Raw genomic sequence first — 72,089 nt, 5'->3', positions numbered from 1 at the left:
GCAGGGGACGTTAAAGAACCCACTCACGAGATTACTGTGATGTGGTCTGGCCTGTTTACTGGGAACTGGGGGGAGGGGGCATCTTCAAATACGTTTCCTTCGATTGTTTGTAAACTGCTGATGTAGTCCGGCCAAAGTCCCCCGAAAAGTGTTGTGATGCGCATTTGATCATATCCACATGCTAATTTGCGCGATATAAATATTAAATTATTATTATTATTATTATTATTATTATCATTAGCAAGAAGAGCCATGGCCCCAATTTTGTCCCCTGAGGTACACCAGCTGGTACGGGGCCCCACTCAGAGAAACAATCAGCAGATAATTTTATGCGTTGGTAGCGATGCACTAAGAAGTCGACTACCCAACGTGCTACACCCCGAGGGATATCAAGACTGTAAATTTGATGAGTGAGCAGTTGATGGTCAATGTAGTCAAAAGCTTGGCGGTAGTCAAACAGGACCACTCTGACTGCAGATCCCGTGCCATCAGTTGCGCGCGTCCAGTGATGGAGCATGGACGTCATGGGTAGGGCCGTGGAGGATTTCGGTAAAGCTCCAAACTGGTCGGGATCGATAACTTTCAACACAGCCGGAGCGATGAACGCAGATACCACGAAGTCTTCGGCTAATTTGGAAATTATTGGTGTGAGGGAAATGGGTCGTAAGTGCTTGTTGATGACTTCGACAGGTTTCTGTTTAGGAATGGGTACCACATCCGCCAGCTTCCAAGATGGGGGAATTTGTTGCTCAGCAAAGCTAAAATTAAGGATGGAAGTCACTGGCTGAGCTATAAAGTCAGCATATTCCCTAAACACCCAACTAGGTATCCCATCGGGACCCGCAGCCTTGCGGGGGTTTAACTTTCTGATTGCGGTCAAAACATCGACCTCAGAAATGGTTACCACCGCCGAGTTCGCTTCGAACTATCTCATTACTCGAATTTGACACATTCTAAATTCTAAATATCCCTCACTGATTGACCTTGATTGAGTTGCTCCCCTCTGCGTAATTTGGTAAATTTGAAATTTTACTCATGTGGCGTTTTGTCGTTTCTCGTTTATGTTTGACTGATTAGCAGAAAATCGATTTAATAACTTCCTAACGAAAATTTCAGTTATACTCCACTGCAGATTTTTTCTATAAAGAAAAGAAACTCATTTAAAATAAAAAAGAAACAAACAAACAAAATAATCACGAAAATAAAAACCAGCAAACAAAACTTAAAGAACAAAACGGAAAGCAAAAAGGCGAGTCCACAAGATAATTCCCGCAAGATGTTTAAGCTCCACAGGAACCTGCAAAACACGCTATAAAATCATAAACTAACCTGAATTAAGAGCATCTTTCTCAATGAACCTGATTTTATAAACTTGTTCATGATCAATAACGTACCATGCCTCTCTTCTTTCTTGATCGTCTGGTGGGGGATACACATGAAGAAAATTACAACAGTGTAAATGTAAGGGAGAAAGGGGGTATGGGGGGATTATGGGGGATCGGAGGGAAGTGGAGAAATACACGGGTTTCTATCACCATATCTTCGATTCGGACTAAAAAACCTTCGAAAATTATTCCAATGTTCTTTGGGTACGACTCAAATCCATTTCCTCTTCGAGAAGTAGTAATTTCCTATAGATGAGTCAGGATACCTATAGAACAGTGAGGGTTTGGTCAAAAACGGAGGATAAAGGTACAAAATCAACTGTTTTTTTTTCCTTTCGTTCATCTACCTTGTACCTCTGTGGGAGTCTCTCTTTCCTCGAGAAAAACTGTTTGAAAGACATGCCAAAGTATTGCATGGAATATCCTTCCAGCGCATAACTGATTCGACACATAAATAGCACACGCACATCAACGATGGCAGTTTTTTCAGCACGGTAAACTACTGCCTTTTTCCTATTTCTCGGAATTGAGCAATGTCATTCTTCCCCTGAAATAAATTTAAACTCCAATTCTCTGCGAAGGAAAAGGAACAACTTTCGGAAACGCAAATTTAGCCAGTACTCCTAAATTTAATTGTTATGATATTAAATGAATTATATGAGTACTACAGTTCCTAAACGAGCCCCGGGACCCCCCTCTCCTTTTTTATTTCAAAATTTTACCCCTTTCTTTATTTCAAAACTTTCCCCTTTTTTATTTTCAAATTTTCGCTTCCATAAGATAAACAAACAAAAAGTAAAGTTTCACAAAAAATCTCAGAACAGGTTTCAGAGGAATGAAATCAGGGACCGGCCATTATTTATCGCCTGAGGGGGAGGAGGGGGTCAGAGATTCTTGACTGTCATAATTACATTTACCTGATCCCCGGTAATGCTCTGTAACATTCTTATGACCCCCCCCCCCCTCCCCCCCAATCAATGAAAAATAATTAACTGGCAGTCATTTTTCTATATTTCTCCCCCTTTATACTCAGTCAGCGACGACTAGTTCCCTCTCTGTTCTCCCTACAAACCAAATGATCGCCCATAATCCTCCACCCCCTCCCCCTTCAGTCTATAACTAATGACTCTGGTTCCTGAATAAGAGATCTAAAACAGCATGGTTTAACAACTTGCTAGGAGTTAAGAAAACTGGTATGGTCAATAAATGATATGAAAAATGCAGACAGCCGTATTTACTGTATTTCAGTCCTTTGAATTTTAAATGAAAGATTCTGACTCAGTGTTAAAAAGCTAAAACAGTTCCCTTGCCAAAGCAGGGCCGCCGTACAAGGAAAAATAGGAGGAAATTGAACATGGGGGTAAGAGTTCCATAGAACCCCATACGTTAATTATGCACAGAGTGTTGCAAAGAAACCTTTATATTTAGTCTTTATGAAATGGAATGCATAATTAATGCAGGGGTTATATGGAACTCTTTCCGAACATGGGTTCAAAGTGTGAGAAGACAGCAAAGTGCGACTGTAAAAAGTAAATTAGATCATAATCCTTGTTCAGGGATCGGTCATTAATTATCAAAAGGGAGGGGGGAGTATTTTGGTTGTGTCACATTAAAAAAATTTCTCTCCCCTCCTCTTCACCTTAAGGCCTTCTTTTATTCTAACGATACCCCCACTAATGGGCGGTCAATTTCCAGAATTTTTTTTAAATTCTATATTAAAGTTTTTGATGCTCTATTATAAAGCTAAAGCAGTTCCTTTGCCAATGCGCAGCTGCCCTACAAAGGCGCGATTATTAGAGTAAATAATGCTAGATAACTAATGAGTGGTCCCTTAGAAACCGAAGTTTTAAAGGTTTGCTGATTTCATTCGCTGAGGAATAACGTTTTCATGTGCTGGAGATCGATATTTCTCCCGACAAAGCTGATGCATGAAAAGGTTCAGTTATGGAATCTTTGTGGTGATTAGGTGTCGCTAGATTACGATTATTTTCAAATTGCCCTAATTAGTATTGAATTTCCTTTCGGAGAAAAACTTGTGCATGCAAAACGTAGTGAATTAGACTTATGGAATATTGCAGCTTTCAATTTCATTCAGTGTTCACATAAATTATACCCGTGACAAGTTTCCGCACACTGTCTGTTTCACCGATGAATTAGAAGAAATGAATCATAGGCGAGACAGGCCCATCGATGCATTATATCTTTTAATATTTAGCCGAGGCTCCAGTAAAGGACTCTAAATTGTTGGTAACATAATTATTGAGTGTAGGAGAATGAAACTAGATAACTTACTTGAGCTCTTGAAAGACATGACCTTCTGTTACTTCACGTCCTACTCAGTTGGTATGTGGTTGCTGTCTGGTCGCCGGCTGTCCGGCTTTAGAATTACCTGACACATGTTATGAAACTATTTGTCGTACCAAAAAGTCGTAATTTTAAGCCAAATAGGTAATCGAAGCTCGGAGCTCTTTGTTCGAAGTTCCTGACAGAACAAAGACAATTATTGCTTCATCGAGTGAAAACATATTTGCAATGCAAATCAATCATTCCGTCACCTCACTGTTTGTCATCTAAATGACATTTCGACAAGGGTAGGTGTGATCTTTGCTAATGATACTTTTTGCTGCAGTGAACTGTAGTTGTGTCTAGGAAGAGTTACTCATATGTTATGCGGAAAAAGACAAAATGACAGGATTCAAAAAGGGAAGGCAAAAATGAGAGTAAAGACAAAGATAACTCCTTGAAAAACTTTTGAGTAAGAGAGTAGAAATCTGAAGACCTTTTTCCAAAAGCAAGAAAACCAGAAATGCGATAAGTGCAATGTTCACCTGAAAAAAAAAGCGCCCAGAATCTAACTCAAACTTAGTGTAGACTGGCATAATATCTTGTTGAGCATGATGTGAATTTCACAAGACACGGTTTTAACATGATTAATAGCACCAGCACTCCACTTAATTTCAGACTTTCTAGTAAACAAAGGAACTTAAGCAAAGAAAAAATTAAAAAAATAATAATAATGTTCCACTTTTACTAGCGCAATCTGTAAGGGTCTATACCCTCAAACAAAGGGAAAGGAATACTGTTCGTTGCGAAGGAACTGTTAGCTAAAGAACGGCTGCGAAGGAGACGTGGTATTTTCAGGCCAGTGGAGGCAAACACCAGACATGCGCGCAGGAGGATGCTGCGAACCACACGCGACAATCGTCTTTCGAGCTCTAACCGACCTCCCATAGTGCCAGGCTCTGTTCACCTCAAACAAAAGCAGATTTGCTTTGTAGAGCATTACACAAATTCTCAAACCATTATCTTGGTTGATTGGGCATCGAATATAACAAAGAGCTTTTTTGATGCTTATGGAAACAAGGGCTTTTTAGGTTGGCAAGTAGTGGCGTAGCGAGGATTTCACACATTCGAATTCTGTGCTCCTTACGTAAACTGGCCCACACTGGTGCTTCATTTTGTATGAAATATAAATATAGAGGCAAGACCGATACAACGTAGATAAGTAAATTTTATGACGGAGCGCTATATTTCGGCTGGCCAAACCAGCCTTCTTCAGGTGCAGTGGGACTTAGCAGAGAATTGGGGTGATGCTTCATAGAAAGCTGTATGATGTAACAGCGGAAATATGTAAAACTAATTTGATTGACAATGAGATAACAATAAAAATAGAAATAGTTACCAAAAATAGAAATGAAGTAATGTAAATTGGATAAATAACTAGAAATTAATACTGTTCTTCGCGAGCGTTAAGGCCATCTGGATAAATAGTGTTGCCTCTTGAAATTAAAAAAGCTTCCCTGGCCTTGCGTATCTAGTCTCTCTTGGAAAACACTTTTTCGATGGCGATTAGCTCCATGTCGTGAGCAGAGTGGTTAGGAGAAGAAATGAAGTGTTCTGCCGCTGTAGTAGGTTTAGATTTAGAGTTAGGTTTATCAATGGTACGGAGGTGTTTATTAAAACGGTCTTTTAAACGTCGTTTAGTTTCTCCTATGTATTGTAAGTTACAGCGGTTACACTAAATTAAGGAGATAAGGTTTTTAGTGTCACAGGTCAAGTGAGATTTAATGGGACGTGTTTCGCCGGTAGAAAAAAAAGTATAGTTAGTAAGACCGTCAGAGATGTAGGGGCAAGTAGCGCAGTTTCTACCACAACGGAAAGAGCCGGGGGGGAGTTGAGGATGGGAAGTGGTAAAATTAAAGGGGAGTTTGGCTGTTACTAATGTGTCGCGAAGGTTGGGGGAGCGTCTGAAGGCGACAACTGGCAGCTGAGGAAAAGCTTTTTTGTAGCGGTTAGAAGTCTGCAGTACATGCCAGTGTTTTTTGATGATGTTGGAGATGCGAGGAAGCGACGGACTAAAAGTAGTGATAAATGGAGTACGGTTAGGTTTTTTTACGTCTTTAGTTTGTAAGGTGAGTGTGCGGGAGATGTCAGCGGCGCGTTGTATTTGTTTGGTGACGAATTTATTGCTTTAACCTCGTTTGAGAACTATGAGGTAAGTTGAGCGGCGCGAGTCTCAAAAGCTTTATCTGTACAACAGATACGTCGTAGGCGGAGTGCTAGACTGAACGCAATAGCTTTTTTGGTATGTAATGGATGGCAAGAAGAGTGCAATAGATACATATGTTTGTCTGTGGGTTTGGTGTAGAGGTCAGTGGAGATATTACCGTCGAAAATTTTTAGGTTACCTAAACCTTCGGTCCAGACCATAAAGATATCGTCGAAGTATCTAAACCAAGTGTGGGATTTACATGGGGCATTTTTCAAAGCGTTAGGTTCGAAAAGACCAAGAAAGAAAGGTTAGCGAAAGAAGGGCCATTTTGGTACCCATGGCTGTGCCGTGAACTTGGAGGTAATGAGCATCATTAAAAGTAAAAGTAAAATTGTTCATGGTAAGAACCATACGAATGAGGTCACAAAGTGTGACGGTAGGAATAGGGGTATTGGAGGAGATATACAGAAAATGGTCACAAGCATTAATACCTTCGTTATGTGGGATATTGGTGTAGAGGGATGAAACATCAAGTGTAACTAGTAAAGAATTAGGGGGCAAATTACCAATGCAAAACAGTTTGTTGAGGAAGTCATTGGTGTCTTTGATATAAGATGGTAGTTTGTGAACGAGTGGTTGGAGGTAGTGGTCAACAAACTGGGATATCCGTTCAGTGGGGTGGCTATTGGATGAGACAATAGGGCGTCCTGGATTACCGGGTTTGTGTATTTTGGGTAAGATGTAAAATCGTCCTGGTCTTACGTCAGTCTGCAAGAGGTATTGTTTTGTTGTTTCGTTGATGAGTTGATCGTTATGCATCCTGTTAACAAAAAAGGTAACACGTTTTTGTATATCAGCAGTGATGTCGTTTGTCAAGCGTTTATACAATATAGTGTCAGAATGTTGTCTGTTGCATTCATAGATGTACCAGGTTGTGTCCATAACAACAATACCAGAACCTTTGTCGGCGGGTTTTATAATTATGTCTTTACGTTCCTTAAGTGAGCGTATGGCTTATCGTTCTGTAGGAGTAAGATTGTCCCGGATTCTTTTAGGTTTGTGTATCAACAAGCTCGTGTTCACACCGCGAAAATGACTGATAAATGGAGTATGATTAGAGCCATGCGGATTCTGTGCATTCGCGCGGTTTTTGCCAAACGGAACCATAGGTTTTATCTATTGTTCTATTAGAACATAGCTAGCAGAACCACGCAATCAAATTCAATATTTGTAAGCGTGCTCAAAATCCCGATAGTGCACGCTGACAGCGTCAGCAAATCGCTTCGCCAGAAATTTTTTTTTCGCGCGAGCGGCCGATTATTAGCGCGGGAAAAATAATATATTTCGCGACAATAATGGATACAAACAGAAACTCGGCCTACTAGTCCGAAAACGAAGACAATGTTTCGACCTTTTCCCTTGGGCTAGAGTTCTGAAATGAGGCAGAAAAAGAGAAAAACAAAGGAAAAGGAGACGCGGCATCAGCGCCGTCACGATTCGCTTCAACTGATATTGTTGTCCATTTTTCCCGTCGGATTTGATGCACAATTCTACCGGCTATGTTCTAAAACAATTGGTTCATGCTTTCAGCTGTGCACTATCGAGTTATGGAGCACGTGGGAAGTTTGGAGAGCACGAAAGAAACTAGAGTTGCCCTCGGCTATCGCCTCGGGCAACTCTTACGCTTCTTTCGTGCTCTCCAAACTTCCCGCGTGCTCCATAACTCGATAGTGCACGCTAAAGCATGAACCAATTGTTAAACAACCAATCTTTTCAACCACCAAAACACAACACCATCGACTACAGAAGTGCCATTACTTAACTCCTTTAATAATTAGCCTACTTAGTTAAAGATTACAATACGTACAGCACGCCAAAAGTTACTATGGTTGTGATGATTTAAACTATGAACAATTTTCAAATTTTAAAGAATTACTTCGATGTCAAAACTAGAAATTAAACTTAATAGGTTCTAGAGGAATCATACTCCGAGAAAAGTCCAACGTTCATTGCAATAAAGTCACAGACGATATTTTAAAATCCTGACAGACAGTGACAGGGTCTAATTGTATATTACATAGACAAAGTTGAATAACATCTGCGCATGTCACATAGACGCCTATAAATCCATAGCAATTTAACAATTATTCCACCCGCGCTTGTTAGATATGAGATGATAGATGGCCAACGAGGCGCGTAGTGCCGAGTTAGCTATAATCATCCCATATCCAACAAGCGCGAGTGGAATAATTATTCTTTTATTAAAAACACCCCCACGATATTAGACAAATCTTGTCTTCTCCTCTTTTGAGCTCCCTTTTAATTTTAAGCCGACGCGTACGCTTATCATATTTGTAGATTATGGTATATTGGCTCATATATCATAATGGTTAAGTCCATAAAAAGTCTTGAATTGCATTATTCAACGATCCGGTTTTTAATAATAATTGATGTGGCGCAATTTTTAAAAAAAATTGCCTTGATACTTCAAAACCACTTTTTTTAAAGCAAAATATGATAAAACTATCGCTGGGGACCGCCCAGCTGACGCGTCGAGATCAACGTAGCCGAACTTACTCCAAATGCATTTTGACGATCGAACTTCAATGATAGACCGGTTAATATCAGCAAGGGAGAAACTATGGTGTGCAAACGATATTTTTTGCCCGTTTTGAGAGACATTTGAGGTAAAAGTTTGAAGCGTAATTTCTCTACTAGCGTCGTGATCTAGGAGGAAAACCACAGCGCGTTTCAATTTTTTAAATATTCTGCCATTTTTAGTCTAACGTTGCTATGGTTTCAAGAGTGAGCCTCAAAAGTTCTTGAGATTTGAATAGGTTTTTAGCTCTGCCTTTTACAGATCGGTTGCGGCACGTGTCAAACGCAACTGACTGCACTCTAATTGGCTCTTTAACTTGTAATGTTGATCGCTAGAAGTCTGGCTTACAGGAAAATTGTCTTTGGTTTCTTAAATTTTCTACATTACAATGCAACACAATTAGATGTTGCTTGACTTAATCTGTATAAGTATGCTGTAAACTGAAGTCTTGATATCTTTGTTTGAACTCTCAATTCCGATTTGATCTTCGCTGATCTACGAGTAACGAGCCTAACGCTTTAAAGAATTACGAATTTATGATTATTGAACTTTATGTGTTACCAATATTCAGTTCTGCTGTACGTAGCTGAGCAAGTGCATTCTGAACAAATCTCATTTCAATATCTTCAGGGCCAAAGTTCTTGACATAAATCGACAATGCACGACTGTAACACCCTTTTGCTTCTTGGCTAGCTAGCGCTGAGACCGAGATAATTGTGCAGAGCGCCAAGGCTTTTGTAAGTATCTGCCACCTTGACGTGTTCCGGAGCAAATATTTTAAGGCGAATATCCAGTGCTCGCTCGTGACAGTCTTTTGCTTGCTCTAGGTCACCCAGCTGCCGGTGGACAATGCCCAGGTTATTGTAAGACTCTGCGACATAAACATGCTCAGGTCCTAGCTTTTTCAGCCAAACATCCAGCGCTCAGTCGTGACAGTCTTTTGCCTGCTTTAGGTCACCCAGTTGCTCGTGGACACGGCCCAGGTTACTATAAGACGTTGCGACATAAACATGCTCAGGTCCGAGCTTTTTCAGCCGAACATCCTGGGCTCGCTCGTGAAAGTCTTTTGCCTGCTTTAGGTCACCCAGCTGCTCGTGGACTAGGCCCAGGTTATTGTAAGACGTTGCGACATCAACATGCTCAGGTCCGAGCTTTTTCAGCTTAACATCCAGGGCTCGCTCGTGAAAGTCTTTTGCCTGCTTTAGGTCACCCAGTCGCCCGTGGACAAGGCCCAGGTTATTGTAAGACGTTGCGACATCAACATGCTCAGGTCCGAGCTTTTTCAGCCAAACATCCAGCGCTCGCTCGTGACAGTCTTTTGCCTGCTTTAGGTCACCCAGCTGCTCGTGGACTAGGCCCAGGTTATTGTAAGACATTGCGACATCAACATGCTCAGGTCCGAGCTTTTTCAGCTTAACATCCAGCGCTCGCTCGTGATAGTCTTTTGCCTGCTTTAGGTCACCCAGCTGCCTGTGGACTAGGCCCAGGCTATTGTAAGACGTTGCGACATCAACATGATCAGGTCCGAGCTTTTTCAGCTTAACATCCAGCGCTCGCTCGTGACAGTCTTTTGCCTGCTTTAGGTCACCCAGCTGCTTGTGGACTAGGCCCAGGTTATTGTAAGACGTTGCGACATCAACATGCTCAGGTCCGAGCTTTTTCAGCCGAACATCCAGGGCTCGCTCATGAAAGTCTTTTGCCTGCTTTAGGTCACCCAGTTGCCCGTGGACAAGGCCCAGGTTATTGTAAGACGTTGCGACATCAACATGCTCAGGTCCGAGCTTTTTCAGCCAAACATCCAGCGCTCGCTCGTGACAGTCTTTTGTCTGCTTTAGGTCACCCAGCTGCTCGTGGACTAGGCCCAGGTTATTGTAAGACGTTGCGACATGAACATGCTCAGGTCCGAGCTTTTTCAGCCGAACATCCAGGGCTCGCTTGTGAAAGTCTTTTGCCTGCTTTAGGTCACCCAGTTGCTGGTGGACACGGCCCAGGTTATTGTAAGACGTTGCGACATCAACATGCTCAGGTCCGAGCTTTTTCAGCTTAACATCCAGCGCTCGCTAGTGACAGTCTTTTGCCTGCTTTAGGTCACCCAGCTGCTCGTGGACTAGGCCCAGGTTATTGTAAGACATTGCGACATCAACATGCTCAGGTCCGAGCTTTTTCAGCCAAACATCCAGCGCTCGCTCGTGATAGTCTTTTGCCTGCTTTAGGTCACCCAGCTGCTTGCGGACTAGGCCCAGGTTATTGTAAGACGTTGCGACATCAACATGCTCAGGTCCGAGCTTTTTCAGCCGAACATCCAGGGCTCGCTTGTGAAAGTCTTTTGCCTGCTTTAGGTCACCCAGTTGCTGGTGGACACGGCCCAGGTTATTGTAAGACGTTGCGACATCAACATGCTCAGGTCCGAGCTTTTTCAGCGTAACATCCAGCGCTCGCTCGTGATAGTCTTTTGCCTGCTTTAGGTCACCCAGCTGCCTGTGGACTAGGCCCAGGTTATGGTAAGACGCTGCGACAGAAACATGATCAGGTCCGAGCTTTTTCAGCCGAACATCCAGGGCTCGCTTGTGAAAGTCTTTTGCCTGCTTTAGGTCACCCAGTTGCCCGTGGACAAGGCCCAGGTTATTGTAAGACGTTGCGACATCAACATGCTCAGGTCCGAGCTTTTTCAGCCAAACATCCAGCGCTCGCTCGTGACAGTCTTTTGTCTGCTTTAGGTCACCCAGCTGCTCGTGGACTAGGCCCAGGTTATTGTAAGACGTTGCGACATGAACATGCTCAGGTCCGAGCTTTTTCAGCCGAACATCCAGGGCTCGCTTGTGAAAGTCTTTTGCCTGCTTTAGGTCACCCAGTTGCTGGTGGACACGGCCCAGGTTATTGTAAGACGTTGCGACATCAACATGCTCAGGTCCGAGCTTTTTCAGATTAACATCCAGCGCTCGCTAGTGACAGTCTTTTGCCTGCTTTAGGTCACCCAGCTGCTCGTGGACTAGGCCCAGGTTATTGTAAGACATTGCGACATCAACATGCTCAGGTCCGAGCTTTTTCAGCCAAACATCCAGCGCTCGCTCGTGATAGTCTTTTGCCTGCTTTAGGTCACCCAGCTGCTTGCGGACTAGGCCCAGGTTATTGTAAGACGTTGCGACATCAACATGCTCAGGTCCGAGCTTTTTCAGCCGAACATCCAGGGCTCGCTTGTGAAAGTCTTTTGCCTGCTTTAGGTCACCCAGTTGCTGGTGGACACGGCCCAGGTTATTGTAAGACGTTGCGACATCAACATGCTCAGGTCCGAGCTTTTTCAGCGTAACATCCAGCGCTCGCTCGTGATAGTCTTTTGCCTGCTTTAGGTCACCCAGCTGCCTGTGGACTAGGCCCAGGTTATGGTAAGACGCTGCGACAGAAACATGATCAGGTCCGAGCTTTTTCAGCCGAACATCCAGGGCTCGCTTGTGAAAGTCTTTTGCCTGCTTTAGGTCACCCAGTTGCCCGTGGACAAGGCCCAGGTTATTGTAAGACGTTGCGACATCAACATGCTCAGGTCCGAGCTTTTTCAGCCAAACATCCAGCGCTCGCTCGTGACAGTCTTTTGTCTGCTTTAGGTCACCCAGCTGCTCGTGGACTAGGCCCAGGTTATTGTAAGACGTTGCGACATGAACATGCTCAGGTCCGAGCTTTTTCAGCCGAACATCCAGGGCTCGCTTGTGAAAGTCTTTTGCCTGCTTTAGGTCACCCAGTTGCTGGTGGACACGGCCCAGGTTATTGTAAGACGTTGCGACATCAACATGCTCAGGTCCGAGCTTTTTCAGCTTAACATCCAGCGCTCGCTAGTGACAGTCTTTTGCCTGCTTTAGGTCACCCAGCTGCTCGTGGACTAGGCCCAGGTTATTGTAAGACATTGCGACATCAACATGCTCAGGTCCAAGCTTTTTCAGCCAAACATCCAGCGCTCGCTCGTGATAGTCTTTTGCCTGCTTTAGGTCACCCAGCTGCTTGCGGACTAGGCCCAGGTTATTGTAAGACGTTGCGACATCAACATGCTCAGGTCCGAGCTTTTTCAGCCGAACATCCAGGGCTCGCTTGTGAAAGTCTTTTGCCTGCTTTAGGTCACCCAGTTGCTGGTGGACACGGCCCAGGTTATTGTAAGACGTTGCGACATCAACATGCTCAGGTCCGAGCTTTTTCATCGTAACATCCAGCGCTCGCTCGTGATAGTCTTTTGCCTGCTTTAGGTCACCCAGCTGCCTGTGGACTAGGCCCAGGTTATGGTAAGACGCTGCGACAGAAACATGATCAGGTCCGAGCTTTTTCAGCCGAACATCCAGGGCTCGCTTGTGAAAGTCTTTTGCCTGCTTTAGGTCACCCAGTTGCTGGTGGACACGGCCCAGGTTATTGTAAGACGTTGCGACATCAACATGCTCAGGTCCGAGCTTTTTCAGCTTAACATCCAGCGCTCGCTCGTGACAGTCTTTTGCCTGCTTTAGGTCACCTAGCTGCTTGTGGACTAGGCCCAGGTTATTGTAACACGTTGCGACATCAACATGCTCAGGTCCGAGCTTTTTCAGCTTAACATCCAGGGCTCGCTCGTGAAAGTCTTTTGCCTGCTTTAGGTCACCCAGTCGCCCGTGGACAAGGCCCAGGTTATTGTAAGACGTTGCGACATCAACATGCTCAGGTCCGAGCTTTTTCAGCCAAACATCCAGCGCTCGCTCGTGACAGTCTTTTGCCTGCTTTAGGTCACCCAGTTGCTGGTGGACACGGCCCAGGTTATTGTAAGACGTTGCGACATCAACATGCTCAGGTCCGAGCTTTTTCAGCGTAACATCCAGCGCTCGCTCGTGATAGTCTTTTGCCTGCTTTAGGTCACCCAGCTGCCTGTGGACTAGGCCCAGGTCATGGTAAGACGCTGCGACAGAAACATGATCAGGTCCGAGCTTTTTCAGCCGAACATCCAGGGCTCGCTTGTGAAAGTCTTTTGCCTGCTTTAGGTCACCCAGTTGCTGGTGGACACGGCCCAGGTTATTGTAAGACGTTGCGACATCAACATGCTCAGGTCCGAGCTTTTTCAGCTTAACATCCAGCGCTCGCTCGTGACAGTCTTTTGCCTGCTTTAGGTCACCTAGCTGCTTGTGGACTAGGCCCAGGTTATTGTAACACGTTGCGACATCAACATGCTCAGGTCCGAGCTTTTTCAGCTTAACATCCAGGGCTCGCTCGTGAAAGTCTTTTGCCTGCTTTAGGTCACCCAGTCGCCCGTGGACAAGGCCCAGGTTATTGTAAGACGTTGCGACATCAACATGCTCAGGTCCGAGCTTTTTCAGCCAAACATCCAGCGCTCGCTCGTGACAGTCTTTTGCCTGCTTTAGGTCACCCAGCTGCTCGTGGACTAGGCCCAGGTTATTGTAAGACGCTGCGACATGAACATGCTCAGGTCCGAGCTTTTTCAGGTGAACATCCAGGGCTCGCTTGTGAAAGTCTTTTGCCTGCTTTAGGTCACCCAGTTGCTCGTGGACACGGCCCAGATTATTATAAATAAAGGTTTTTTGTAATTCATTACTTGGGTTTCTTAACTCGGCGATTGCTAGGACTGCTGTAAAGTAGCTTCTTGCAGCTGGATATTGAGAGTGGTCGCAGCACATATTTCCGAGAGTTGTAAAGACGTTAGAATAGTCCTGCAAAGTCGATCCACCAATATGAGCGACTTGCGATATTCCTTCTTTAGAAAAGAAGGGGTTTGCGTCTGTAATCACTTTTGCCAAATGAGGGACAATTCTCGTGCCAATGACTAGAGAATCTTGATCCTCAAATCTGGAGAGGGATAAAGCAGCTCCCAGTATGGATTTGATTTTCTCATCCTTTGTACATTTTTTTGTTACTGAATTAGCAACGTAATGGACGACTCCATGCACTCGAATGTACACACCGCTCTCCTCTTCGTCAAACAATAACAATGGGCATCGCTTTATCTTTACGCCAATTGCATCTTTATCTTCATATTCCTTTTCCATTTCCATAATGTACTCGACAGCAATATCTTTTAATATTGGTTGTGGCGCACAAAGAGAGAGAAAAGTGAACAAGTGCTTTATAACTCTGTCGGAACTAATTTCCTTTTCCAAGGCGAGTGTTATTGCTGTGGTCATTGTTTTTGGGTAACTTGGGTTTGTCTCGGCTAGAATGTTCTCAGTTGTGCGTCGCTGTCCTTTTTCAAGTTTTTTTAGATAGTCGGTCCAGCCGAAGTTTGGAGCTATTTTACCTTCCCGAACTTGTCTTACATAGACGGCGGCGCCGGCCAAAGCAAGTGGCAGGTAGTCCAGATACCGTGCAATTTCTTTTTCCATCTTATCATCAGTGACACCAGAAAGGAGCCTTAACAAAGAGTTGGCATCGTCAGGAAGCATCCCTTCACTTACTGATATTTGCTGAATGGAAGAACTTGTCAAAGGAATAGACGCGGTGTCTTGCGTTGTTATCAATAACTGGCCCCTCATCCATTGCTGGTTGGCTAAATCTGTCAAATAAGTATATACCTGGGACAGATTAGTGACATTGTCAACTACCAGTAACCACGAAGTGTAAAGCCCAATTTTTGCGCTTATCAGGGTCTTGAGACTTGCAATTTTCTTTTCTGTGTTCAGATCTTTGGAATGATAAGTGTCTGTAACTGAGTAATCCGGACATTTACAGTTTCGAGCGAAAGAGACATACGACTCCAAAAGTGTCTCTGAATTTTCTGCATTAAGCGTCATAACAAATGAAATCCCAGAGGGAGTTTCTTTGCTTTCGTCGAAAAATTGCTTAGCTACTAGTCGAGCCAGCTGAGATTTTCCACTTCCAGGGTTTCCTGATAAGTACAAGGTGCTTAAGCTGTGATTGTTGGAGCTTTTGAGTGCTTTGAGATGTTGTATGATTTTACCAACATCAGATTCGCGAGGGGAGATGTCATGTGCAGGTTCAGGGGGAAGAATGCAAAATGGGGGAACTTTGGTTTGCAGCTGTTCTTCAAGCGTCTGCCGCTGATTCTCTTTTTTTTCAAGTTCCTTGTCTTTTTCTTCAAGTCTTGTTTCTTTTTCAACAAGTTCCTTTTTTTGTTGTTGAATTTTTGTCTCCTTATTTTGAACCTCCTGTTGAAGGTCGTTAACTTTCTTCAAAACATTTCTTAACTCTTTCGTGGGGAAACTTGTCTGAGTTTGGATTGCACGGATTTGTAGAGTGGGGAGACCGAGTGCGTGAAATGCAGTATTCACCTTTAAAATATCATCTTGAAAATCTCTGCTGGATAGGAAGCCTCGTGGTCTATGCGCAAAGTCTTCATTACGAAATTTTCTGAGATCATCCACATTTGACTGAACAGCTGGATGGAGACTGCAGATGGAATCGGAATAAAGAATGGCATAAAACAGCATGGTACAATCCCATTCCGCTCTGTCACCATTGATCATAGTTTTCAAGAGAAGGGCGTTTCTTCTTCTGTTTCGTGGGGATTCATGGCTCTCAAAGTCCATTCCATTTTTTGGTGCATCTTTCCATTCTCCCAGGGTTGCCTTGTAGCGATTATCCCATTCTTGTTTGAAGATTGTTCGAAGGCCCTCAGCTAGTACATCGGTGACAATGCAACAGATCCTGTAGTAATTCAATTGCTCCTCAGTATATTCCATTGGAGCGGCCATATTCAATCAGACCCTTTCAAAAGCAATGTCGCCATTAGTCAAGTCAGTTAGTTATATCACTTTGTTTATCTTTTCTAAGGACTAAGAATTTTTAAACTTGTCTAAACATTTACTACGATTAAGTTGGGTAAGACACGGACAAGGTTTTGGGACGGGGATTTGACCATAAGGTTGTCAGGGGAAATTTTATTCGTTTGGTAACCAAATCTCAAAAGCTGTGGGTCGCCAACTGTCAAACTTGGAAGGGGGTCTCAATGGGGTTAACCGTCAACCGTGAAATGGCCAAAATATTAACCGTCAACCGTCAAAAACTCAATATTTCTATCGTCAACCGTCAAATAAGCAAGCCAATGTTAGCCGTCAAATGTCTCAGATATCCTTAATTAAGAACTAAACGATTGCCTAAACTGGGGTCAACATCTGTTGTTCATACATTTACGTAAGTCTTTTAACTCCGCGACCAAACTGACTTCCGGTGTGGAAACACTTCCGGTGTCGGAAAACGATAGTCATCTCTATCAAATAGGTGTTACAAATTAACAGTTCTAAACAACCACGTCATTATGAAAAGTGACAGCCCAATTTGACAGCCCAATTTGCGCGTTTAGTTGGTCTTATAAACGACATTCCAAAAAATTACCGTTAACCGATGTATGACCTAAAATTTAATCGTCAACTGTAAAAAGGGCTCCGTTTAAACCGTTAACCGTCAACGTGAGCCCCATCTTGGAAAAAAAGTCAAACGACACTTCGCCTATATCAAAAACAACAACAACAAAAATAATATTTCAACCTCAAAACTTGGTCGCCAAACTTTCGTCGCTTCTCACTGAACTGAAAATGGTAGTACGCATTTGTTAACTGGGAAGTTTGTGCTCTCCCTTTATACTCTTTCGTCTCTGACAGAGTACAAAAGGGGGGAGGGGAGGGAAGTGGGACTGTAGAAAACTCACTGCCAGAGCTTTCTGGGGGGATAAAGTAAATTGTACTGTGATAAAATACGGTCAATTTCACATTCCCACACAGATAAAAGATTTCCCCAACCCATCATGAAAAGAAGAACGGTTTGCAAACACACAATTTCTAAGCGAGTTTACCAAGCTTTTCTGGCTTTGCATCTCATACAACAATGACAAAGATCGAGGCCGCGGAACAACATACCCCTTAAGCGACCTGATACTGGCTCGGCCAATCCCAGCGTTCATTTAGACGCAGTATTAGCCAATTCGTTTATTGGCAACTCGTTACCACTAATTCATTTAATTGATTCAACAGTCTTTAACTGGCGTCAATCGAATACGATTCAAGTTTCCTAGAGTGCTGAAATTCAAATTTAAAAAATCTGAACAAAACTTTTAAAATATTTTAAGGTAAGAAAAAGCTTGTAAGAGCAATTTAAGTCCTCACATAGAACGAGGTAGTGGTTCATAGTTCTTTTCTTCCGTTTCCGCATTAGTGATCATACTGAGGTCGTTATCATCAATATGTAATCTGCGAAATCGTCTTGAAAAACGACAAATAATAAACGACACTATAGCTGGCGAGAAACCTTTCTCTCACAAAAAGATAACATCACATATTAAGGGTCATGTTTAGACACCAAACTTTTTACGAGAAATATTAAATATTGTTATATACCTAGACTTTCACTCAAGAAAACGAGCACTGTGTGTCCCTCCCGCTTCCTAAACTTTTAACCGTTACTATGTTGTAAATTGACATATCAGCTCGTGGCTATGGGCCACGTGCTCGTGTAGCACTCTTTGCACATAAAATAATTAACAATCCAACAGGCATCCCGGCAAGTTTTTTCTTGAACTCTACCTCTAGCTTCTAACTTCGATAGCCATTACACTAGATTTGTATCTAACCTTAACTTCCGTAGGCCTCTAACACATAACAATTAGGGAGCTTCTACTTTTACTTTCATTGCACCGAAAATATGAGAGGCTATTCCACTGCATCTAAAAAAATTATGTTATTATCGCTTCTCCAAATAATTCAAGCTATATCTTCGAAATTCGCAATCTGCTTCTTAGAATGCATTGACTCAGTTTACTTTAGTTTCTTTGTTCTTAGTCTCTGTTTTTTTGATTCATTAAAATTCGCGTATCTACCAATACTTGTTACTTTGGCACCTTTATTATCAGTACTTATACAACTGCAATGTAAAAAAAAATTAATTCTCCTTCTTTTAAACTTAATTTAATTTTTATTCATTTATTTACTTGTTTACTCATTTCTCTTTTCTCTTGGTTTATAATATTAACTTTGTATAAATACCTTGGTTAGTGTAAATATAGAATTAAAGTAAAGTAAGTCATGTGTAAATGTTAAGATACACCAGTTAATTACACGTGACAGTGGCCAACTCGAAAGCTATGTTACTTTGGTCACTGTGCACATTTTACTTTTGATTATTGATGTAATTTACTGTTTCTTATATATTCTGACTTTTGTAATCTGTAGTAACCTCTTGAAAAAGTGCGAATAAAGACTTTGTTGTTGTTGTTGTTGTTGTTGTTGTAGCAAGAGATAAAAACAAGTTGAGTTGGGAGCAACGTGAGCGGTGTTGTTACGAATGAAAATTATTTAAATATCGAATCAACCGAGTACAGTTGTCGTCCGGCAACGACACTGTGATTGGTTGATTCTTGGTCAACGTGCCCCTGATCAAATACATATATCTTATTAACCAAGCGCGAGGGCTGAACTGGAAGAATAAAGGCCCGAGGTTTTGACAGTACGGACTGAGCGTAGCGAGGTCCGTACAAAAAAGACCGAGGGCCGATATTCTTCCAGTAAGGTCCCGTGCAAACTTGGTTAATAAGAGATTTATCATACGACTGAAGATCAAAGGGAGACAAGTGCGGTATCATTCGGGACCATTCGGGACAGTGCCTGGTCCAATACTGAGAGACTATTGACCGGCAATAGAGCCTTTTGATTGGTTGATTTTAGTTATCGGCCCTCTGACTGCCCGAGTCGTGTAATAAAAATGTATCCCGACCGGGATACAATTTGTATTTGTATGTTTTTGCCATATGGGAAAGTCTAAATATATAACATAACAATTATGTATGGTCCCTCGGGAAACTAGTTAGTTTTTTCACCTAGCTGACTGTTTCCCTGTTTCCCTAGTTTTGTATACCTAAGTAACTGTTTCTCTCGGGACAATACAGTAAGTGTGTAATGTAGGCCTTTTTGTGCAGGCGCTGATATTAAGTAGTGTCCCAAAGCAGTTCTCTCAACAGTTCCTGGAAAACTGCTTCCTAAATCCTTAAAAGAATTGCTTTTGCTTCAGCATCAAAGCATTTCCATCAGAGTCGAAATCAGTTGTTCGAGATTCATGAAAAATTTAGTGAAAAAAATCTTAGGGCGAATTTTAAGTATAGTATATGAACTATTGGAGCCGAGGTATTAGATTCGCTGATAAAAAGGTCGGAGCTCTTAACCGTGTAGAGATCGCTTAATCCTTTCATTCCCAAGATCTCATTTGTAATTCTCCTTACTATCTGCCATACAATTCTTACGATGTCAGTTGAGGGAATTTGGCATTGAATCAACTAATAGTCCCCTAAATGCCTATTACGTGTCTGCTTGATAGTGTATTGATTTTGTATGGAGAAATTCTGTCTTCATCACTCATGGGAGTTAAATGTTTAAAAAGCCCTTTACTCTAATTAGCAAGCACAGAAAGAGAAATATTTAACCTTTAATATTAACGTAAAGTGAAACCGCAGAATCCAATCTGGTGAACGCTTAATTAAGGAACTCTTAGAGAAAAAGTTACCCCGGGTTTAAATCTCACAATGTTATGAAGTGTAAACGATATTTCGTGCGAGTAACGGAATTACAGAAACTGCACACCCACCCTTCCCAGCAACAGTCAACTCGTAACAAGTAAGGGTGACTGTAAGGTTCATGGGGGGGGGGGGAGGGGTAAACTCGAAGTTGCTCACATTGATCAAAACAGATGCGAGATTTAAGGCCCGTTTAAACGGTTTTAACATTTCACTAACATTCGTTCCACAAATGTTGAACGGATGTTGAGCAAATGTTGAACGCAAAAACAAATTTGTGCGGAGGCCTTTCAGAGGCCCTTAAAAGTTCTTCAAATGGTTTTATAAAGGAAAAGTTGAGTCGATGTTGAATGAAAGTTTGAACTGATTTAAACTTGATTCAACGCGCTTTTAACAAGGTTTTAACACTTTTTACGTTTTCAACAATGTTGGACGACCTGTTCAAACGCACCGAACATTTGGTTCAACAAAGTGTTAAGTGCATGTCGAAGCAGATGTTGAAACCATGCATTTAACGGGCCTTTACAGATGAATTAGACCAAATTGAAACTATCGGTCACATACTTATACTTTAAGAAACACCTAATTGTGAATTTATAGTCACAAAATTTAGTTTTTGAGGGGGGTCCGACAGAGTATAAAGGGAGGGCTATATAAAATTGACTTCCAGTTACTCGCTGATGAGGGGAGTGGGGATCATAAGAATATTGTAAAGCTTTATGGGGGGATAAGGTAAATTATAACATAACCAAAGTAAAGCGCGCGCTCTGATTGGTCAATTTAGCGTTCCCCATTTGCCCATGGGTGTACGCTGCTGACGTGAGCAAATGCAAAGACTATTTTTCCGCGCGCGCGTGTTTTTTCTGGTCGCGTAAGATTTGTTAAATAAACGGGAACTCTTTAGCTACAATGTATCAATGTTATGTTATGAAACAAATGGTAAACACCACAGCGTACACTATTGAGTTATGGATGCACTTGGGAGGTTTGCTAAGCACTCAAGAAGCTAGAGTCGCTCTCGGCTATCGCCTCGAGCGACTCTTACGCTTCTTTCGTGCTTAGCAACCTCCCGCGTGCATCCATAACTGAATAGTGTACGCTGTGGTGTTTACCATTTGTTAATTGTAATGTGATACAATACGGTCATTTTCACATTCCCACACAGATCAACGATTTCCTCGGCCCATCGCGGAAAGAAGAAAGGTTTGAAAACACACAACTTTAGAAAAATTAAGGAAGCTTTTCTGGCTCTGCATTTTATAAAACAAAGATCGAGGCCGCGCGAGACAACATGCCGCTTGAACGACCTGGTACTGGCTCGGCCGATCCCAGCATTCATTTGGACGCAGTATTAGCCAAGTCGAGTAATTACTGGCAACGCATTACCATTAATTAATTTAATGGAATCGACATTCTTCAAATGACGTCAGTTGAATACGATTTACATTTCCTAGAATGTTCAAATTCAAATTAAAAAAAAAAAATTCCGAACAAAACTTTTAAAATATTTTAAGGTAAGAAAAAGCTTTTAAGAGCAATTTAAGTCGTCACATATAAAACTGTGGTTCATCGATCTTTTCTTCCTTTCCGCGCATCAGTGATCATACCGAGGCCGTTATAATCAATATCTGAAAAATTGTCTTGAAAAACAACAAATAACAGCCGGCACTAGTCTGCAGAAATCGTTTCTGAATTTTATTTATCATATCCAGTAACTATCGAGTACTAATTTGAAATTTCTTCCATAAAGTAGCCCTTGTGAGATGTTGATTGTAATTTGTTTACTTGACCCAGCAGAGCATGTAACTTGCATCCGTAATGATGAATAAAGTAACTGTATGTATATATACATCTAACCACTATTCCAGTTACCAATATACAGTAGAATCCTCGTAATTCGTAGTCTCCCTCGCAGCCGTTTTTAGTCTCGTCACGCAACGCTTCTCCCCACAAACGGCTGCTCACATTCGAACAACATTCCTTTCCGCTACTTCAACCAATCACTATTTGGGTTACATATGTTGAGAACTGTACGCGCCAAAGTAGTCTAACCAATCATATTGTTTGTTTCATCTTCGAGTTCAAAGCTTTGAAAATGGCGTCCTTTGAAGAAGCGTTTAATGTTGTTAGTAATACATTTCGAATTCCTAGTTTAAATGCGCAGCAAAAAACTGGAATTAGGAAAATAGTTGAGGAAAGAAAGGATGTATTTGTCAATCTTCCTATTGGTTTCGGGAAATCTCTCCTGTATGAAGCACTACCACTCGTGTTTGATCTTACCTCACAAGAGCCTGGTCATATCGTCGTCGTTTTCTCACCATTGGGGAAAGCCTTATGAACGACCAAGTGTCCCATTTGAGGGAGCTAGGGCTAAAAGCTGGTAACATAAGTTCACTTGAGGGTGGTAAACGCACTCATGTCGAAAGCGGCGAATATTCCTTAGTTTACGGATCCCCTGAAGCGTGGTTAAAGAACGAACGCTGGAGATTTATGCTGACGAACTCTGTGTATTCCATGCCGAAAAACTCTGTGCCATTGCCGTCGATGAAGCGCATGTTGTAAGGCAGTGGTAAGTGTTTCAATAAAAACGAGTCTGCAGCAAAATGTTATTTTACAATGTTTTAAATTAAGCAGTATAAAGGAAAGGACAATAAGAATGTAAATATTGTAAATAGAAAATGTAAATAGTTTAGTCAGTATTAGTATTACACTGTGGTCTTATTTTGGTTATCGTTATTTTATTCTGTCTGTGTTATATTACACATGATCACCTGTAAAAATGTTGTGTCTAAATACAAGACATCGCAGTATACACTTCTGAGTGCTTCAGATTACCAATAAAATTGATATTGGGTGCCATGGTGTAGCCTATTTGAATGTCACTACTACATAGATAAAAGCTAAACTTTTTAAAATTTTATACCCCTAGACCCTAAAAGGAAGTAAATGTCCCATCAACCTATTAAAACTATGAATAAAGGCTGATAGTTTCGAAAGAAACTGTTTGGGGCTGCGTCGGTGGGAGTAACGAAATAATTTGGATATATCAACAAAGTTGAAATGGTAAATTGGCCACCGTAATGATTACAAAAGCTGACGTTTCGAGCGTTAGCCCTTCGTCGGAGCGAATAGAGGAATTGTGGGTTGTGTGTGCTTTTAAAGGCAGAAAATGGAGCTACGTTATTGGTGGGTGCATGGCAACGAGAAAAACATGAATAAATTAGTGGAATGAAAAGCGTTATCTTTCAAACTGGCAGTCTAAATCCCACAGGGATCAATGAACGCTTTTCATTCCACTAATTTATTCATGTTTTTCTCATTGCCATGCACCCACCAATAACGTAGCTCCATTTTCTGCCTTTAAAAGCACACACAACCCACAATTCCTCTATTCGCTCCGACGAAGGGCTAACGCTCGAAACGTCAGCTTTTGTAATCATTACGGTGGCCAATTTACCATTTCAACTTTGTTGATATATCCATATTAAAACTATGCTTGAAACTAACATCATTTAGGCAACTTAGTCTGACAGGACCTGTCCCGACACAAATAAAACCTAAAAGTTCTAAGATGGTAGACCCCTAGACCCTAAAATGGAGATAAATGTCCCATCAACCTATTAAAAACCTATGCTTGAAGCTAACGTCATTTGAAGAACTCAGTCCAATAGGACCTTGAAAGTCCTGGCAATGTTAAAGGAGCTAGAGACTACAGCTTTCTGCATGTTCCTTAGCACTGAATGACATTAGTATTATTATTATTATTAAATTATTAAAATTAATAAAGTTTTCATTATATTATTATTATTATTAGAAATTTCATTATAGATTAATGCTGTCTATTTTCCTTTTGATGTGTTGGGGAACATCACAAGATAATTAAATGGAAGCCTTCTGTGAGTCTTGCTTCAACCTTCTGAACATGAAAAATGCAGTAGAAATTAAGGAAAGTCAAAATAAATCAAATGTTGCTGATGTTGTGCAGTATATGGATAAGGACATGGAACTGGAATTGTATTTTAGCTGGCTTACTGACGAACTGAAACAGAGTCAGGAAAAAACAGAAAGAACTCTTATTTATTGCCAGACTATAAGATAATGTGGTTTACTTTATGCTACCATTAATGTTTTACTTTAATGTTTATTGGAAATGAGTCAAAACATGTGCTTGTTGAAATGTTGCATTCCTGCACTCCTGAAACCAATAAGGATAACATTTTGGAGTCCTTTCACAGAGTGGTGGAAATCACTGTGGGGGAGGGGGTTGGGGAGAACAGTACAGCTTCTTTGGCCCTCCTAAATTGTGGTAAGAAAATGAGTGATCTAATAAATTCATCATATTTTTAAATCAGATTACTGGTCAATTTCATTGTCTGATTAGTGACATAAATTGTGTGCTACTCATACTCTATCATAGCAATTGAAAGTTTTGTCATGTGAAGTCACAAAAGATGGAACATCTGTTTGAGATTAGTTACATTTCACTTGTGAAGAAAATACTGTATACATGTACATGTAATAGAGAAAAGTAATTTATGATAATGGTCTGAAGTTTGATTAAGAATGCTATGAAAGATTCCATGGGTTATATTGACCAATTGATTCTTTGAAAATTGAATCTCTTCATTGGTGCTGCTGCCATTATCAAATTGTATTCTTCTTGCATATTGAGCAAAAATGTTAGACTGCTATTAGTCATTATTCAGTGAGATTGCAAATCTTTCAGACTTTTGAATAGATCAGATTCGTATGAAGACATTTATATCAACTTCATTTATATCAGTAGTTGCAGCACCTGGGTACTTCTTGGGTTAAAATCTGGGCTAACAGACTTTTTCAGGGTCCTGTTTTGACATTTTTTGGCTGTAACAGTTTGTCATCATTGGCACATACTCGTCACTAGGCTCTCATATATGGTATATTTGTGTTGTTCCAGACTATTCATAGACTACTTAACACTGCAGTAGCATACTGAATAGACAGTGTGAATTCTCAAAAGCTATGGACTACAGAATTCAATTTCGCATGAGGCAACAAAAAAAATGTTTTGTTTACTGTTTATCTAGCTCTGATACCCCTGAGCATGTTTTTCATGTGTTTGTTTATCCAGTGATAATTTTGAGGCATCTAAATCAATACACCATTAGAACCAATAGGAAATCTTGCCGGAGTATAACGTCCCTCTTGGCTGATCGTGGTAGAAATATTAGAATTGGCTGTAGCATTAGAGGTACAAGTCGTATTGATCGGATCGAATTGTAAACATTTCGAGGATTTCCCACGGCACGAAGCTTGGATTTCTCCACCGTCGCTCTCAACGCTCAATAAGCGCTTCTTTCTGGGAAGTTCTCGAACCTTGAAGATTCCCTTCAATTCATCTTTGAACTCTTCAAGATGAACAGAGGCCTTTTTGAACTTGATCAATCGTCGGTAGCAAGCTTTACAAACTGACAACTCGCTGGTCGCTGAATAGCAGCTCACATTCACATCCAGACAGGAACAAATATTCGCCGGAAAATCAAAAGAACTTTTTCCAAAAACATAAATTTTTTCTTTTGTCTCAACTGAGGTGGAACAAATAAAAGAACGATCACTTTGCAAAACCTTCAGGGTTTCCTCCAGCAAGAAACTACGATGAAATGCAGAATTTGAAAACGCGGGAATAACGATAGCGATTACAGTCTCTTGTGCTCTGATTGGTCGCATAAGAAACAATGTCAGCGATCTCATTGGTGCAAAGACAACAAAGGGAAAGGAATGTTGTTCGAATGTGAGCAGCCGTTTGTGGAGAGAAGCGTTGCGTGACGAGACTAAAAACGGCTGCGAGGGAGACTACGTAATTCGGGGAGACGTAAAAGGATTTGGGTCAGCGAAGGTTCGAGGTATCGGGACTGGAGTTGAATTGCAATTGTTCTATCATAATTAATAAGGAATGATGAATACACTTCTTGCACGATCGAGAGTCGTTTCGCACATTTAGTTTGTTCCGTATAAGAACGTTTACTTCAGAAGGTTTAGCTAAACGTGTCACGTTTTCATAAATGTTACCACGTTCTTATCAATCACGAGTAAAGGTTGGGACGTGTCAATCAGCTCTGTTCAGACACCTACCTAAAGTTCACATTGCTCCATTTTCTGCCTTTAAAAGCACACAACACACAACCCACAATTCCTCTATTCGCTCCGACGAAGGGCTAACGCTCGAAACGTCAGCTTTAGTAATCGTTACGGTGGCCAATTTACCATTTCAACTTTGTTGATATATCCAAACTATTTTATTACCTAAAGTTAGAGTTATTAGGGTAAATTTGAGCCAAGGAAAAGTATGATCAGTTTGAGTCAACCGAGTTCAAATCGACTATTGAATTTAATGATACAAAGTATGCCAAAATTGTCCGAGCGTTCCTTTCAAATCCTTGAGAAAAAATAAGAATCGACGAAACTTACCGGATCACAGGTTTTGGGAACTGACGAACTGATCTCCCAAAATCTCAATTAACAGAAGAAAAGTAGTTGAATTCCGCAATCTTCGGTAGAATCGCGAAGGTAAACCAAATATTTCAAAATCAGCGAGGCGTGTTCATCTCGTGATGTTCATTACAATGCCTCTATTATTAAAACTTTAATTAATTATCAGGAGATGGTTAATACAATAGACTCACGCTATAAAAGCCATGCAAATTTACCGGAACACAAGAGAAATTTATATCAGAAAAGAGTTCAAATCCCAGAGCGCCGTCCTGGTTCACTAAGTGGGAGTTAGGGGTAGGACATTTCCTCTGCCCGCTTAGTTCTACGGGTATTTAGCTATGTGAGGGTGGGTTAATCTTGTACCCAGATGCTATGGTGTAAATGTAATGTAAAAGGTCTGTTTACGATATAGTATCTCAATCCTCGTACCCAGACCATTCATGGCTAAGAGGTTACAGTCACACAGTGGGATCTGGGTACCAAGTTAAGATAGGGATAACATGTGGTCACCGCTGCAGCAAAGCAAAGACAGATTTGAAAATGCCCAATAATTCAACAGACAGTTTACTTTCTCATGAAAGTGACTTATTGCGTAATCAGGAAATTTTAGAAATCTACTCGTTTAATGAAATGAATTTTATAAAGTTACATTTGTTTAATGCCATTCTTCGAGAAAACTCAGAAGAGGAGTTTGTTATGTCCAACAGATTATAAACCTAAATAACCTCTTGTTAAATATGCCTTAAACTGAATCACCATCTTTGGAAGAAAGACCGAAAGTTGGAAAGCTGTTCATTTGTTGCTTTATGAACTTCAAATCTTCCAATTACTTTTCTAACTATTTAACCACTGAAATTATTTTATGATGAGAACGCCCAGCAAACACTCACACGCGGGAGAATTATGCTAATTTTTGCCCTCGCACCCTTTTGTTCCACCACTGTGGCAAATTTTGCATCAAAATATCTTAAAGAATATAAAAAAAAAAGAAAAGAAAAGAAAACTCTTGGAAATAAATCCCCGAATCGATAAACGACACAGTATGGTAACATTATTGTCCGAAGAAAAATATTTTTGCCTTTTTTTTTGTTTTCTATTTTGAAGAGGGGGTGAATGCTTTTTAAGGAATGGTCATTATTTGTCGCCTACAAGAATGGGGGGGGGGGGGGGGAAGGGGGGTTGAAGGATGTTGTTTGTATAACAGTAAAACTTACCTAAGGCCTTGCTAGGGTTCTATGAGATTCTTATGGTTCAAATTTTCTGATTTTCTGAACCTCCCTCCCATCCGCTAAATCCTTTATATCTCAAAACCAGGATTACGGCTAACCAGGCTGGCTCGTTTGACTTGGAATCAAAAAGTTGATTACAAACGCGCCAAGATCTCGGTAAAATCGAGCCAGCCCGGCTTATGTAACGAGGCCCTCTGTTAGTGTGTTACTAATTAAAATGTGTCGATTTGTCGTAGTCTGCTAAAACCTGAACAAAAGCACCAATGATTTTCGTTAATTTTCTTACCTATTCAAGACGTCCTTTACATTACGAAGGCATAGTAAACGACCACTCAGTAGGATAAACATGTTTTTGCGCGCGAAATATCTTTGGGAATCAAAATCAGACAAATTTTTCATTTTTGTAAATGGGCTGAGTTTACCTCATGTTAGGTGAATAAAATATATCAGATCTTCAAAAAGGCTCATAAAATTGGATTAAACCAACACAGTTACATCAAACTCATTTGCAATTGAACTCACTTGCAATTGACACATGCTCTGTGAGAAGAGAGTGTTTTATATCCTTGTGTACATATGAAACAAAGCTACTACGACAATGTCAGAACTGCAAGTAGATTAATCAACTATTTATACCAACCTTTGATGTACATTGTATTGAGAACTTGAATGTTAATATTTAGTCGAAAGTTGAAGTAGCTTTTTTGCGAGCTTATTCTATGCGCTAGTGTTCTCTGCATTTGATGTTCTGAAAATGTGTTTTAAAATTGTCTTCGCTTTGAAATAGGTATTCAGTACCTATGGAATATATAGAACACTTCTTGTCCGCTGGCGGATCCGAGTTTAATAATATCTCTTCCGAGTGAGAAGAGGGAACAATTAAGAGACATTGTGTGATATGCTGGTGAAGGTGTCTTTAGTAAAAGTAAAAGTCTCTGCCTAATTTATCCTAACACACAATTTTTTAATGAAACATCGATTTTTTTTTTGCATTCTACGATATATTTAGCGTTAATCTTCAATCAAAACCATATGTCCCTGAAACAACTTTCCCATTGCGGATTAGGGATATAAAATTATTAGATCTTTTCAAAGGTTCTTTTATTAAAATCATAGCCGCAGTTTTATCATTGCTACTAGGTTTTGTTCCTTTAATAATAGTAATCTCTGTACCACGATCAATTAAGAAAAACTCCTGTAAAACTCATTTATGCCTCTTGCTCGCTTGCCAATAACCAAGTGTTGTACACTGTGCATTGCTAGGGATGAGCACGGTTTGCTGGGAGAATTAAACGGACAACCTTTATTTGCTGTAGTTTGGCCACTCAGTTGAGTGGCCGTTTATTATTAATACCAAATCGAATTACAGTGAAACCGGAAATAAAAACCTAATCCCAGCAAAGGTGAGGGCAAACACCCATCGAAAGAGGACTCAACGCACTTCTGAGAATGCTCGAAAACATTGGGCGGGTTAATAGGGTGGGGAATGTTTGCCCTGCACCGAAGGTTAACTAAAAGAGGCCCGAAATCAAATATTCGGATGTTTAAGTATCTGCTATTATAAGTCTCGGATGTAACCTATCCGGGATAATGATAAGTCGCGGCGCAGGCTGCATAAATTAATTTATTCCCTTTGGTAATAAATGTCATTTAAAATAAATAGGAAAGAAACAAACGAAAAAATCACGAGTATAAAAACCAGCAAACAAAACTTAAAGAACAAATCGAAAAGCAAAAAGGCCAATCCACAAGTTAATTCCCGCAAGATGTTAAAGCTGCACAGTAACCTGGACACGCTATAAAATCATAAACTAACCTGAATTAAAGCATCTCTCTCTATGAACTTGATTTCATAAACTTGTTCATGATCAATAACGTACCATGCCTCTCTACCAGTTAGCTTTGTTTTCCCTCGAGTCCTGATGTTTCCCGAAGAGAAGTCGAGGAAAAAATGAGGACTCTTGGGGAAACAAAATTAACTGTTTCCCTCGGGACCATACATTAAGTGTACAATCAGTAGGCCTGTTTATACAGGCGCTGATATTAAGTAGTGTTCCAAAGCAGTTCTCTCGACAGTTCCAGGAAAACTGCTTCCTAAATCCTTAAAAGAATTGCTTTTGCCTCAGCACAAAAGCCTTTCCATCAGAGTTGAAATCAGTCGTTCCAGATTCCTGAAAACTTTAGTGGAAAAGAGGCTTGGGGCGAATTTTCAATGAGTATATGAACTATTGGAGCCGAGGTATAAGGTTCGTTGATGAAAAGTTCGGCGCTCTTAACCATGTAGAGATCACTTAATCCTTTCATTCCCAAGATCTCATTAGCAATTCTCTTTACTCTCTGCTGCACAATTCTTACGATGTCAGTTGGGGGAATTTGATATTGGATCAACTAATAGTCCTCTAAATGACTATAACGTGTCTGCTTGATAGTGTATTGGTATGGTAGGGAGAAATTCTGTCTTGATCACTCATGGGAGTTAAATAATTAAGAAGTCCTTTACTCTAACTGACAAGGACAGAAACAGAAAAATTTTACCTTAAATATCCACGAAAAGTGAGACTGCAAAATACAATCAGGTGATCAGCATATACCACAGGTGAAATAAAAAACCAGCGAGGTTGTACGCTTGATTAGAAATTCCTAGAAAGAAATGACCCAGGGTTTTAGATTTCGGGTCAAGATTTCTTACTTTTACAATGTTATGAGGAATAAACAACAGTGCACACGAGTGACGGACTGTAGGAAATTGCCAGCGAGCAACCGCTGACAAGGGGTCGGGCATTGAGCATGAAGCATTGAGTCCTTAATCTGGTTTTAAACTTTTAATTGTCTTATTGACACTTCTCTAAAGCACTGAACACTGCGTAGTTTAACAGTGCAAGATAGCCCTATATTTTTACCAATGAAATTACTGGAACTACCAATTGACTCAATGACGTCACAATATCGATATCGAAGAAAAACGTCCAATATCTTACACGGTAACGTATCGATTCGGAAAATCCGTATCGGCCTATCCTAAATGCCGTGTATTGAGGCGAAACAACTAAGACGCAAAGCAAGCCAGTGAAGTGATATGGTAGCTCGAACGATAAAAAACATTTTAAAAACTATTTGCAACTTACAAATAACGCAACACAAGTTGAGAGGTCAAAAAAATATTTTCTAGGTGGAAGTAATTTCCGAAGACCAACCGACCTGTAAAAATAACTAGTATGCTATCATAAAGAACATTCTTGCTTAGGTTTAATGATATTGTCATGAAAGCGCTAAAGAATTTATTTAGGGATATGTAAATAATTATTTTATTCTCTTAGGATCAATGTAGTGCGTGATATTTGTATCTGTTACATAACTTGTATTCTTCACTTGTGTAAGGTGTTGTGTAATTAACCTTTATTGTATATATCAAATTTTTTTCTTCATTCTTTTCTGGCACCTTGCGTCCACATGTATTTAAGGATTCGGGTGGTTACGGTGTGGTGTGTGTGTTTTCTTTTTTTTTTTAAGGGAGAAGGTCACCGGCGGCAAAGGTTGGAAAAGTTACAGAGCCTCGTTCGGATCGGGGCACGTTTCAATCACTGAGAGTCATTCAGAAAAAATTCGTCCTTTCACACGACAAAGAATTCATTTCCCGGGGGCTTACGTGTGCCGAGAAGCTGACCGAAAAACTTGAAAACCCGCAGAAGAAGGAAAAGGAGAAGGTTATCTTCTGTCAAAGGGAAAGCCAGGTGAAGACAAGGGGAATGAAGGAAAAATCTGGGCGAGGACCGAGTTACGTTAAATTGGAGACTACTACGTTTAGCTGCGTTAAACGTGAGTTGAGTTTGGTTTGTTAAACGCCAGTCTGGGTTGTTAAATGCGAAGATTGGTTTGTGAGTCGTGAGTTTGGTTTATGTCTCGTTTGGTGGTGGAACGTGGTTGTTAAGAACAGGTCAAGCACAGGACGCGAAGGTGAACAGAACTGAACCAAAAAAAAAAACCTATCTTTTTTTATCTTAATAGTAATTACTCTTGTAAATAGTTTTAGTGTACTGTAGTTTAAATTATTATATTTTCTGTAAATTTAATTAGGATAAATAATTCAGTTCATTGTGTTGTCGTTTTTGTTGGTTGCTCTATTGTTTTAATTAGGATAATAGATATTTGTAGGCCTACGTTTAGTTGTGTTATGGCGTGTCTTCTCGGGTTCGTTTGTGCTTGGTGTTTTGTCTGTGTTGGAGGGCGCCCACCTTTGTGGCGCCGATTTGTCACAGATATTTAGCGCCGAGATAAACTCATATTTTTGATACTCGCCAGATCTAGCCGTGCACATGCGCAATAAGACGAATACTCCCGAAGTCTCGAACACAATAAAGTTTTTCACGCTACCTAGAGGGTCCCCTATACTTTTTACGTGAAGGGTGATTGGATAATTTTTGTCTCGTGAATCGTGATTTTATTTTTTATCTACTCGTTAATCGAACGAATTTTTTTACTAACGTGGCCCGCGAATTAAGAGCTTAATAAACGTGATTCGTGAACCATTTTGTTTCGCGTGATGAATTTCCGGCTTTTTAATTGTTGTGGAATTGTACGTATTGTTCTCGAACAGCTGTTGTAAGGTGTTGGCAGGAGATGGACTTCATGTGGATTGATAAAGTCAGAAAACAGACCACTGAGGGACCGGTCATAATTTATTGGGGGGGGCGGGGAGGGCCACTATATTTGGGGAGAGGGTGACAATTTTTTGAGCTCCACTTTGGGGAGGGCCATTTTTAAATAGATTCCATTGAGGGGAGGTCTACGATTAAGTTGAGTGAGACACGGACAAAGTTTGGGGACGGGCATTTGACAGTAAATTTGTGTGGGACAAATTTCTTCGTTTGGTAACCAAATCTCAAGAGCTGTGCGTCGCCAACTGTCAAACTTGGAAGAGAGTCTCAATGGGGTTAACTGTCAACCGTCAAATGGCCAAAATATTAACCGTCAACCGTCAAAAATTCAATATTTTTATCGTCAACCGTCAAATAAGCAAGCCAATGTTAGCCGTTAAATGTCTTAGACATCCTTTATTAAGAACTAAATGATTGCCTTAATTGAGCTAAATTTATGTTGTTTATAGATAAAAGTTTTGGTATATCACAAAAATACATTTATGTAAGTCTTTTAACTCCTGGTCAGCGACCGAACTGACTTCCCGTGTCGTAAAACGTTGGTCATTTATAAAAAATAGGTGTTACAAATTAACAGTTCTTTTCAAACACTTCATTATGAAAAATTACGGCCAATTATGCGCGTTTAGTTCGTTTTATAAACGACATTCCAAAAAATTAACCGTCAACCGTTAAAATGGTTTATTTTTAACCGTCAGCCGTTAACGTGAAGCCCCCCTCCCCCGCCCCATTCAGACTCTCGGAAGGTCGGAAAAAGAAGTCAAACGACATTTCAAAAACAACAAAAAAAAGTCAAACGACATTTCAAAAACAACAAAAACAAAGACAAGATTTTAACCTCAAAACTTGCTTACCAAACTTTCGTCGCTTCTCACTCAACTGAAAATGGTAGTATGCAGTTGTTAATTGGTAAGTTTTTGCTCACCCTTTATACTCTATCACCTCCGACGGAGTATAAAAGGGGGGAGGGGAGGGAAGGGGGACTGTAGAAAATTCACCGCCAGGGCTTTATTGGGGGATAAAGTAAATTGTAATGTGATACGATACGGTCATTTTCACAATCCCAAACAGATCAAAGGTTTCCTCCGACCCATCGTGAAAAGAAGAACGCTTTGGAAACATACAATTTTAAAGAGAATTTAAGAAGCCCTTCTGGCTCTGCATCTCGTACAACAACAACAAAGGTCGAGGCCGCGCGGAACAACATGCCTCTTGGCGACCTGATGCTGGCTCGGCGAATCCCAGCGTTCATTTAGACGCAGTATTAGCTTAGTAATTCCTGGAAACTCATTACGACTGATTCATTTAATGCATCAGCATTCCTCAATTGACGTCAATCCAATACGATTCACATTTCCTAGAATGTTCAAATTCAAATTTGAAAAAAATCCAAACATAAGTTTAAAATATTCTAAGGTAAGAAAAAGCTTTTAAGAGAAATTGAAGTCGTCACATAAAACACAATGGTTCATCGTTCGTTTCTTCCGTTTCCGCATCAGTGATTATAGCGACATCGTTATCATTAATATCTAATTTGCGAAATTGTCTTGAAAAACAGTAAATAATAACCGATACTGGCGAGAAACCTTTCTCTTACAAAAAGATAACGTCACATATTAAGGTCATGTTTAGACGCCAAGTATATACCTAGACTTTCACTCAACAAAACGAGCACTGTGATTGGTTGATTCTTGGTCAAAGTGCCTCTGATCAAACACAAATGTTTCCCGACCGAGATACAAATGCACAGTTGTTGCACGCGCGCCGAATACAACAGCATGTTTTTTTCCATATGATTTTACAAGGGAAAGTCTAAATATGTAACGAAGCAGTTAATGTATCGTCTCTTGGAAAACTAGTTAGTTTTGTTTTCCCTCTAGTCTTGATGTTTCCCGAGATGAAGTCGAGGGAAACATCAGGACTCTCGGGGAAACAAAGCTACCTGTTTCCCTCGGGACAATACATTAAGTGTATAATGTAGACCTGTTTATACTGGCGCCGATTTTAAGTAGTGTCCTAAAGCAGTTCTCTCAACGATACCTGGAAAACTGCTTTCTAAATCCTTAAAAGAATTGCTTTTGCTTCAGCACAAAAGCCTTTCCATTAGAGTCCAAATCAGTCGTTCGAGAGTCTTGAAAATTTTAGAGAAAAAGAGGCCTGGGGCGAATTTTCAGTACAGCATAAGAACTATTGAAGAAGCTGTTCTTAACCGTGTAGACATCAGTTAATCCTTTCATTCCGAAGATCTCATTAGCAGGGAGAATTTGTCATTGAATCAGCTAATAGTCCCCTAAATGACCGTAAGGTGTCTGCCTGATAGCGTATTGATATTGTAGGGAAGAATTCTGTCTTTGTCACTCATGGAAGTTAAATGGATAAAAAGCCTTTCACTCTAATTGACAAGCACAGAAACAAAAAATTTACCTTAAATATCCACTAGAAGTGAAACCGCGAAATCCAACCAGGTGATCAGCATATAACACAGCTGAAATAAAAAGCCAGCGAGGTTGAACGCTTGAAAAGAAATTCCTAGAAAGAAATGACCCAGGGTTTTCAATTTCGAGTCACGATTTCTTACTTTAAAAATGTTATGAGTTGTAAACATTGCACACGAGTAACAGATTGTAGCGAATTGCCAGCGGTCGGGAATTGCAAGGGGTCGGGCATTAAGCATTGAGTATCGAGTCGTTCATCCAGCTTTAAACTTTTAACTGTCTCATTGACACTTGTATAAAGCACTGAACGCTGCATAACTTTAACAGTGCAAGATAGCTCTATATTTTTACCAATCCAACCACCTGAATGACCATTTGACTCAATGATGTCACAGTACTAATATCGGAGAAAAACGTCAATTTCTTACTCGGTATCGTATCGATTCGGAAAATCCGTATCGGCCCATCCTTAGCGTCGTGCATTGAAGGAAAACGACGAAGACACAAAGCAAGCTCATGGAGTGATATTGTGGCACGACTGACAAATTAAGCAACATTTTAAAAATTATCTACAAGTAACAATTAACGCAACAGTTGAGAGGCCAAGAAAATATTTTCTAGGTGGAAGTGATTTCGAAGACCAGCCTTCCTATAAAAATAGCTAGTATGCAGAAATAGGGAACATTCTTGCTTGGGTTGGTATTTAAGGACGTGATAATTTAAGAATATTTAAGATTACTTATGGAGGAAAGACACAGAGAACGCAGCAAATAAATCAGCAAAATTAATTAACTTAGGGATCATGAAACCATAAAATTCGTAGATGTGTTGGCCATATCATATGTGTGGGCCATATCATTCCAAATCGGCTAAATCAGCGTTTAATTTTCCCTTGGGGTACTCCGGTGACAATTTACCTGTCGTGTGCAAACATGCGCTACCTACTCTTCCAAAATAGCTAAATTGTGATGCCAAAAATTTTTTTTCCGATTAGTCACGAACTTTTTCGCGTTGCTTCGGCCAAAGTCCCTCAACGCTACAAAGAACAAAAGGACTATTGTTTACTACTTAATGTGTGAAATTGAGCCGGAACAATAGACCATTTCTTTATACGTGGTTCTTCCGCGTTGCGCTTTCGTTTTCAAAGAGAGGCGCAGTCGGCTGTTAAGGCTTGCGACTATCAACACACAAATTCCTTCAGACAATTCTTAAAACTTTAACTCAAACGTTGAAGTTTTCTCAGGCGTCATTCGTGTCCCTGAACTTAAGGAAAGAGTGTTTCATTACCACAAGTCTCACATGAAGACTTCATTCTTTTAAAGCATAGAAAACCTGCCGGGCTACTCAGTTTTTAAACCGTCACTTAACAAACCACGATTCTTTTTAGGGAGCAGAGCACTTTTATCTCGTGATTAAGTAGCGTAACGTCAATTGTAACAAATAACAGATTGCACCGGTAGTAAGTACTAGTCGAGTCCTTTCGTGCGTGCAAACATCAGCTTAGGACCAATCAAAACACCCTCTACTCTAGCTGTGAAACATAGAAACAATTGACTAACCTCTCCACCAAAAGAAAAACTACAAAATCCAACCAGATGATCAGCACATACGATGGATGAAATAAAAAACCATCGAGGTTGAAGACTAGACAAGAAATTCCTAGAAAGAAATGACACCGGGTTTATATTTCGGGTCAAGATTTCCTATTTCTACAGTGTTATGAAGTGATAATGAGTTTTTCCGCTTTTTTTGAAAAATTAGCGGAAAAATATGCTCTCGTCGGTATGAACTATCGATACTAACGTCGAAAAACGGAATCTTCCTTTGTAACCGACAGTCAGTTGAGAACAGTGAGCATAATAAGTCCAACGCAAAACAGTATGAACTTAACTTTTGTCCAAATTTTTTTTTTCCAAAATGTCAGTATGGTCAGCTGGTAAAGAACAATATGCTTAAGAGTTTTAAGAAAGCAAAAAATCTGTTGGCTCTATCATTTGCAGTTAGGATCGAACAGACGAGCAGGAAGACAACCACATTATTATTAGTAAGTTGTCAAAATTGTTCGAACGTTCCCTTCGATGAATTTCTTAACACTTTATGAGAATTCATGAAACATACCGAGGCCAAGAAGTTTCAAAAACTTATGAGGCAAGCTCCTAATTTTTACTGAACAGAAGAAAAGTGGTTCAGTTCTGAAATCATTGACGGAAACGCGAAGGAGAACCAAATATTTCGAAAGCAGCGAGACGTGTTCATCTCGTGATGTCCTCTACGATGCTTCTATTTCCACAACGTCAAGTAATTAGGAGGAGATGGTTCATACAATAGATCGCTTTAACTCACATGATTACCAGCTATACAAATTTATTGAAACACAAAAGACAAATTTGCAGCAATGTACAAGCGTAGGTGGATAGGGATGAAATAGGGACACAGCGCGTGTGATGCTGAGTACAAAAAAGGAGCTGGAGCGAGACAAAAAAAGTTAAAAATCCCACTAATTCTTGTTTCAAACAAATCCAGATTAGCTTCTCATGAAATGGGTTTGCCAGTTGACGAGATTAAGCTGTAACATTTCAGGTTTCTTTGTCATCACTAGAATGTTCGAGTTTGAATCGAAAAGGAAAAAAAGGATTTGAACTAAACGTCATTTGCACAAGTTCACGGATAATCTTTATTTGTACTCGCATTCATACTTACTTTAAGCAAAAAAGTTATAAAATTGAAAGAAATTATTAGAAATAAAATTGGAGTACTAGCAGCCTGGAATAACGATGGCGGCTAGCGGAGCCAGGCAGCTATTTAACATCAGCATTAAATAAAAATTAAAATACAGGTCAGCAAGAAGATTGAAGCACAAATGCACACACACACAAGAAGAAAGAAAAGAGAAACGGAGTTTATAAGATAAGAAGGAAGTCTAAAATAGTTAGAGTTATTTATGAATACTAAACACTAATATGTAAGAAGAGCACAATGTCTATGGCAAATAGTAACAGCTATATAATTATAAACCACAAAATAAAGAAGCACTTAAAAAGGTTACAGAAATTAACAGGAGACTAGATTACAATAAATCGGAAAACAATACACTGCTAATAAGTACATAAGTTGCTAATAAGTACATATTAAGTAGCTAATAGTCTTTAACTAGATCGCATTTTACTGACTCCTTGAAGTTTGAGATTGATAAGGTTTTCAAATTTTTTCTTATCGAGTTCCATACTTTGGGGTTCTTAAACCTTAAATTAAATATTCCATAATTTGTTCTTACTTTAGGTATAGCCGGTAGGACAAATTCGAGGCACTTCTAGTTTTGTAGTAATATTTTTTATTTACTTGAGTGAAAAATGTATCAAAGACAGATGGTAGGCGTCTATTGTAAAATTTATACATAAAGGCTGCATTATTAACGAAGACAAGGTCAGGCAGTTTAACAATATTTAAGCGCTTAAATATTTGACTAGAATTAATGCTCATGGAAATTAGAAAAAGTTATCACTCTCATTGCTCTCTTTTGTAAGATAAACAAAGGCTGGGTAGTCGAAGAATATTAGTGTTACCCCACGAGATTAAACTATGGATTAAAAAGGGATGTATTAATTAAAGCATAATATAGTTTAATCAAAATGTCTAAATTCACATAATAACGAAGTTTAGAAAGAATCCCAATATTTCGCTTGATCTTAAAGCAATATAGCTTAGTTGACTTTTCCATGATAAATGAGAATCAATTACAATACCTAGATATTTTATTGAAGACTCTTGGTTTAGGTTCATTCCATTTAAAGACGGAGGTTGACATGAAAGGGTAACTTTGTTTGTGGAGGGTGAAAGACGATAAAATTTGACTTGTCAATATTAAGTGAAAGTTTCTTAGCACTTAACTAAGTATGAATATTTACTAGTTCATTATTTACTTTGGATTCAAGGATCTTAAGATTTCTATGTTTATAAAATAGATAGGCATCATCTGCAAATACATGAAAATCTAGAATTTCAGAGCAGTTACTAAAATCATTGATAGCGATAAGAAATAATGAGGGGCCCAGAACTGAACCTTGAGGAACACCACAAGAGACATATTGCAGTTCAGACTTAGCTTGACCCAAGGAAACATATTGATATCTGTTGGCAAGATGAGAGATGAACCAGTCTTTGGTTACTCCACGAATGCCATATAGTAGTCTAGTTTTTCAATCAAGATATTATGATTTACAGTATCAAAAGCTTTGCTGAACTCCAAGAATATACCACAAGAAAATTTCTGGTAGTCAATTGCATGAAAAGTCAAGGATACTTATATAATTGCATGATCAGTTGAGTGATTTGCACTGAAGCCAAACTGCTCGCAATAAATTAATTTATTCTTGTCCAAGAAATCTAATATTCTCTTGTGCATTTGCTTTTCCAGCAGTTTATTGAATATTGAGAGAGTAGAAATGGGATGATAATTATTTAAACTTGCTTGCTCACCCTTTTTGAAAACAGGGGTAACTTTAGCTATTTTAAATAGATCTGGGACAATTCCAGTGGAAAAGGAGACATTAAATATAATTTCTAGAGGTGTAGATATAACTTGTTTGGTAATTTTTAAAATGACAACTGGTATGCTGTAAGGTCCTGTAAACTTATTGACATTTAGCCTAGTAATTTCATTTTCAATTTTAACTGTTGGTGTGGGAAACAGAAAGAAACTGTCATTGGGTGGAACTGCAAGATACTGAAGAGGCGATTTGTTTACAGTAGGAATCTTCTTTGTCAGATTACGTCCAATATTAGCAAAAAAACTGTTAAAAGCATCTGTCAATTAGACTTTGAAGCATTAATTTCAACATCTTCAACAAGTAATTTAGTGGGAGTAGAGCCAGATCTGGATTTAAGATTAATAAGTTGTCTTATCCCCTTCCAGACTTTCTTAGAATCAGTCATATTAGTATAGAAATAGTAATTATAATAATATTTTTTAGATACTTTTCATAGGTGATTAATTTTATTTCTCAGTATAGAGTTTGAATTTAGTGTGATAATAAGCAGACTTATAAATAGTTGAAATGTATTTTTTAAAAAGTTTGTTTTTTATATTGATTGAGACCCTTTAAAAGCATCTAAAGCAGGGGTTATCCATGGCTTAGATTTCCTTCTCAATTCACGTTTAGAGAGTTGTATAAGAGGGATATGAACATCAACTATATCAGAGATGCTGGTGTAGAAAGAATTAAATATATTATTAGGATCGGGATTAGCACTGGCATGCAGCACACCTTCTCAATCAACTGAATGGATGTCTTGAATTATACCAGATTTATCAAAATTAGAATAATCTCTTTTGTAGGTCTTAACCTTGTTAGGCAAAGAGGTTAATTTTTGGATAATGAGGAAACTAGGTAAATGATCAGTAAGATCATAAATAATATTCCCACTTAGGGCGAGGTGTTTCCAAGAATTAAAGAAAATGTTGTCAATTAAAGTTTGGAGTGGTCAATGATTCGAGTAGGTTGTGAAATATGTGGTTGATATTTGAAGGACGCCAAAGTATTTAAGAAATTATCTGTATCAGAGGGAGAATCTAGTTTAAGCAGGTCATGATTAAAGTCTCCTAAGATGATGCAGAATTTATTTTCCATATCAATCTTTTCAATAGTAGAGTTAAGAAAATCCATAAAGTTTTGCATGTTACCATGTGGATGCCGGTAAATCACACCACATTAGCATGTTACATGGAGATCCATTTTGCATTTCTACCCAAAGTGTCTCAAAATCATTAGTTGAAAATGTAAGATCAGGTCTGGTTGTGAATAATTGATCCTTCTTAAAATTAGCCAACTCTTCCAGCATTTGAAAGACTGGGTAACTGAAAGCAAAATGAATATCCTGGTATTTCAATGTTGGATAAAAAACTTTAGTCAACTTTAAGCTTGTAATCTCTGTGAGACCCACAATTGAAAAAGGCAAATATAAATCAGAAAGCATATGTTGTAAATTGTCAAGTCATAGAGTAATTTACTAAGATGACAATTGAATTTTCTAAAAACGCTTAAAGAGAAGAAAAGTTTGTAAGAGCAATTTAACTCGTCAGATATAACACAGTGGTTCAATGTTCCTTTCTTCGATTTCTGCATCACTGACCCCATCAAGGCCATAATCAGCGATGGATAATCTGTGAAGAATGTTTTGAGAACCAACAGATATAATAGTCGGCCTCAAACTACATGAATCATTTTTGAATCCGATTCATCATATTTGATAATTATGTATTAGGCGGTAATGTGATATTTCTTTTTATAAATTTGCACTGGTGAGATCTTGTTTACAATTTCTTTGCTCGAATCAGCATAGCATGTAACTTGCATCAGTAATGATGAATCAATTAAATAACCGCGTGATTTCATACACATATGTCTACCTACTGTTCCAGTTACCAATCTGCAGTAGAGCTGTGGTAATTCGAGCTCCCAAAAGAAACGAAAAAACAGTTCAAGCTAGAGGAGGTCCGAGTTATCTTTACTCGTGTTGAAATTTCAATCATTCTTTTCATAATTTATGAAGAATCATGAATTCGAAAATACGATTCGATCGTGCTCAATTTTCGTACATTAAGTTTGTTGAACAGGAACGTTCAAACTAGATAGTTAATCAAGGTGTGTCCCGTTCACATACACGTTACCACTTTCATAAAATCGCGAATACAGAATGGGACGTGTCAATCAGCTATGATCTGACACTTTGACGTTTATCGAACGACGTTATCAGGGTAAATTTGAGCCAAGGAAAAGTAAAATTTGTTGCGTTAACTGACTTCAAATGCAAGGGAAGTCGGATCCAGTTCGAGTTAACGATAGTGGGGTTCTACCGTGTTGAGGAAGCAATACATAGTTTTTCGACTGAATCGAAAAATGGAATCTTCTATATATTTGCAACGCAGTCAGTTGCAACGAGAAAACAGTTAGCATATTTGATTGAAAGCGAAACAACTCGAATTCTACTTTTCTCCAGTCTAATTTTAAGAAAAAATCAGCTTTTGCCCTTTAAATTGACAGAGAACGAAATATGGGATTTTTTGAAAGGATGAATCTGTCAGTTTTAATATTCGAAGTTTGAACAGACAAACATAAAGGACTACTTTTAAACAATGGAAAGTATTTTTCCAAAATCGTGCTAGCGTTCTTTCGTTTTTTTTTGAGACCTTATAATAAATTAATGGAACTTACCGCTTTAGAAGTTTAGGACCCTGACGAATCGAGCTTCCAAATTCTCAGTAAACAGAAAAAAAGTTGTCAAGTTCCGCAATCTTCGGCAGAAACGCGAAGATTAACCTAACGTTATCCAAATCAGCGAGGCGTGTTCATCTCGTGATGTCCATTACAATGCCTCTATTTTTAAAACATTAAGCAATTATCAGATAATAGATCGCTTTCACTCACGTGATTGCCAACTATTCCAAATTATTGGAACAAAAGAGAAATTTACATCAGAAAGAGTTCAAATCCCAAAGTGGGGACTCGGTCCATCAAGTGGGATTTAGTGGTAGGACATTTCAGTTCTGCAGGTATCGTACGTGAGTATGTTTGGGTAGTGTTGATCTTGTACCCAGGTCCCTCCTTGTAACTGTAGCATGAAAGGTGTTGGGAACGATACTATCTTAATGCTCGTAACAGACCTTTCATGGCTGAGCGGTTGCAGTCACACGGTAGGATCTAAATAATATATGGACACTGCTGGAGCAAGACAAAGACAGATCTAATAATGTTAAAAAATCGAGCCAGGGTGGTGGCGCCTGTAGTTGTGTATTAGTTGTAGTCTGCTAAACCAGAACAAAAGCACCTGTCCAATAATTTCAATTTTCTTTCTTGCCTACTTAAGATGTCCTTTACATTACAAAGGCTTTGTAAATGATCACTTAAGCATGTTGTAGGGCACGAAATATCTGGGTGAATCAAAATTACAGAAGAATTTTTCCTTTTTCTAAATGGGCTAAGTTTACCTAAAGCTAGGTGAATAAAATGTATCATATCTTCAAAAAGGCTTATAAAGCTGGATTAAACAGACGCAGAAGAACACATGAGCAACGAAACTGGTTGGAAAAATTGATCGATAATAAAAATAGCGGACTTTGCACGCTGAACTGTACAGATAATAGAAAATAGTGGATTGGTCACAGTCTACTAAACCAGAACAAAAGCCCAATTGATTCAACTTCTATACCTTTAAAGATGCGCATTGTTCTTACACCGCTAACACAACTATAAATCGATAATAAACGCACTTATCAATAAAAATGGCGGGCTGTGCACAGAATAAATGATTGTTGATTAGTTGTTATCTGCAAAACTTGAACATAAGCACGACCATATTCAAATACTTTACTTTTCATGCAAACGTTTTTGTCAAAAAATTTCTAAAAGTCCGACAAAAGAGGCCTGCTCAGTCTTCACCTCGACTTTGGCAAGAAAATACCCCGCGTTTGATCTTGTAGTGGTACAGTTATTCTATACAAAAGATGAACGGCTTCGTCTTTGCCTTGGTTCTTCTTGTTAGCGTTTCTTCGGCCGCCAGAGTGCCATTTCTGCATGCAACTGAAACATAACTAATCGGGTTCACTCCAGCTAGCAGCGGACTGGCAAATGAAGAAGTACAAGTAGTGTAGGAGACGTTGGCCGACCTAAATTTTAGTGTTCTCAGAGGCTTCGCCCGGTTTGTTGACGGCAAGCACGCGCTTTGTTCCTCCTGATCTCCATCTGCAGGTCGAAGCAAGCGTTTAGCCCTTGGCCTCGATTGAAATGCGTCTTGCATTTCATTTTGATTATTGATGTAATTTACTGTTTCTTATATATTCTTTAGTAACCTCTTGAAGTAGTGCGAATAAAGAGTTTCAGTTCAGCTTTTAGCTTCTACTTTCTCAGTTGCTCGCTGAAACTTTAACAATCGCTCACACAATCTAGCGTTCGTGTCGTTGGCGTAGCAGTTGACGTCTATGTTAAGCGTAGATTCTATAATTTCAACGAAATTGTGAGAAGTTTTTCCAAAAATATATACTCTTTCTTTACCAGGGCACAACGATGAACATTTGAAACATTTTGAGCTCTCATTGACAAATTTCTTCAGTGTTTCTCCCGACATAATAGCTAGATCATCTGCCACATCCACATTTTCGCGTGAAACCTTCCGTCATTCAGATTTTCTGGTATGTGATTGGTCTGTTCAATAGACCGCGAACAAACCGCAAGGACAATGAGAAAGGAATGTAGTTCGGATGTCAGCAACCGTTCTTTTGGGGGAGCGTTGCGTGACATCCAAAGAAACGGCTGCGAGGGAGACTTTCTGGATTCCGAAGCATCTAAATTTCATTACCAGCTCAAAACTTAGTATGCTGATCGGCGTGGCTCTCGTGTTTCGATCCGGCGAGGAATGTGAGTGCGAGTGAGGTCCGCGCAAAGGCAAAACATCACTTTCATTTCCATTCCTCATTCCCCATTTCCTATTCTCGTTCCTGATTTTACCGGCGAGAATTTTTATCCGAGCTTGTCCGATCTTGCCCGATTGATTTCCGACATTCGTGTCGTAGTTGTCTGTTTATCAAAATCGCCCCTTGCAGTTCTCCAAGAACGCTGCAAGAATCTTGAACTGTTATTAGAAGCTTTGCACGCTGAAATCAGAGTAGAAAAATGCTTTGTTTGCAGAAAGTCGAAGGGAAATCCTATGATCCATCTCTGCAACCGAAAAAAATTTTGCTAAAACCGACTGTCACTCGTCTCGGACGCAGTCGTGAAAATTCGGATGTTGTTATGGACAGTGCCATGTGTCCTTTAATGATTAGTCGTGTTCACGCTGAAATTCATTTCAACGATGGAAGGTTCAGGATTAATTGTCAAGGACTGAACGGGCTGCTAGTAAACAAAACAAAGCGTAGTTCTGCTGTCCTTTGCGATGGTGATGTAGTTGTCTTTGGAGGTGTAGGAGCTAAAACGAAAGAAGGACAGAGTTTGTCAGCGTACGATTGGGAACTTGTTTATGTTTTTAGTGAGGTCTGCCAAAATGATTCTGAAGAAGTGGGCTCCTTTGGAGAAGGAACTAGCGATGGGAGTGTGCGAAGGCGAAGCAAACGGAAAAAGCCTGTATCACCAAGTGAACTACAGAGGTAGGGGTACTTTGAAAAGTGTTAGCAGGGCTACTGGACCCAAGGGAAGGAGTGCGGACTAGAAAGAGAGCTGAAAAATTTTAAAGGGGGGCTGTCTGCTTTTAGATCCTAGAAATATGCTAGAATAATGAAGTCTTATAAGAAGTCTTATGGAAATAAGGGGAGAAGAATTCATATACTGTAGTAGAAGGGTAACCGTTTATAAGTTGCCCAGAGAGAGGCAATTTTATTGTGTTCGAGGACATGACACATTGTGCTCTCACAGTTCCTCTCCCCACCCAAGAGTGTGAATGGCTAACAGACAAAGCTGTAAGGGGAACTTGATGAACTGCTGAGGGGGGAGGGGAAAGGGACTGAATTGCAATGGAGCATCTTCTTAGAGAAAGTAGCTATACTGTGTTTTCTCTTTTATGTTGAGCATGACAGATGAAATAAAGTTCCAAACCTGAGGAGTATTCTTCCACCTGTTCAATTTTCAAGAATTTCAAGTAATTTTTCAGGAAATTTATTACTAAATCCAGGGAATTCTACATCAAATTGCACTTAAAAAAAACTGACGCCATATTGGGTGTAACGGACGGATTTCTTCTAACATAGTCTTACACTCCATTGGTGCTCTGAACGTGATAGGGTTGGATAAGAATATTACTAGGAACCAAGCCAGTCTTTCTATCTATCAACTTTAATTACGTGCTTGATTCAGCTAAAAACTGAAAAGATAATTATAAAAAAAGGGATATTACTACAGTTAATAATATGAAACAGGTTAAGTGTTGTTCAGGACAGTAATGTGTTGTTCAGTTAAGTCTGGATACTATTTTTGTCATCTTTTGGCAATCAATGTTAACAGTAAGGGAAACAGCTGTTTTTGCTTTTTTTTGGAAGCACATGATACCTTTATGGTAGAGATATGTGGTTTGAGGAGCATTCTTCTCCTTTAAAAGAGATAAATTGTACATTTATTAATTAAAATTATTTATTCTTTAAGGTATATTAGCATCTAATTATACTGCACAGTGTTTTTGGCCACTTTCATAACCATTAATAGAATATTTTTTAGGGTTTGGAAGGTGATCAAAAGGTTGATCCACAGGAAGAAGTTAAAATGAACAAAGGTACATTTAACTCCAAGAGGTGAATCAAACAGAATTTCATGATGTATGATGCAACTCTCCTCAGAAGGCATTCTATGTAATGAAGGAATATGTGGAAAAAAAGCCATTAGGGTCATTTCTGGTAAAAAAAAGGTAGATTAAGTATGTACTGGAGCTAAGTGACTCATCCAGTGGGAGATTATCCTGGTTTTCTTAGCATGAAGCAACTAGGAGTATCACTACTCCCCCCCCCCCAGATGGGATGTTAGTCCATTGCAAGGTTATTCCCCAGCATTTCATCACACTTCCCTGTTAATTCTTTAGTACTCAGTCATTCTCCCCTCAGTTCTGATAGAAAGCTTTATTCTCCATTAAAATTGATACCTACTTTAGGTGTTTCTCACATGGAACACAGGGAGAAATGGTTATGGCATTATATTTATTTTAAATTAGTAGTTGTTTAGCTAGGGAACATGTTAAATTCTCCCCTCAGTTCTGATAGAATGCTATCTTCTCCATCCAAATTGCCAAGTTTGCCTCTAGAAGAACACACAAGGAGAATTGTTTATGGCATTAACAGGGCTTGTGTTAAATTTTACTTTTAACTGGTAGATGACAGCAGATCAAAGAAGTGCCTGAAAGATTTAAATGAGGAGTTACTTTGCTGTATCTGTCATGAACTCATGGTATTGGCACACACTTTGCCTTGCTCACACACGTTCTGTTTTGGTTGTATCAGGGACTGGCTTTGGTAAGACATGTTACAGAATATTTTTGGTTTCATTTCAAAATTCATCTTAACTGTTGATCCCCAAGAGTGACTAACATCTATTTTCTCCATACCATATCATCCCTGTATCACACATAAATGTCAGGAGAATTAAGAAAATGGTCACCAACAAAAGATAAGCTCTTCATTGTTGAATAAACTCTCCTTATTATCCAACTACACCTAGACGAGTACAAATAACACCATAGATGAGTACAAATATCACGCGGTATTTGAACTCATCTATTGTAGTACCAGTTAAACGGGTTTTCTCGCATCGCGCAAATGAAGAATTGGATTGTCGTTATGAGAAAAAAAAGTGGCGGACAATTTGAATCATATTTCCGACAACGAAGAGTCAGAATGGCTGGCAAATATAGGTCCAAGTTCATAAGATGAATGGAATGAAAAAAAACAGCTTGACGACCAGAAAATTTCTTCATTTAATGAAGAAAATAGAAACAGCGACACAACAAAGCGCCAATTCCATTCCGCTTTGCATACTTCTGTCACACACTCCCCGAAAATATATATCCACAAAATTCGCCCGCACTAAAATAACAGTCTGGCATGTTGGATAATAAATAACTTTTTAGACGTTTTGTTGTGTAGTATCGCTGAGTATTTTTTACTCGTTATTTGTATTTTGACTTGCCCTACGGGCTCGTCAAAATGCGGCACAACTTGTAAAAATACTCAGCAATACTACACAACAAAACGTCTAATAAGATATATTTATCAGCACCTTAGGGAATGTATAAAGAACAGTAACTATGGAGAATATGCACTGATGTTAGGGTTAAGGTAAATCCATTTACAGTAGTCACGTCAAATTATTTTACAATACATTATTTTATCCTCGCTGCATGGTAAGAGTATAATTTTTTTATTGAGAAATATAAAAATAATCATTTGCTAAACAGAGGCATTTATAAAAAAATAATTGTGTACTTGTGTTCTGTGAGGAAAAGAACCAAGGCACAGTTTTTGTGTTCTCTTCAGTTGCAAAGGCATGATGTGTGAACTCACTTGGTGCCCAGTTCAGTGCTTAAATTGAGGTGCTAACCAATCACATTTTAGAATTTTGTTTAGGGACCATAAAGTGTTGAAGTTATATTTCCTGTTTCTTCTTAGTCATTCAAAAGACTGTCCAAACTGTAGAGCAAAGGCTCAACTCAAGTATCCTGTACCAGTGAAGGTGAGGTAACAGTTAGAGAGGTGTAGACTAGACCCCTAAGTTAATTTTTGATGGAACACCAACTTCTCTCTCTTTTTATTTTTTTGTCAGGTAATACATGACAATTTGGAAGGGGAACCTTGCAGTCTATCATAAGTCAATCAGGCCTTTTTTCTCTCAACAGTTTTGCTTGCCCAACTAGTGCAAGTCTAAGTGAATTGTACTTGTATCCTATAAGACATTCTCATTAAGTGAAAGTCTAAGTGAATTGTACTTGTATCCTATAAGACATTCTCATTAAGTGAAAGTCTAAGTGAATTGTACTTGTATCCTATTAGACATTCTCACGGTCAGCCTTAATGTTTTGACAAAGTGTGACATCCTGGAATAGGGGTGCAGTTTTTAAAATACTGTTTCTGATCTATATGCGCATCTGTCAAGACTTAACTCTGTTTCTGCATGGTCTTAGGGAATCTATGTGAGTTCAACATGCTGAGCTGCACTTAATTCTTATTCACATGTAAACAGATTTTTTTTCCATTTCTGTGACCTTTCCAGTACTTTGCTGACCAGAATCAAGAGTTTAGTTGTTATGACAGTGGGTAATTGTTGAGCTTTCTGTTTGACCCTCCAGGTGCTAGACAATACAATAAACAAAGTAGCAGAAGAAGTTCTTTCTCCAGAAGAACTGGGAGAGAGGCATCTAAAAATTCAGCTAAGTAGTACGTTATTTGAAACAAAAATTTTCAACTTTTGCTGTCCAGGTTAAGTTTTGTATTTGATCTTTGACAAATTCTGGTGAAATGAAACATGTCTTTCTTGTAGCATTTTTCTTCTCTTTCAAACAAAAGTAAAGCAAATACACTTACAATTATTCACCTTAGTGGAACAGAACAATGGTGGGCCCCTGGTGAAAATCTTTGGAGGATATTTAAGGATCAGTAAAGATCTTCATGAGGACCTTTAGGGTTCTCTTGTGTTTCTTCATGAATATCCCTGATAATTCTTTGAGGATCTTCACAATGCTTGTTTAAAGATTGTAGCGGCCGACACAAGCGAAGCAAAATTTCGACGACAACTATGAGTTTCGCAAATGAAGACACACTATGAAGCGAGGATATATTTTACGGACAAGCCTTGAATCGTTTTATTTAACGTAGTCGTGGTATCCAAGTACTTATCGTAAACTGAAATATGAATTTATAAGGAGGAAGCTAAGCTAAATGCGAATAGACAAACCAACATTCCAAACATTCCGATATAAAGGCAAGATGCAAAGCTAGCTAAAAACTCAAACAAACTCACAAAAAAAAACTATAAGCTCAAGGAAAGGAACATTAGCACTTACATAACAGTCCCGCTTGTAAGAATCGAACCAAAACGAACTTCAATATAAGTTAGGTATTCGGAAGCGAAACGGGAAAACCAAACAGACACTTACTCTAACACAGAAAACTGTAGTCTTACGGCAAACGACAACAACCAAACGATAAACAAAAAAAACTTCAACTACTCTTCTCTAAAATCGCACACGTCAACATTAAAAAAGAGTCCGCGTGATTTGCTTACGAGATTACTTCGTAACCTCAAAGCACGCGCACGCGAGTCGCGCGCGCACAAGTTTGTTAACGTCTTCTTAACAGCAGGCAAAACCGTGGCAGCTGTTACATGGCTCCCCTGAAATGTCCACATTTCACTAATATACAAAGCTAATGAAGGTCATTAAGCACGACTAAATGTCCACAGAGTAATGAGGATGAAATAAGGTTAATGACTACTTGTATTCGTGGCTCCTCGTTGGGGATGAACCTCAGGTCTCACTTGCTTCTTGTAACAGTACAAGTTTCTGTACGGGGCGTTCCAGGTATCTGCACGGTTTAACACGTCTACCCCTTTTATCCAGTGTGCGATCTGCGACAGCAAGTTTGACAGTGCGTACATGGCCATCGGCGCTCTGGTGAGCTTCGGTCACTCGAGCAAGCTGCCATAGATTGCGAGGAAGATTCTCATCATCCTTTATGAAGACGATGTCACCAACACGCGTGTTTCGTCTGGGCTTGTTCCATTTCTGCCTTTGTTACAGGTTAAACAAGTACTCTTTCTTCCATCTAATCCAAAATTCATTCGCCAAGTGCTGTACTCGCCGCCAGCGTTTTCTGCAATACTTATCAGGGGCTTCGAACACACCAGGTGGTGGTAGAAGTACTTTCGTTTTCATCGTTAGTAGATGGTTGGGCGTCAACGGATTCAGGGAGGTTGGATCGTTAAGGGAGTCAATCGTAAGCGGGTGGCTGTTTACTATTGCCTCCGCTTCGCACATGAAGGTTTCAAGCGCTTCATGGTTGAGTTGGGAACCGTTGGTTTGTAATAGAGACGACAGGACGTTGCGCACTGAGCGAATCTGTCGCTCCCATACACCACCCATGTGACTGGCTGACGGAACGTTCATCTTGAAGACAAACCAATCGCAGTCGTGGCGCCGTAGCACGCCTCGAATCTTATCATTGTCCAATTCTTCCAAAGCTACCTTTAATTCTCTTCTGGCACCCACGAAATTCGTACCCTGGTCGCTGCGTAACTGCCGAATAGGACCTCTCCTGGAGACAAACCTTCGGAAGGCGTTGATAAAGGAATCGGTCTCCAAAGTAGCGGACACCTCGACGTGTACTGCTCTAGAAGCCATACAGGTGAATAGGACTCCGTAGCGTTTAAGATCCTTGCGACCCTCTCTGATCACGAAGGGGCCAAAATAATCAACTGCGCAGTTGGTGAATGGGGGCGCTGGCTCCAATCGATCATGCGGTAGTTCAGCCATACGTTGCTCCTGTAATTTACCACGTAGTTTACGGCACGTAACACATCTACGTATTGCAGACGATACGGTTGAAATAGCTCCTATGACCCAGTAACCGCTTGCTCTAATCTCATTAATCGTGATCCCTCTGCCTTGATGTTTTACTTTATGATGAAAGTGCCTGATAATGATTTCAGTGACGTGACTGGTTTTCGGCAGAATTGCTGGGTGAATGCATTGCCCCGGGATATCAGATAGGTTGAGTCGTCCACCAACTCTAATAATTCCGTTTGAATCCTTGTATGGATCCAGTTTACCAAGAGGACCTGATGGTAAGATGTCGGGGTTGAATTCTTGTTGTACAGCCTTCAGGATAACGACTTCTGCTTCATACAGTTCCTGAATTGACACAGGCTGGAAACTCCTTCCGCTTGGCAACTTCTTGATGATCTTAGAATCATTTCCTTTCTGAATTCTACTTCGTAATAGACGTGTATACCGGCGGCATATGGCGATCGCCTTCTTAGCGCGGTGCCAATCCGAAAAGTATGTTAAGCGGTCTACCATGGTCGGCCAGGATGGTGTGACAGCAGTAGCGAGAGAGACAACTTTCTTGACTTCTGGATCACCACTTAGAAGCTCAGCGTCGCCGACTGATTGGGTTAACGTAACACCCCAATCAGTCTCTGGCTTCCAAAGAAAATCTGGTCCTTGAATCCACTTCGACTGGGCGAGCTCTCGTACTCTTAGCCCTCTGGACGCTTCGTCTGCAGGGTTGGTCTTCGTATCCACATACCTCCATTGCGATATCGACGTTTTATCTTGGATTTCTTGGACTCTGTTGGCTACAAATACGTGGAAACGTCTGACGCTGTTAGCGATGTAGCCGAGGACCACTCTGCTGTCTGTCCAGAATACTTCATCCGTTATCTCGATGTCCAGCTCCCCCTTTAACTGCTCGCTGACTCGTGCCGATAGGACAGCTGCTGTGAGCTCTAGCCTCGGGACGGTTACTGCTTTCAAAGGCGTGACTCGAGCCTTTCCTTGTACGAAAGCGCAGCAAATTTTGCCATTCTCATTTACCAGTCTCAAATAACTGCACTGCCCGTAGCCCTTGAAACTCGCGTCCGAGAAGTGATGGATCTCTGCCTTAATGACTCTTCCGAAATCTATAGGCTTGTAACAGCGTGGGATAGCGAAATTTTGCAATTCTTCTAATTCGGCCTTCCATATAAACCATTTCGATCGTACATCATTGGGAACTGGATCGTCCCATCCAACATTATTTCTGCAAAGCTCCTGTAGAATGGTCTTCCCTTCTAGTAGGACTGGAGCAACGACACCGAGTGGGTCGTAAATCGAACTGATTGTGGATAGGATTCCGCGTCTTGTGCAAGGTCTGTCTCTAAGGGAGATGGTGAAATTGAAAGTATCCGACTCTATACACCACTGTACTCCTAAGGCGCGTTCCATGGGTAGGTGTTCGCGACTGAAATCCAGGTCTTTGATGCCCTCTGCTCTATCGGATACTGGGATCTGCTGGATAACTTCCTTTCTGTTGGACGTGAACTTATGTAGGTTAAAGCCACCTCGTTTACACATTTCTTTGATATCCTTCACCAATTCGACTGCCTCTTCCACTGATGCCACAGACTTCAATCCATCGTCCACGTAAAAGTCGCGTCGGAGAAAATCTGCTGCCGCGTAACCGACAGCTGCTTCATTGTCATCAGCTGTAGCCTTGAGGGAAAAGTTGGAGCAACCTGGTGATGATGTAGCTCCGAAGAGATGGACAGTCATTCGGTACTCTTGAGGCTCTCTAGATGTATCGCCGTTTTCCCACCAGAGGAAACGCAGAAGGTCTCTGTCTTCTGGTGGTACTCTAACTTGATAAAACATCGCTTCTATGTCGCACATGAGTGCGATCGACTCTCGACGAAATCTGTAGAGAACGCCAGTCAAACTGTTCGTGAGGTCAGGTCCTTGCAAGAGTTGACTGCTGAGGGATTGTCCTTGATACTGTGCTGAGCAGTCGAAAACGACCCTGATTTTATTGGGCTTCTTAGGGTGGTACACACCATGGTGAGGAATGTACCAGATGGACTTGCGGCCTGTGTCTGTCACCTCCTGTTCTGGCACCCTTTCAGCATAACCATTGTCCATGACCTTGTTCATGAAATCCACGTAGTGTTGGCGATATGTTTCGCTGGATTCAAGTCGTTTCTTGAGGGGCTTGAGTCGGTTCCAAGCCATTGCGCGGTTGTTTGGTAACAGCAGATTTCTGTCCTTCATGGGTAGTGATATCTCGTAATGAGCGTCTTGAAGGCTGATGCCGTGCTTAACGATCTCCAGAAACTTCAGATCTTCCTGGGAAAACTCCTTTACATGGTGGTATTGTTCGGAAAAATCTAGTTCGAACATTCTCCGGACCTCAAAGGGGTTGATGACTTCCTTCGTTTGGTTATCGACTACAAACTTTCCATCGCGCCTCGTGTTACCAACTTCACAAGTGACGATCCTATGACAGAAAGAAGCGTCGTCTTCGTTGTCTAGAGAGGAAGGACTCACTGGACCAATAATTCCCCATCCTAGTTTAGTTCTTACCGCGTATGGGTCATTGTCGTTTCCAAGGATGACCTCTTGGGGCTTGAGGGCCTTTGGACAGTTACAACCTATCAAAAGGCCGACTTCGACGTCATGCTGTACAGGAGGTATCTCATCCTTTATCTTCGTTAGGTGTCGCCATTTACTTGCGATTTCAGGGGTCGGTATTTGGTTTCTCCTGGCTGGGATTGATTCTCTCGAGTACGCCTTCGGAAGTTTTATCACGGTTTGTCTGTCAAGCCTTTGAACAACCAGCCCCTCGACTTTCTGCGCAGGTATGCTTTCCTTACCGTGCATGGTGTTAAGCTTGAGGGACACTTCGGTTCCTTCTAGTCCAAGCTCCTTAAGAGTGGAATTTGTCACGAACGTGGAGTCGCTTCCGTCGTCGAGTAGCGCGTAGACGCTCACTTCAACGTGTGGGCGATCCCTATGGTGAACCATAACTGGCAAAATCATAGAGGTGGTTGTTTCGACGTCAGGCGAACTTGTTGAGCCACACACACTCTCGTCAACGCTCGTTGACCCGTTGCTGGGAGTAATAGAAGCAACTCCAGCGGCGATCAGGAGGTTCTTGCCTTGCGAGTCAGAGTTCCCTTGTTTACTGTTTCTTGGAGGGCGCTTAGCGGTTGGAATGGAATTGTGAAGGAGAGTTGGGTGAGGTTTGCCACACTCTTCACAGGTAAGACGGAATCGACAGCTGCTGGACAGGTGACCCGATTTCAGGCAGCCAAAACAAAGCCCCTTGGTCTTCACAAATTCTCTTCTCTCCTCTACTCTTTTTTTCTTGAACTCCCGACAATTAGTGAGGGGGTGTGTCCCTTTGCATAGCGGGCACTGTTCCTGTATGATGCTGATGGCAAAGCTGTCTGCCTTGTTTCTTCCTTTGCCTCTATAATCCTTCGTAGTTTCGAGGCCCTTTCTTTCCCTTTTCAAGACGTCTGGCGAGAAGACTGGGTCGTTTGCCAAATCGGATTCTTCCTTGACGAACTGAACGAATTCGGCAAAAGAAACGTTCGAGCCGGATTTCTTTCGAGTATCGTATGCGTGACGACACCACTTAACGCCGCAATACGATGGTAATTTAGCGCTGACTTGAGTTAATGTTGATGTAGAGTCAAGTTCGCCAGCAGATCCTACGATCCTTACGGCCTCGTGACAGCGAAAGAGAAAGTCGGAAAGAGCTTGTAATCCGGCACTATCTCCGTCCTTAATCTGTGGCCACTTAAGTAGTCGTGATTTCTAAGCGTCCGCCACGTGCACTGGGTTGCCAAATCGCTGATCCAAAAGTTTTCGCGCTTCAGTGTATGCGCTGTCAGAATTCACGGGTAGAAATCCCCTTACAGTCTCATTTGCCCTTCCTACGGTGTACTTTTCGAGGAAGTAAAGACGATCTTTATTCGATGAGACGTTTTCTGAAATAATGGAGTCGAACGCCGTCGTAAACGCCGGGTAGTCGAAAGCATTTCCTGAGAAAACAGGCGGTTCTTTGGCTGGCAGAATGTTTCGTTTTTGCTGTTCTACTAGCAGGGAACTAAGTTCTGTTTGTTTGGTCTGCAACCATATTAATTGCCTTAATGATTCCTGAAAGGGTGTTTCGTAATAAAATGACTGAGAACTGACTGGATCAGTTTCTTGTTTAATCGCGAAATTTTCTCGTTGCTGTGCTTGCACTGGCACCATGGTGAGCAAATTATCGGGATTATCTTGAGCGTGGGTTGGCGTGACTTTTGGTTTTGTTTCTGCGGTTTCAAGTCCGTGATGGAGCGTAGAGATTGGAATAAATGAAGACACCGATGGATTTAGTGGCTCTTGTTTTATCGGAATTTCCTTTCGTTCATCGATCAGAGCCCCATTAATTGCCTTTTCTTCGGCTTCGGCGATAGCGATTTTCTTCGTTAATTGCATTCTTCTTATTTCACTGTCACGCTCTAAGAACCTCATTTCCGTTTTCAGCCTTGCGGTTTTGGCGGCGGCCTCTAACTGAAGCGAACGACCCGTACTCGCTCTCGAGTTTGCTGACGTTTTACTGATGGAGGTCTTCGTTCGCCTAGAATTTCCTGATTTTATCGAGCCCGCTTGTGATTGACTCGATTTCGGTGTTCCCGATTGCTGTAGCGAGTGAATTCGTTCTACAAGCTTTAATCTCATTTCGAAATAATTTCTGTCACGAATGTCGTACCAAAGATAAGAGGCCTTTCTATCTTCTTCGTTATCGATCAATTCGTCGTATGCTCCTTGAGCGTCGTTAAGGGCATCTTTTAGCTTATCTAAGCGATCTCTTTCCTTTTCGAGGGCCTTCACATTCTTGTCTTCGTCTAGCAACTTACGGACCTTTTCTATATGCGTTGAAAGAACCGAGTAAGCATCTTGACGTGCTTTACCACGAATTTCTGCCCAATATGACTTCCCTTTCTCTGTTAATTTCCTTTCGCGCCCTTGTGGTTTACCGTCTTCCGTATCCGAGTTTGGGACGTGTCCAACGCCGGGTGAATCATCCCATTGTTGAGAGCTAGTTTCTGCCTTTTCGATTTGAATTTGTTGTTCCACGTTTTCAAGGGATGAGCTCGACATTTGAAGATCTTTGGTTCGACAATTTCGTAACGGTGTTATTTTACTGTAGCGGCCGACACAAGCGAAGCAAAATTTCGACGACAACTATGAGTTTCGCAAATGAAGACACACTATGAAGCGAGGATATATTTTACGGACAAGCCTTGAATCGTTTTATTTAACGTAGTCGTGGTATCCAAGTACTTATCGTAAACTGAAATATGAATTTATAAGGAGGAAGCTAAGCTAAATGCGAATAGACAAACCAACATTCCAAACATTCCGATATAAAGGCAAGATGCAAAGCTAGCTAAAAACTCAAACAAACTCACAAAAAAAAACTATAAGCTCAAGGAAAGGAACATTAGCACTTACATAACAGTCCCGCTTGTAAGAATCGAACCAAAACGAACTTCAATATAAGTTAGGTATTCGGAAGCGAAACGGGAAAACCAAACAGACACTTACTCTAACACAGAAAACTGTAGTCTTACGGCAAACGACAACAACCAAACGATAAACAAAAAAACTTCAACTACTCTTCTCTAAAATCGCACACGTCAACATTAAAAAAGAGTCCGCGTGATTTGCTTACGAGATTACTTCGTAACCTCAAAGCACGCGCACGCGAGTCGCGCGCGCACAAGTTTGTTAACGTCTTCTTAACAGCAGGCAAAACCGTGGCAGCTGTTACAAAGATCCTCAAGGATCTTGCATTTTCTTACCAAAATCTTCAAAGATCTGGCAATTTCTTGCCAAGATCTTCAAGGATCTTGCATTTTCTTGCCAAGATCTTCAAGGATCTTTCATTTTCTTGTCAAGATCTTTGAGGTTCTTCTATGGATCTTCAAAGATCTCCAAGAAGTCTTGTCAAGAATTTCAAAGATCCTTTAAAGATGTTGGCATGAAAATAAAAGATCCTTGAAGATCTTTACAAGAAAATAGAAGATTCTTAAAGATTTTGGCAAGAAAGTGAAAGATCCTTGGAGATATTGGCAAGAAAATAAAAGATCTTCAAAGATCTTGGCAAGAAAATCAAAGGAAAAAAATTAACCATTAGTACTTTTTAATCTTATTTCACTTTCCTTTATAGGAGATGAGCAAAGAAGCAAAAAAGAAAACTCCAAAGAAAGTTGTGCCTGCTTCATCAACAAGGTCAGGGCTGGTTCAGTTGTGTTTTTTTCGTAAAGGCAACTTTTTGTCTAAACGTAAGATAGATCATAAATTTCTTCATTTAAAATTTGCTTTGATTCTTTTTTCAATTCAGTGATAGTGAATCTGATCAAGAAGGTAGTGACAGTGAGAATTATTCAGAAGAGGTACTGTTGATTCAAGTTGTTTTTGTCATCTTGTATTTGGACTATTTGGTAATCTTACACAACTGTCAAAGTCTATCCTTCATATCTCCTCTCAGCCCAACTCTGTACAAGTCGTTAGACCGAGAGGGACTGTGACTGGATCTGGAGAAAGGGCCGAAATATCTCAGCAAGGGTATTTAGAGCTAAACGTTACTAGAATTGTTACGTAGGCTGCTTGCTGTTTAGAAGAGACAGAAAGTGTTTTTGTACACTAAGTTCTTTCTTTTGTCACACTGAAAAAATAACTTGCTGCATAGTTGTTGATTTAGGGTACTGTGCGTTTTCTGAAGTGAAAATATGACTAGTTACGCGTATTTTGCCAGGAAATTGTTTGATCGTGTGGTCTGATCATCCCGGGGGGAGAAGTCCAGATAAAGACTGTTGTAGTTGGTAATAACTGACGTTTCCACGATCTGAGCGTAAGTCGCAGTGAGCGTTGAATGGCTTTGATGTTGACTTCCGCTACCAACAATAGTCATTTGCATGACCATCAGACTACACGATCATATTTTTATTTTGAAAATCAGAATATGGATGATTTAATTGTTTTTCACTTCTTTGTTCAAGGAGGCTGACTACTTTGATTATTCTTACGGTGTCGAGCATGCGCGTAGTGGTCGAGCACAATGCAGAACTTGCGGCAGCCTCATTCCAAACAGGTAATTTGTTGTTCCTAAGAATACGTACCAGCCCCCCCTTCCCCTCCCCCACCCGCCTGGTCCATTACACGAGGGTCTCAATGGTGGCTTTTATGGCTAATGGTTAAAATTTTCGCAAATTTACGGCTTTCACCAGAAATTGTTTTTACGGTTAACTTTTCTTTCGCGTAACGATTAAAACTTGTCAATTTGTACGCTAGACGGCTCACGTTTTAGGCCATTTAATTGCCATCAGTTTACCCTATTGAGGTCCTTTCACGCCCGAAAGCCGAAAGCTAATAGTGGAAGGACATTTATTTAATGAAAACATCCTCTTACAGAGAGTACTTATGGCCCCCTGCTTGCGTAAGACCGCGGTTTGGGTTCGACCTCGTGTAAATAACTGGCCCTATGTGTCTTAATCACAGGACTCTAAGGTGGGTTGTTTCGTTCACCGATCATGGATATCGTCAGTACAGGCAGAAACATTACCACCATTTGGAGTGTTATTTACCTCCTGATCATGTGACATTTGAGAGGGTAAGTTGATAAGTTTGGTGAGGTGCATGAAAAGTACCACATTCTTTTGTAAAACTTACGTGAGACATTCAATGTGAAAAGGTTATTTAGGATGAGTCAGTCAGTCTTGCAATGTACACATCCTGACACAATCTCAACTTGTGTTCAGTAAAGCTAGGGGTTCTACGAAAAGAACCTTTGCTACGCCAGATAAGAAAAACCACTAAAAACCCACTTTTTAGATGTGGCCAAAAAATATGTGGAAACGTATTCCTCATTCAACGCAGCAGCACAATGCCCCGAGGAAAGGGTAAACTAACCTCGTTACACTACTTTTCACCAGAAAAAATTCAGTGATTGTAATGATATTTTACACGGAGGTCGAAAACGAAAATTACAACAAACACAAAAAAATAAAGTGGTCAAACATGCGACTGACTGACCGAGATAGACTTAATTTTCCCGCGAAACGCTTAAATAATCGGAAACTTTCACGGTGCCACGCAAACTTCTTCAACGTGCCATCAGAATAGAATTTTCAGACTAATTCGCTCCCATGTCACTCAAACGTCAGAAATTCCATTTCTCGTGTACCTCACTCCCAGAGTTTCGTACGGCGCGCTTAAATCGATTTTTTTATTTTTTTTTTCACGCTCGAAACGTCAGCTTCGAAATCTGTTTTATGGTGGCCAGTTTCCATTATCAACTCAGGTGATGAAACCAAATTATACTTACGGCTATGTCAGGCAAATCACGAGATCTCTATGAGGAACCATGGTGAACAAACACCTAGTAACGCCCGGCAATCAGCCACTAAGACTCTAGAATTACGCCCAGCCACCTCAGTTTCGCCATCATTTTAACAACTTTCTTTCTTGATCTATTGTAGCTTTCTATCGCAAGTGACCTTTCAAGAGCTGACAGAAGACTCGTGACGGAAAGACTCAGAGAAAGATGAATTTTACATATTTAAAAGGAGAATAATTTATTTTTTTGTATCGAAGTATGCTTAATTGTAAATATGGTGGACAAAGGTAATTGCTTGGCGTTCATAGAGGTCTTTGTTGAGAGGAACTCTTAAGGACAATGATGTTATTTATTGAAATATATTTTTGACCACAAACTTCAAATTGTTTGTAAGTTTATATGCCTGCTGTAGAATTCAACTCTACTACAAAAGTCTCTCTCGAAGGACACCTCTGTAAGACACAAAAATAGAGAAGATTCCCGCGCCGTCATCCACACATTCCTCTGTCAAACCCCATGAGAACTTGTTACTTAGAATAGAGAACGTCCCAGAACGCTGTTTATACTTTACTATGAGTTGATTTTATGTTTTCTGATATTTGCTCAGAGCATAACCTCTTCAACTGCATGCTGCAAAAAATTATGAGAGAAAATTAAGGAAGTATGTTTGAACCCTAGATTCTCTACTAGGGCTTTCTTTTTTTTCCGTCGAATTGAAGTTTTTGATACGCAAAAAAATACGTAGGTAGTGAATTTCTTCTAAAGGCAAAACATAAAATATATATTTATTATGAAAATCTGGCACGTAGTTGGTAAGACTATAAACTACAAAAACTTTATTGAAATTCAGTGTCAACTTCTAGAACCTTGCTGCGTGAATTTACTTTGACCTCGTTCCCAAGTTTTAAGTCGTGGGGAGAGAACACGTGTGAATCCCTCGGTTGATTTACATCTTGGTGTTCCTTGGGATCTGACAGCTTCACTTCCCTGAAAGACCTTAAAAACTCATAAATTAGTAATTTCTAACAGTCGAAGATGGCCTGGAGCACCTAAGAATTGTTTTTTATTGAAGACCCACCAAGGACTGATGACAGCTGGCCAAATTATTTTCTCGACGGACACAGGGTGAGGCTGGGAAGGAGTTTACAACTTGTAGTTGTTGTTTTATCATAGCACGTACGCTTATTAAGATGAAAGAATGCTACATCGACCGTAATAGATCTTACTTGGAACACTTTTAAAGGTTAAACTTATCAATGTATTATATTGGAAAGCCGGAGGCGAGTAAATGTTTGGTGGAGAGAGAATTTTCCTCGTGGCGGTGGATTAAAAAGAGTTGAGTCTTAGGGAGGAATCCTCTATGAATAGGCGTTAAAGATATTTACGAAAACCTTTGCATGGCGTTAGGGTGACAACTTCAGTATTGTTGTTGACTTTTTTTTTTGAGGAATCATAAATAACCTAACTGAACCACTTTAGAAAATTGGTGAATAATAGTTTCTCTTTGCCCTTTCAGGTAATAATAATAATAACAATGATAATAATAATAAAAACTTTATTAAAATAATAACAAAACCTTTATTCACTATAATCACTAAAAGTGTTTACAAAAATTATAATAAAAACTGGTCCGCTTCGTTTAATAATAATGATAGCAATTATTTACAATTTTAAACCATATATCTAATTATTTACAAATTTTTAAAATAATTAATATTAATGTTCACGATAGAGGACTGATTACAATATACGAGAAAGGAAAAAACTTAGCATTTACTAAATGGGAAAAACTATTAAAATAATGAAGACCTAAAAATTATGAGTGCAGATGTAGACCAGCTGCAGCGAGGGTGAAGTCTTCTGCGACCTCGCGTGATTTAAACGGAACTCTAGAACCTCTTACGCATCTGTGTACAGTTCTTAATATGGCAAATGAAAGTTGTATTCGTAGCCAGGAAATGACGCTGGCACAGGGTTCATTATTCTTGTTCGAAAGCTTATTTGCGAGGGTTCTTAAAAAGTTCTGACAGTCAAGTCCCATGCCTCTGTTTGTACCAATCATCAACGATGTAAAAGTTCCCATTTCCACCTCCATCTCTCTCTGGTTGTATTTCCTCTTCTTCTCGTTTTCTTGCTCTTTGAAGATCGTAGCTGTGGACTTGCCCTGGTTGGACCTGGAGTTAACATGCGTTACACGTACGTCGAAAAATGCTGTTACTCCTGGTGTCCAAAAGCCTCCTGCCTTCATGTCCAGCCTCGCTTCTCGACTTGTGACAGTTGACTGCAGGTTAAAAACTTCATTATCGAGCGGTTGCAGGAGTGGCTCTGTCTCCACATTTCTACACACTTTACTGATGTGTAAAGTCAGTAGATCTCGGATTGTATCGTGTCTCTGGGCAACAAAACCTCCCTTCTTGCATGACAAAGCATGGTTGACAGTAAAGATTTCTCCACATGCACAGTAGCTAGGGAGATTAGGCAGAGGGAGGTTGTAGCGGAAGCAAAGGGAGTCCCTAAACTCCCGCTTGTTTAAAACCAGTCCATGTTCTTCGATTGGAGTGGCGTTAAGCCAAGAGCTGGCTCTCTTGTCCTTTGTCTGCTGCACTGATTGGTGTAGATCAGGAGACAACGATTCATCAATCCTGTCAATCCGGGACTTTGCAGCGGCTCTTCTTTGAGCGTTGATTTCACGCTTCCTTTCCTCCATCAACTCTCGTGCTGGAATGGTGGAGCTTTGAGTAACAATAGAATTGACGTGTAGTGCTGTTATATCTCACGAGGCTTTGAACTGATTCGGACTTTCACGCTTAAGATCAGGAATCCCAATCCCACCCTGCGCAGGTGATAGATTGACAAGTTCCTCAACTTCTTCGGGGAGAGGTTCCGCTCGCCCGAATAACGAAGGAAGAAAGGAAGTGTGAATCACTTCTTCGATGGGGTCCACGTACTCTTCAAACGATTCTATGGTGCGCAAGTAATAAGTGAATTTCGATTTAGATCCTTTAGTGAAAGCGACATAGGCAGCATGGGGCTGACTCCTGCTGATTTCAGTGAGGGACTCCATTTCTCTGAGCCACTTATCAACTTTCTCTTGACAATATTGATCCCTAAACTCTTTTGATCCGATGACTGCACCGAGATGACGTCGTCCTTCGAGCGTTATGTTCACTTCATTGCCAAACACCCTCTTTGCATTCTCTACCAGATCACTGGTCTTAACAATTAACCAGCTTTTAGCACCATTAACGATATAGCCAAATTTTCTCCCTTCCTCACATAAACTCTTGTATCATTGATAGAGTGACTCTATACTCCCTCCACCCGCGGAGTCATCCGCCAGCCAGACTTGCTTGACTTGGGGAGTTGATGCCCTGAGACTAGTGATCATGTGAACGGTGTTAATTGCATACCAAGGCATTGCTAGCGGGTCACCTCGGGTAGTACCCTCTCGGGAAAGGATCTCGCCTCCGCCATTGATGAACAGCCTAGAAGAGCTTCTATACGTGTTAATGATATATAAGGCGATTTCTTTACATGCGATCCTAATGTTATGCATGGCCACCGCCCTGTTCATCTGATTGAACGCGTTAGTCGCGTCAATTGATAGAACTCCGTCCGTCCCTTCCTCATTAAAAACCTGACTCATTGCGTGTAGGGCTGCTTCTGATCCAGCGCTATGACCTGCACAAACTTGCAGTGGGCCAGCTGCCTCCTTTATCTCCTCCTTAAACATTGCAGAGGTGGTTTTGCCGATTATGCGGCGCAAGACCTCTCCCACTCCAATTGGTCTGACTCCTGGGTTTTTGTCCAGCGGTATCAGTCTACAAGCAGTGTAGCCTTCAAGTAGGGAGGGATGGTAATTGAACTTTAGCAGGTTTCTCGTCAGAGTAGCGATCTCTCTCTTAGTGTTTTTCCCTCTGCTGCAAAGTTCTTTGAGCAGAGAATTCGACGGTACAGTTCGGCATCCATTCCGGAAGGGCCAGCAGAACCTTTAGTTTTGAGGGCGGAGTCCAAGATCGACTGCTCACTGATTAGATCAAATATGCCGGGTGGAACGAGTTCTACAGGACCATGCAGGAGACACTCCTCTTCGATTTCAGCGGGAAGAGGGTGTCTCTCTTTCAATTGAGCTAATACTTCTTCTGACAGATTCAAGAAACCCGATGAGCTCTCTTTATCCAGCAATTTGATCGCTGCCGTGAGTTTCCCTTGAAAGACTAACTTTGCAAACGTTTTTGAGATGTCTTCAAACGATCTGGACCTTTCAGAAGTCACAAACCTATCTTGAATGAATTTTATCTCCTGCTTTGGCATATTCAAGTCACCCTGTCTCCAGAGAGCTAATCTCCGCTCTACCGCCACACTGTGCTCTTTGCTTTTGGAGGTTGCCAAAGGTTTTTGTAGAATTACTGAAGCGATCGAATTGAGATCTGAGTTGGAGTTAAATTGTTTCTGCCAAAATGTCAGCTGCTCGATGAAATGTTTACCCGCTCTGCCCGACGGTCGATTGAAAATATTTCTTCGGAAATGAACAACCTCATTATAGATATTATTCATTTCCTCGCAAAATCTTTGGTGGCTGATATTTCCCCACTTCTTGGCCTTGATTTCCGAGGGGCACACATCAAATTGCGGTAGATCAGGACTGATTTTAGATGTTTTTAGACCGCAGTCCAAATGTGCCCTCTCTGTTGTTGTTATCGCTTCTTTGACAAGGGAATTGTTGGCAATTGGTCTCTTGGGAACGGAGCTTGACTTAGCTGTCACGTTTTTCATATGTAAATCTGCTTCTGCTTCTAAATCATGGCTGTTTTCACGTATGATGCACGATCCTCGCAGTAGAGAGCGCTATTTATGCAATAGCGAAAATCAGACCTGAAAAAAATCAGGCCTGAACGGGATTCGAACCACTGACCTCTGGGCTACTAGTGCAGCGCTCTACCAATTGAGCTAACAAGCCAACTGGAAGCAGGCCCTTAAGTTGATTCATAATAAACCCGTGATGATAAATCAAATACAATGAATATATGAAGTTCATATATTTTGAACTGCGATATTAGATATGAGGATCGTGCATCATAGGTATCTAATACAGCAGTTCAAAATATATGAACTTCATATATTCATTGTATATGGCTGTTTTTATTCAATAAACTTTCGGGTCATCCTCAGTGTAAAAACCTGACGAGGTTTTCTTTGTTTCATGAGGTATTGTTTTGCTGTACACTATTGTTTATAATGTTTTGTTGTCTTTGTTTTACGTCATTCGCGAGCTTCACAGGTTTTTACACCGAGGATGAGCCAACTTTCCGATCTATCCAGTCTATTCCTTGTGCTTTCAAGACCAGTATCCATACCTACGACCTCCCCTTTCCTATCTTGCATCTTCTCGAGTCTGTCAGCGTGGTCACGAAGATTCTGACTAGACAAACCGAGCTCGTATATCCCATTGTTTCCCGCAGATCTTTCATCACAGCCATGTAGCCTTTTTTCCTTCCTGAGTCGAGTCGCGGTGGGTTGCTTGACTCGGTCAAATTCAGAGCTTTCTGTTTACATTTCAATAAATAATCTTTCATTTTATCTGTCCATTGAATCTTGCTATTCACCTTGCGCCGGGTTCCCTTCGCAGCCATGATAAATTCTCGTCGGCGATAAATATTCGGCTCATCCTCGGTGTAAAAACCTGTGAAGCTCACGAGTGACGTAAAACAAAGACAACAAAACATTATAAACAATAGCGTACAGCAGAACAATACCTTATGAAACAAAGAAAACCTCGTCAGGTTTTTACACCGAGGTAAACCCAAATATTCAAAATTCAAAATTCAAAACGTCAAACGAACTTTGTCGATAAATGCATTCTATAAAAAGAGCAGACCATGCAAAAACCTGATATTTTGAATTATCGGGTACTGTGATTCTCCAAACTCTCTCAAAGAGTATTGCAGTAGTTAATTTCGGGTGTTCAGGATGGAGAGGGTGGAGCTCCTCGTTGTATATCTACTCCGCCATGGTGATAAAAACTTTATTTAAGTCTCAAATGTACTTAGCTGTTAAAGCACAAGCTAATTGGAGACACTAATCTAATCAATGATTATTGATCAACTAACAACAAATTGTAAAATCTAAAAAACTAACGTAAATATCACGAACTGCAGAGATCGCAGCAGTCGCTATTATTATCTAAAATACTCGCAATATCTAATTTACGTATGGTGGTTTTAAACGACTGGAGGCTAGGTGATTGTTTGACCAGGTTGTTAAGTCTGTTCCATAAAGCAGGTCCGAAATAACGTATTGAGTGTTTCCCATAGTTAGTAGTATTGAATCGAGGTAGATTAAAGTCTATCTTTCTCAGATTTTAGCTTGAACTATTTAAGCTAAAAATTTCGGCAACATTGGTGGGTGCAAGCTTATGCTTAACTTTAGACATAAGGATATCAATGTCTTGAAGTCTACGATTATGCAGTGTAGGTAATCGTGATCTTTTGAGCAGTGTCTCATAGGTATCTGCCTTTGTTCTCTACTATAGAATAACGGTTTTTTCTACCAGGATAAATAAAGTTATTATTATTATTATTATTATTATTATTATTATTGGTGAACTTTTTTGATCAAGTATCCAAGTGAAGCACAGGAATGAATGGTGAAGGAAAACAATGCAAGCAAAGAATTGCACCGAGGTAAGAAATAGCATCCATTAAATGTGGCTGAATATCTCAAGGCAAATGTATTGACCTACACACCAAATCCCTGTTGATCAAGAACGCCAAAATTACGTACGCGTAAGCGTATGTTAGGAAAGTGCTGGCTTTATCAGTCACTGGTGATTTTTCACGTAATTTCATACAACAACAGTTAAGCACCAAATTGTATTCACAAGAAGTATTTTAAGTTCCAAGAAGTATTTTTCTTGTCTGTCATAATTTTTAAGTTTGAAGAAGTCAATATTGAGAAGTAAGACTTCATCAGCTGTTGTGTGAAGGAGAACTTGTTACATTTCATTTCAAAAAGCCATGTTCAAATAAATGCCAAGCCATCGACGAAACACAAATTAAAACTGCAAGAAGTACTAAATTGGTATGGGAAAGATTTCCATATAACCTCATACCTATCAAAAACAGAGCCGTAGTCCCAAAGGTGATCTGTTGTTTTGCCTCTGCTTTTATTTTATCCAAGAATTGTATGCATAATGACGTATGGATTATTCGGAAGTCTTGAATCGACATAAAAATGGAGGAGATGATTAGAAGTGTTTTGATCAACTCTAGCTTCAGTAATGAGCCACAATCTCTTGTGTTATTCGCAGAAAAAGAGTAGTAAGAAATATGCAAAGAACTGTCGATCTGCATCCGATGACACCCGCGGGCGAAGATAGGTCACCAACCAAGAATGATTGGAATGTGAGCAAACTTTACTCTGCAACTTGGAGAAATTTCATCTATTTAATATGTCAACTCTTTTTCTCAAAAAATTCTGTGTAACTTACTCGTGTTTTTGTAAGTTAAGATAAAATGATTTGAGAAATTTTTGGTACAAATTATCGCGGCAATTTTTTAAATAAAACTAAAAGAAGAGCAGTGAAGACAGCAGCGTATTAATCACTTTTATTGTTTTTGCAAAAATTTGGGTTTTTTTATCGGCCGTTTCATTCGCACATTTATGGAGGTGTAATTCGGCTCATCCTCGGTGTAAAAACCAGTGAAGCTCACGAGTGACGTAAAACAAAGACAACAAAACATTATAAACAATAGCGTACCGCAAAACAATACCTCATGAAACAAAGAAAACCTCGTCAGGTTTTACACCGAGGATGACCCCGTCATTTCAAGCTGTTTGGCCTACTTACTACTTAATAAACCATCTTAAAGTTTCAAGTTTGAATTTCTGGAAAACTTTGTCAAGATGAAACTTTGTGGTTTTCATTCGCAAGAGTCTTAATCATCGCGAGACGACGAAATGGTCGGCTTGCAAGTATAAATAAATTTTTAACGTACATCACGACGAAATGGATGAAGAAACAAGCTAAGGATTTCAAAATTCTCGCGAATCACTTTAGATTTGTTGCTCAAGGGAATGTTCAGCATTAGAAATCCTAACCAAAACAATATATTCAGAAAAACAAAGTGAAATTTATCAGTTTATCACTTTTCTGTTTCTGTCAACAAGTTTTACTTTCGTTCTTATCCTAACATGATTACGTATTATCTGGCAGTTACCAAATTGTTCCTTAACTTGGACCACGGACTACCGGACTACCGGACCAGGAGCACGGATAGAGTCACGTTCTTGTACAGGAAACTGCCTCGTTCAAGAAGAAGGATGGAAATAATTTTAAAGGAACTTGGACAAGTTAGATATTACTTACGCCCGCTAACTCAGTTTTCGGCACAAATTTACGAATCGCTATGCAAAGAATTGAAATTTTTTTCCTGAAAACGATATTAAATACGCTTATAACCTGAAAGCCAGAACCCGATGATAATTTGAGATCATAAAAGTTGAACGATAGACCGGGTAGATTCATCGTGTCTTTAAATTTTCACAACAAATAAACAGGAAACCAAGATTTTAAGTGACAGTTATATTTCGTATAGTTTATACCGAAATATAACTGTCACTTAACATCTTGGTTTTCTGTTCATTTGTTGTCAAAATGTAAAGGCACGGTGAATCTACTCGGTCTATCGTTCATCTTTTATAACCTGAAGTTCAGAAGACCATGATTACAGTCAAGATTGAGTAAAAATCTCATCTCAGCACGAGATGCCTCGGCTTAGTTACCATACTTTTAGTTCGCGCATTATTTTAATTCTGTGTTCTGCTGCGTAAAAAGGTCGGCTGGCAAACAAAAGTATACGCGGATAAAAGTATACTCCAATAGTCCAAAATTTTCTAGATTTTTTGAAAATATTTATTTCGTCTAATCACAAGACTCGTAAAATTTGAGTGGAAGTTATATTGGTCATCAGGAAAAAAACATTGATTTCCTATGGAAAAAATCCAGTTTTTTATCTTTCGATGTAGAAATCAGACTTAGGGCCTGATTACATGAGCCGGGCTGGCCCGGTTAGCCGGGCTGATTTCTTTTGTTTTCACGCTTTGGCGAACACCAAAACAAAAGAAATCAGCCCGGTTAACCGGGCCAGCCCGGCTCATTTAATCAGGCCCTTAGTCATTTAAGAATGGCTGCCTGTAAGGATCGAGAATCGTCCGTCAGCGACCATTTTGGTGAATTGCTCATATTTTGCCCAACGATACCCTTTGGTAAACTGTTTTCAAAAATCAAGTTTAAAAGTTCCGACGAGTGTTAATGTTTCAGAAATTTGCGAAAATTTGAAAACGCGGTTTAAGTGCGGTTTTCCGCCTAGCAAATTGTCCCAAATTCACTGCAAAACCCAAGCTCCGTTGAAGGCTTAATATGAATTCAGTTAACACCAAACTTCACACGTTTTAAGAAAAAGTCTTCCCATTCATTTGTGTTATGTTAATTTTTTCCGTACACAGCTATCTTGTGATTTCTTTTTGTCCCTTAAACAACACCCTCAAAAAGTGCTGTACATGGGGCGAAAAATAGGTAAAATTTAACGCGATAAAAGTATACCTGGTACATAATTTTTTAAATTTTCAACTAGATATTCGTAATAAAATGTCATTATTCAATACCTGAGTAAAATTTGAGGCTTTGAATCCGAACGCTTCCTTTTGAAAATACCACAAATGTTTGTGTCCTGAGCGAGCAAAGATATCTGTTGTGCAAACAAACGCTAATCTAATTATTCCTTGCCAGGTAGGAAAAGGTTTTGAAATCAACTTTAATTTTGGAAATTTTTAGCTGTTATGCCACAAGATATTAGGTAAAAGGGAAATAATACATTCAGAGTTGCGTGAGAGCAGAGAGAAAATAAAATCAGTGTCGAAAATGTACATACGGTTGTTACATCGATCACCGTTATGCAAATTACTACCTCAGCTGTAGGAAAACTATGATATCTCTTGCTCATTTTGTTGAATGACTCTTTTAACCATTTTGGTGAATTGCTCATATCTCGCCCAAATAAACCTTTTAGTAAACCCTTTTCAAAAATCATGTTTTTAAGTTCCAGCGATTCTTAACTTTTCATGAATTTACGAAAATCCGAAAACGCAGTTTCAGGTTACTTGAGTTCAGGCTCCGCATGTCGCACAGTCAAAAATTAACTGCGAAAACCAAGCTCCGCTCAAGGCTTAAAATGAGATCAATCAACACCAAACTCAACACGTTGTAAGGGAAGCTATTCTTATTCAATTCTGGTGAGTAAATTTTTTCGGGCACATCGATTTTGGGATTACTTAAGCCCTTGAATGAACATCCTTACAAACCACGCAAAATGGCGTTGAAAAACGTGTGATATTTCGCGCGAAAAAAATGTAGCTTTTACCTGACACTTTGGATTTTTAACAATATATTCGTCAAACATTGCTATTTCCATTCAATGTGCAATTTTGATGCTCTGAATCGCATTGCTTCCTTTCGAAAATTTCAGAAGTGTTCGTGACCTCAGCGAGCAAAATGATGCGAAGTGTGTAAACAAATAACTAGGTGATTTAACCACATTGAGTTGTTAAATATCCAAATTAAATTCGGTCTCCGTTGTAGTGACTTATAGCTTGTAAAATGTAAAGAGACAGGTTAAATATTTTGCAAGATGTTTGATAAGGTTCTCCAAAACATTTTTGGGCTGAAAAATCTGCAAGGGAAGTACACATTACATTAGCACCTTCTCACATTCAAGTAATGCAAAAGACACATTCGAAAAAAGCTACTTAAGACTTGATTCCACACTGATAATCTAAATACTTTTTATCTTTTACAATGAGAACTCATTTTCTGTAAGTATAAATACAAAGAAAGGGGCCTTATGACCTTCAAAGTAATTTAGTATGAGAGAACAGGTCTTATTCTCCTGGTAATTATTAATGTCACGCAACGTAACGTAATTGGAAACGTTTTGGTGGTGCTTGAACATACGCGCGCTAAAACCGCAACTGAAAGGACGACGTCGTTAAATTAAATAAAGAAATCCCGCATTAAGACATGAGCGGATAGGAATGTAGGTTGAATACTCCCGCATCCGTCAGTTTGCATATTTCGGCCACGAGATGAGTAAACTTCATTACGGACGTGAAGACCAGAAAATAAAAGTGAGGGTCAATACTGGCATGATTAAAGACAAAACAAAACGCAACAACTTCTGATCCGGCCTACGTGCATTTTTAAAAAATAAGATAACCACTAACTGACGATTAGGAACGATACGCCGTTCATTCGTTTCTTCCTCACTTTCCTATTCTGCTAAACAAAAGAGAAAGTCAGCATCATGATGACTTTTGGCAAGTACATTTGCTGACAATCTCTTTCGGTAGAGCCAAGTACGGGGCCTTTTTACGAATGGGCTTTGATGGTATATTGAGGCCAAGATCTTCACACATGTGCTGCAACATGGGTAGCCTCAAGATTTTCAGAGTCCTTTAGCGCCATTTCACAAAGATCGTACTGATCGTAGATCAGGGGATGGTCAAGTTGTACTGACGTGACAGTCTCCTTTGCCTCGCTAAAATTACTCTCCTCCTGAGCTGCTTGGATATCAGCGTCATCAGCATCTCATTGGCGTACTAACGCACTCTGTCTTGACAAGAAAGAGGTGATCTGGGTAGTTGTGAGGAATTCCGATGACCGGAAAAGTCGTACACCATTGGTGCCCCGAGTACGCCGCATATCTCGAGCAACTACCTCAGCGTCAAGCTTGTGGCCTGTCGTCTGCCCTATTCGAAATTAAGACAGAAGGTACGGCTTTTGTTTTTCTTTGAATCTGTGAGCCTTCTTTATTACTCTGAGAGCCCAACCTTCTTTCAGAGAAACACAAGAATCTTCCTTTCCCACAGTATACTGGGTATACTGATGCACTATCCTTTGCCCTTTGTAGTAAATCTGAGATTCAAGTGTAAAAGTGTTATCGTGTGGTTATCAGACCTTGAGTGAAGTTTTTGTTTTTTTCAGTCTTTGGTATATTTATGACATCCCATTTAGGGTCTCATGTGGTGCGTGTTTGTTGGGATCGGACGTCGGTTATGATAAATGGAAATAAATACGCATTGGTACACTGAAATGCTTGTACAGAATGCTGTTCTCCCCCTGCATTCTCAGGAATTATTGATCAATATATACATATTATCTCTATGTATATGAAAAACAATCGTTGAATTGTTTAAGAGTTATTCAATTAACTGAGTAAGAGATATCATAGTTTTCCTACAGCTGAGGTAGTAATTTGCATAATGGTAATCGACGTAACAACCGTATGTACATTTTTGACACTGATTTTATTTTCTCTCTGCTCTCCCGCCACTCTGAATGTATGATTTCCCTTTTGCCTAATATCTTGTGGCATACCAGCCAAAATTTCCAAAATTAAAGTTGATTTCAAAACCTTTTTCTACCTGGCAGGGAATAATTAGATTAGCGTTTGTTTGCACAACACATATCTTCTGCTCGCTCAGGACACAAACATTTGTGGTATTTTCAAAAAGGAAGCGTCAAATTTTACTCAGGTATTGAATAATGACATTTTATTACGAATATCTAGTTAAAAATTTAAAAAATTATGCACCAGGTATACTTTTATCGCGTTAAATTTTACCTATTTTTCGCCCCATGTACAGCACTTTTTGAGTGTGTTGCTTAAGGGACAAAAAAAAATCACAAGATAGCTGTGTATGGAAAAAATTAACATAACACAAATGAATGGGAAGACTTTTTCTTAAAACGTGTGAAGTTTGGTGTTAACTGAATTCATATTAAGCCTTTAACGGAGCTTGGGTTTTGCAGTGAATTTGGGACAATTTGCCAGGCGGAAAACCGCACTTAAACCGCGTTTTCAAATTTTCGCAAATTTCTGAAAAATTAACACTCGTCGGAACTTTTA

General features: G+C 40.0%; 3 protein-coding genes and 3 pseudogenes across 4 annotated transcripts; 2 read left to right on the top strand and 4 right to left on the bottom strand.

The window, feature by feature from the left end:
* Positions 1–9,011: 9,011 nt before the first annotated feature.
* Positions 9,012–17,103, bottom strand: LOC148730229 (uncharacterized; annotated as a pseudogene).
* Positions 17,104–44,391: 27,288 nt separating this feature from the next.
* On the top strand, positions 44,392–48,683 carry LOC148730228 (uncharacterized; annotated as a pseudogene). The gene is made up of 5 exons (XR_016001959.1): positions 44,392–44,874; positions 45,935–45,989; positions 46,581–46,719; positions 47,872–47,935; positions 48,549–48,683. The product of XR_016001959.1 is annotated as an uncharacterized LOC148730228 (transcript).
* A 351-nt stretch (positions 48,684–49,034) lies between these two features.
* On the bottom strand, positions 49,035–54,548 carry LOC148730227 (uncharacterized). The gene is made up of 2 exons (XM_088761508.1): positions 49,263–54,548; positions 49,035–49,101 (listed from the first exon to the last, which is right to left on the bottom strand). The coding sequence occupies exon 1, from the start codon at positions 53,766–53,768 to the stop codon at positions 49,992–49,994; it is 3,777 nt and encodes a 1,258-aa protein (XP_088617634.1). The 5' UTR covers positions 53,769–54,548; the 3' UTR covers positions 49,035–49,101; positions 49,263–49,991.
* Positions 54,548–56,563, bottom strand: LOC148730226 (uncharacterized). Its single transcript, XM_088761509.1, has 2 exons — positions 56,238–56,563; positions 54,548–56,076 (listed from the first exon to the last, which is right to left on the bottom strand). The coding sequence occupies exon 2, from the start codon at positions 55,881–55,883 to the stop codon at positions 54,552–54,554; it is 1,332 nt and encodes a 443-aa protein (XP_088617635.1). The 5' UTR covers positions 55,884–56,076; positions 56,238–56,563; the 3' UTR covers positions 54,548–54,551.
* A 395-nt stretch (positions 56,564–56,958) lies between these two features.
* LOC148730225 (uncharacterized) lies at positions 56,959–59,925 on the top strand. Its single transcript, XM_088762138.1, has 5 exons — positions 56,959–57,017; positions 57,130–57,181; positions 57,277–57,353; positions 58,287–58,398; positions 59,267–59,925. Exons 1-5 carry the CDS (start codon positions 56,959–56,961, stop codon positions 59,333–59,335), a joined length of 369 nt encoding a protein of 122 aa, XP_088618264.1. The 3' UTR covers positions 59,336–59,925.
* Positions 59,926–60,940: 1,015 nt separating this feature from the next.
* LOC148730224 (uncharacterized) lies at positions 60,941–63,932 on the bottom strand (annotated as a pseudogene).
* Between the last annotated feature and the right edge of the window lie 8,157 nt (positions 63,933–72,089).

This window comes from Stylophora pistillata, chromosome 5 (genome assembly GCF_964205215.1).
Source record: "Stylophora pistillata chromosome 5, jaStyPist1.2, whole genome shotgun sequence".
Taxonomy (NCBI): Eukaryota; Metazoa; Cnidaria; class Anthozoa; order Scleractinia; family Pocilloporidae; genus Stylophora; species Stylophora pistillata.
The sequence above is the reverse complement of the archived record's forward strand: the minus strand, read 5'-3'. Positions and strand labels throughout refer to the sequence as shown.

Excerpts from the sequence above, each read along its gene's own strand:
- LOC148730227 (XM_088761508.1), bottom strand. The coding sequence starts at position 53,768 with ATGATTTTGCCAGTTATGGTTCACCATAGGGATCGCCCACACGTTGAA.
- LOC148730226 (XM_088761509.1), bottom strand. The coding sequence starts at position 55,883 with ATGTCGAGCTCATCCCTTGAAAACGTGGAACAACAAATTCAAATCGAA.
- LOC148730225 (XM_088762138.1), top strand. The coding sequence starts at position 56,959 with ATGAGCAAAGAAGCAAAAAAGAAAACTCCAAAGAAAGTTGTGCCTGCT. Across the intron at positions 57,182-57,276 it reads GTGAGAATTATTCAGAAGAG|CCCAACTCTGTACAAGTCGT; the intron begins GTACTGTTGATT and ends ATCTCCTCTCAG. Across the intron at positions 58,399-59,266 it reads ATCATGTGACATTTGAGAGG|CTTTCTATCGCAAGTGACCT; the intron begins GTAAGTTGATAA and ends GATCTATTGTAG.